At 39.7% G+C, this 72,089-nt stretch overlaps 1 protein-coding gene across 1 annotated transcript; it reads right to left on the bottom strand.

The window, feature by feature from the left end:
- Nucleotides 1–17,144: 17,144 nt before the first annotated feature.
- Nucleotides 17,145–51,793, bottom strand: LOC148030118 (Tetratricopeptide repeat (TPR)-like superfamily protein). Its single transcript, XM_087686396.1, has 6 exons — nt 51,370–51,793; nt 51,209–51,280; nt 19,716–19,800; nt 18,571–18,872; nt 18,244–18,390; nt 17,145–18,157 (listed from the first exon to the last, which is right to left on the bottom strand). Exons 1-6 carry the CDS (start codon nt 51,733–51,735, stop codon nt 17,882–17,884), a joined length of 1,248 nt encoding a protein of 415 aa, XP_087542522.1. The 5' UTR covers nt 51,736–51,793; the 3' UTR covers nt 17,145–17,881.
- Between the last annotated feature and the right edge of the window lie 20,296 nt (nt 51,794–72,089).

Raw genomic sequence — 72,089 nt, 5'->3', positions numbered from 1 at the left:
ACAATCCTTGTAAGGTTCAAATGTTTTACACTCCAAATGTTGTTCCAATGTCTTACTAAGAAGATGACTCAGTAACACTGACAAAGATCTCAATTACTTTCTCAAGAAATTATGCCACTTGTGTAAGACAAAAGGTAAGATCCAAATATTTTAAACATTTTTGTTTGCTTTTGTGGATATTGGTCATTGATAGGATTTGTTTCGACTACCTAATAGTCTTAAGGGGATAATATCACAAGAAAATGTCAAACAAGTCCATTAATTGGTGATGGATATGACAACATATTGCAATTACAACAACATTGCATGTTTTCCTTTTCCATGAAAGCTAATTTTCTAAACAAGGAGGAGCTAAGAAAAAATGTTACAAAAGGCCCTACTTCAAGGGTGGATTTAGTTAATCGTGTGTGACCTACAAGCACAAGGGATTTACAAAATGCATGGGTGCACTTTGATCACACTCATCAAGTAGATGGTTGGGCAGCAATGTCATGCTCAATACACAATCCTTGGTGAGTATCACTTAGGGGAATTAGTATTTTTTCCTATGAACTAATTTGTAATTTTTTACAACATGAGAGCATTACATGTAATAGCAATATGCAAGCCAAAAGAGGAAGATTGTGAATCTCAAGTGTTGTTTTGGAAGAATCAAAACAACGACATGGAACAGTGTGTGCATGACCCACCCAACTTTGTTGGTCTCATGTTAGATGAGGTCGTAGAAAACTGGGCTATAAGGACAATGTATAACTAGGGGTCTCACAATGAAATGGAGGGGAGATAGTAGTCTTGCCTTTCTTACTAGGAGCAAAGCCTACAACAATACACCAAGAAACTAGTTCCTTCAAATAGGCAGAGACATCAAATAGACTTGTGAGAAGCATGAAGGCATGCAAAGACCACTTAATAACCTACTCAATAGGCAAACACAACTAGAAATTGGTGGGTTAGTAGTGTGCCTTCTAAAAACATGAAACCCCTACAAAAATGGTTAAGATGGTGGGAGTAGCGAATTACACATTGGGGATGCATCAAATTGGATGTAAGTTTTTGTGTTGACATTGCATGTTATGCATTTGATGTATATTTTCCATATCTCGAAATACTAAACATCCATGCAGGCTAACAAAAGTCTATGGGAGAACATACAGATTCCAAGTATTAACTTGTCTAAGATTATTCACACTAGTTGGTTGTCCACCCGCAAGGATTGTAAAAGGAAAGATGTCGCTATATATGATGCATGCTTCACGTATGTTTTGAATTCATACGTTCAATGTGCAAAGAAGTTGGACTTTGTGACAGGGAGGTCTATTGGATCCAAACCATATATGGAGTTAAGTCTCATAGACAATCAGGCAGTAAACACCATTCTTGCCATTGTCGCAAGGTCATGCAAGGAGTGGTTGTAGGAACCCCAACATATGATGAGCTGATTATGCATGGGGATAAGGAGACCATGCAAAGGAAGAAAAGAGGTTATGTAGCAGAAGCTTTGAGGTCACATAGGCCAAAATATGTCATGGAGTCAAGGCAACGCAAAGCAAGAGGTCATTTCAACACATATGATTTGATTAAAACAAATTGGTTGAGATATATGTTCAAGATGAGTTGGATGAAAGGGAAGGTTCAAGCAGGAGCATAGAAACTCCTATAGAAAGTGGGGGGATATCACAATGTGTAGAGGAGGTCAAAGTTCCTTGAGACCAATGAGAACTACATAGAATTCTTGCTCATTGCATCAAGAAGTACTTTGGCATGGTGGGCAAGAAAGATTGCATTAATACACTTCAGAGCCATGATAAGGTCTAGTTGGGCACTTTGTTTTTGGTCAAAATGGGTATACAAGGACAAGTACATTGCACAATGGTTGTGGTTCTACAAACACAATGTGGAATACACAAGGGCAGTGAAGAAGCAGGTGAAATTTTCACCTCATGCATCTGCATTGTGGCCTATTGCAAAGAGAACAAAAGTCTCTAGTGAGGAGTTGTCCAGTCTAAGGGAGACTAGCTTCCTAGGTCTTTTGTTTTACCACAAAAATCGGAACCACAACCAAAGACCCCCCACTTGCTTCCAATGAGGGTTATTTAAGTGCCATGCATGAAGTAGAAGTGGAGGCATGGGGTTTCAAACGAAGCATAGAAAAGAATAAAGGCAACTAGCAATATGGTTGTGACATTATTGGAGGAGGTTATGAAAGTAAATAAGTAGCATGTAGTGTTTCATGTACTCACAAAGAGTACATATGATGTCCACATGAAAGAAGAGCCTGTCTACTCCCATCCTAATTTCCAAAAAAAAGAGAGTGCACCAAAGTCCTTACTTGCTTCCTGTACTTTCCCAATAATTAACTCTTTCCCAATGTGTACCTTCTCTCTCCTCTCTCTCTCTCTCTCTCTCTCTCTCTCTCTCTCTCTCTCTCTCTCTCTCTCTCTCTCTCTCTCTCCCCTCTCTCCCTTCGTAATTGGACAATTTAATGGTACTCATGGGTTAACAATTTCAAGCTCTTTTTATTTGTATTTTTGTTGGTAATTTGTGCTTTAAATGTCAGATATCTATTTATTTTTTATTGACATCACTAATTTGTGCTTTTCCAAGACATGTGACACATCCACATAAGATGTTTGTGTGACTACCCAACTTGTGTTGTAAAGCATAATATTCACATGACGAAACAAATTTCTTACTAAAAAGCTTTCAAATTCCAATTCCGATAGGACAAGCATGAAAATGAAAGGCCACTAATATAATGCATTTGATTTTAAAGAATTTCATTTCAAATTACGTATTCAATGAGTTTAACATTTGATAAGAATGCCTATGGGTGGTGCTTGAGCCCATTGATTTATGGGCATATGCTCTTTTTATAATCCCCTCCCCCATGATGATGGTTAAAGCATTGGTTTTTTTTTTTTTAATTGTATAATGGCTTATCATCAACATGACAAATGGTATTTGCACATCTTTTATGTGGAACTTGTCTCCATGAAGAGTGATGCCCTCCTAGTACATATTGTGGTTATGCACAAACATGATCTCGATAAGGGGGGTCCTTTGGCTAATCATGGCATTGGCAATCACAAATGCATAGCCACTTACAAGATTTAAACTTTAAACATTTTATTTATGGCATGTATAGACATTCCTAATGATGGTTGTCCAAGGGATAGAAGGGCTAAATGTAGTTAAATTATGCTAGGCCATTATTGCACTTGATTAGTTGTAAAATGAGGAAACTGTCAAAGTGTGAGCCAATTAGGCCATTGAGTAAAATTAGACTTCGGCAATATATGCTAATTACTTTATCATTAACTACTTATATTAGGCTGAGTGGGAAGAACTCAAAGATGAATTATACAAAAAAAAGTCTACTTTATATAGACTTTCAAAAAATCATAAATTAGACACAACCTTTTACATATAACATTTACTTAATTCCCTACTTTATCGGATCTTTAATCGAGTAGGCATCGCTTATTCCCTTGGTGTTGGAACTCACCATATTATACTATGACATGGTGCTAGATAAAAAATAGGGATCCTTTGTGTCTTTTATCCATTTTATATGGCATTCCTTTTCAATAAAAAGCCTCTTTTAATGGATTGAGTATGCTCTTCAGCCAAGTGATTAAATTGCTTAAATTGTTGTTATCCTTATTATTGTAGTATACATTACTATCCATGCTGCATAATCATAGATGGGTTACTATGTTGCAGCTCTGAGATGTGGCATGCTATCCATTTGATAATTATTGTGGCGATACAAGCACAAAATACTTAAGAAGAGGTACTTTCCATAGACACATTTCTTTTCAACCTTGAGTTGATTGACATTTAAAGGTTTAAACAGACTATATCCTCCACTTTCTATCAAAGGTTGTATGACTTCCAAGTCTCAATCATTTTCCTTACTGCAAGTAGAAATCAAGGGTAAGGAGATTTCGTGTGTGTGTGTGTGTGTGTGTGTGTGTGTGTGTGTGTGTGTGTGTGTGTGTGTGTGTGTGTGTGTGTGTGTGTGTGTGTGTGTGTGTGTGTGTGTGTGTGTGTGTGTGTGTGTGTGTGTGTGTGTGTGTGTGTGTGTGTGTGTGTGTGTGTGTGTGTGTGTGTGTGTGTGTGTGTGTGTGTGTGTGTGTGTGTGTGTGTGTGTGTGTGTGTGTGTGTGTGTGTGTGTGTGTGTGTGTGTGTGTGTGTGTGTGTGTGTGTGTGTGTGTGTGTGTGTGTGTGTGTGTGTGTGTGTGTGTGTGTGTGTGTGTGTGTGTGTGTGTGTGTGTGTGTGTGTGTGTGTGTGTGTGTGTGTGTGTGTGTGTGTGTGTGTGTGTGTGATAGCAACAACTACATGTTGTCCTAGGGTATGACATATTTAATACTTTTAGCAAAAAGCACTTAGTTCTCTTGTAAGGAGTATCTTGTAAAATGCATAGATCATTGAGTGATTGGAGAGATTCTTATCATCATCCACTTATGAATTGAGAGATTCAAATGTATTGGTAAGTATTGGTCTTTTCTTATGGATTTGGCCTAGTAGGTTCTAACATGCTCTATGAGGTACAATTTACCCCTCTTGAAGGTAGTATTTAGCGCATTCATCATTTACCTACCAACAGTAACCCATGACTCATGAAGGGAATCATTGTCATGCATTTTTTTTGAAACGTAAGCCAAAATCTCCCATATATGTCACCTAGTCAACATTATAGCTTTGTTTCAAGTGTTCCAAGTGGATCGCATTTCATTGCACTTCCAAGATCACTCTCTTTTTGTTTTGCTATGGTTTTCCTTGCACATGTACAAAAGAATAAAATATGACTATAACAACAATCTCTATAAGTAGGTCTTCAACAAAAACAATCTTGATAGTGAACCAATATCTCCACAATACAACATCAATAGATTCATTCCCTACATTAGAACTAGAAGCCCTTGAGTAATTGCTTTCCATGCCCTTCTAATTGCAACATCAATATACCGAATCAATACCTCCCTTAGACTATACTTCAAGTTAGAAGGTTGGAACTAGAAATTGTAGTTCTAAAAGATATCGTGATTGAGCCACATATCCTATAAACTATGGAATGATTACAATGCACTCCATTGATTCAATTTGCATTACTTGTTGGACATCACATATCCTATAGACTATAGACTATGGAATGATTACAATGCACTTCATGGGTTCAATTTCACTTGTTGGACATCACATATACCATGTTCATTTTGCCACATGACTAAAACTAAAAACTCTAGTGTAAATTCATAGCTTTATCACTACACGCTCTCACAAGTGCACAGATTTCAAAGAAAATGGAAAGCATATTAAAGACTAAATTCTTAACTTCATAAATACAAGTGTTTCAACATGTATAGCCAATGATGACAAAATGCATGAGCACATGTGCACCCACTTTTACAAGCAATTTATCCATAAAACTAGGCATATGACACTCATCAAGCATGATTAATTTTGCACATATTTTTCCAGCTTTTAATCATCATCAAGCTTCATGATTGTGACACACTATTAAATCCTTCAATAGAGCTCAATAAGAACAAAAATACACAACAACGTAAGGCCTCAAGGCATGCTAGCATATGAGCACAACCACTTAGAAACAACTAATTCTATAGGATGCACCAATAAAGTTAGCTTATGATTAAAAATCCCTTGAGGAAAAGCCATACATGCTTGGAAGGCAAGGTTGTCTATTTCTGTGATCTTTCTTGGTCTTCTTCCCAAGCTTGCTCACTTGAGATCCTAGCACCCCCGTTTTCTTTATTGCTATTTTTCTAGAAATTTGATCAATCTCAATGTGTGTGTGCGTGTGTGCGTGCGTGTGTGCGTGTATGTGTGCGTGTGCGTGTGTGCGTATGTGTGTGTGCGCGTGCGCACATGTGCATGTGTGTGTGTGTGTGTGTGTGTGTGTGTGTGTGTGTGTGTGTGTGTGTGTGTGTGTGTGTGTGTGTGTGTGTGTGTGTGTGTGTGTGTGTGTGTGTGTGTGTGTGTGTGTGTGTGTGTGTGTGTGTGTGTGTGTGTGTGTGTGTGTGTGTGTGTGTGTGTGTGTGTGTGTGTGTGTGTGTGTGTGTGTGTGTGTGTGTGTGTGTGTGTGTGTGTGTGTGTGTGTGTGTGTGTGTGTGTGTGTGTGTGTGTGTGTGTGTGTGTGTGTGTGTGTGTGTGTGAGAGAGAGAGAGGAGGAGGAGGAGGAGGAAAGTTGTATAAACATCCTTTTAGATCCCTCAAAAGCATAGAGAGCAAAGAGAAGCACATCAAGATTTAAGTTATAATCCACTTTCAATTTTCGAAAAGAAATGCACCTCAAGGTACCATTAGCACAATAAAAAACTAGTTGTGAAGGCCATCAAAGTTGCTAAATACATCATGACCCTAAAGCAACTCAATGCTTGGGCTTCTTTAACTCTTTTATGATGGTTTTTCCACCTCAATAACTTGCCCATTTGTCCTCTTTTCTAGTTTCTTTCATCATGGTGATCACATGTGGTCATGTTTGAAGTTATGTTGGTGTAAGTTCATCAATGATCCACATTTTGGTTGCCTTGAAACACTTTGATTAGTTTAATACTTCTTTATATTCCATGTGTCCAAACTTCAAAGATGCTTGATTATTTCCTTATTTTGGTGTTTTTGATGGTACCATCCATTTGAATCATTTTCCTCCAAAATTGACCTTACTTTAATCTCTAGCTAATACAACACATTGTTGATGGTCTTAATAGTCTAGTTCCTAGTGCTTCATCATGTCATCCTTCAAGGTCTCCTAGATATGCATGGAATGCAATCTTTTTTCTTTTGCGATGTAACTTCCTAAAGTACTAAAAAATAGTATTTTGTCATCCATTTCTTATTTGCAATGTAGCTTTTTAAAGTACTAAAAAATAGTAATTGTCATCCATTACTTATTTGCTTCCTTGCTTGTTCCTCTATCACTTCAATTCCTGGACTACATCTCCAATCTATTTATTAGTTATAGCCACCTCTATTGCCATCTCTCTCTAGCTTCACCACTTCAATTACTAGACTACATCTCCAATCTATTTATTAGTTGTAGCCACCTCTATTGCCACCTCTCTCTAGCTTCATCAAAGCATGCAAGCACTTTCACAAGTGAGTCTTTTAAAATCACATTGCTTGCTTCTTAGTTTCAAACTAGCTACCAAAGATATTGCACCAATTGGCTCAGTCATTTATTTGACTCGGGTGGTGCCAAGGCCAAGAAAATCCATTGGGTACATCATGCTAGTAGGGCAAGATCTCAAGTCTAATTGTGACCCATAACTATTACCCTTACACCATAAGAGATAAAGCAAAAGCCTAAAAATACCCTAACTGAATATGCACAAGCAAACCCTTATAAAAAAGGGAATGGACCAAAATGTGAGACAAATTTCCCTAAAGACTCTTGAAATCACAAAATGCCAAGGCTATTTCTACCGAGCTCAAGTACAATCTATGCTACTAACAAACTCCAAGAAAAACAAGCTATTATGACGAGACTATTGCGAATTGGATAGCAAACTATGTTAAAAGGAAGATAAGACACGTTGATTGGAAGTGATAAAACTATGAACTAAATTGATTGGAAGTAACGGGCTATGATATCAATCTAGCGAAATGAGTCTCTGCTTTGTTGAGAGGCTAAGGAATTGAAAGTCTCTAGTGTGCTAGGAACAAACTAAGATGGTGAACTAATGAACTAAGAGTCTCTCTGTTGTTTTTACAAACTAGCAAATTATAGTCTTTATTGTGATGGCAACAAGTTATGCTAGTGAATTGGCAAGCTAAGAGCCTCTCAACTATGTTGTGGAGAGAGAGAGAGAGAGAGAGAGAGAGAGAGAGAGAGAGAGAGAGAGAGAGAGAGAGAGAGAGAGAGAGAGAGAGAGAGAGAGAGAGAGAGAGAGAGTAGATGTAGCTCAATTGGTTAAGTTGAACACATGGTGACCAGATGGTCTCAAGTTCAATTCATACATCTGCATTGTCATTTCGTATAGAAATATAAAGGGAAGATTTGAACATGGGCCAACAAGTTGATAAAACAAGTGGCTTACTATCACAAGGATGTGCAATGTTGAGATGCTTCAATCTTTTTGATAGCATTTGATTAAGTTATTAATCAAATAAGCAAGGTTGTTTAGCACATGTGATGCACATGGCAGTTATTTCATGGTAACATGCCAAGGACCCCAAGGATACAGAAGGTGTCAAATGAAAAAGTTGTGATAAGTTATGCCAGTTGAGCTTTGTGGATCAGTCGGTGTCAATTTTGATCGTGGGACAATTACTTGGTTAATAAGTGTCGATGGTGACACTATGGACTAGTATTAATTAATTAATAAAGCTAGTCTAAGGGTCAACAAAGCTTGGGGACCACTCCAGATTGCAAATGGCCTAGCCAATTTAATTATAGATAGGTACATTTAAAAATGGATTTAGAAGGCTGCCATTTGCAAAAACGTCCATGGAATTTGAGAAAATGTTTTTGGGGGTTGGGTCTTAGTCATTTAATTAGTTTACATCTTGAGAGAGAGAGAGAAAGAGAGAGACACACAGAGAGAGAGAGAGAGAGAGAGAGAGAGAGAGAGAGAGCTCTCATGGTCCATTTTCTAATTAGAGAACAATAATTTGATGCAATAGTAGACAGTCATCTTGAGGCCTTAGTAGGTAGGGAATAGCAAGGAGCCACCTTCCACAGATTGGCAACAGCATTGCTTGATAAGGTGGTAGCATTTTGGAGGTGATTAGCAATAGGTGGCTCCATTAAATGCAAGCTAGAGTAAGCAGCATCAAAATTTAGGGTTTTCTTGTGAAGAAAATCAAATTCTCTCTCATCTTGGCTTTCTCTCACCTTCTCCAACCCATTCTCAAAATATCTCAATATTTCTCAACCATTTTGAGCACATCTCAGCCAAATTCGTTGGACAACTAAGAGATATTTGTTGTTGTAAACCCTAAATTTTTGTAAAAATTAGGGTTTGACAATTACCTTGGGATCCGTGCCAATTGGTAAAGGCGTCATACACTTAATTTAGCACCTAAAACTTGTGTAATTGTCAAGGACTTCAAATGCTAGCCCATTCATTCTAATTTGGGGTAGCATTTGGCCAATTGGTGATTCCATTTGTGCAAGTCCTGGGTGAAAAATCAAGGGGCAATTGGCTCAAATTGATTGTTGATTTTTACAAGCAAAAAGACTTTTTGGAACATCAAAGGAGATTTTGAATCTTAGCTTGTAATCATTCCATTAGCAATCAAGTTAAAGAAATACCAAAAGGGGCGCCAATTTTGGGGCCAACAAGGTGTCCAATGCCTAATATTGTTTAGGTAATTTATGCATTTCAAGTTATATTCATTTGTTGATTGCTATAGTTAAGTGTTTAATCACAAAATTAACATCCTTTCCAAGAAGAAAGGTTGGTTTCATGGTTCCATTGCCGAGATAGTACTCAATCCCTTGATTTGGTGGGCGCGAGACACCTAATTCCAAGCCAAAGCTTTGTGCTAGTGCTGATTTTTGCCTTTAGCTAAGAAATTACATCAATGTCTTCATATAATGAGATGCAATCAAGCAGTGGTGATGCCTCTCAGTATGAACAATCACATGGGAATGAAGAAAATGCAAATGTCCGATCTTGAATAAGGCTTAGACCATGGATAACAAGCTAAAAATGTTGCTATTGGGCAAGATGCAGGGCCTTCACTGCATAATGAAGCTGATGACTAGCAAAGTGGAGAGGAATTTGATGACCACTTTAAGAATCGAATGAGGACAATAGCAAATCTCATTGTTGAATTGGCAAAGAATCCTCAATGTACCTAATTCTTGAATGCTTCGAAGAAGGACAGTAAGGCAAGAAGAAGAAGACATCTTCTATACCTTTGGAACAACTAAATGCATCCAAGGTTATGCCAAAGCCTTCATTTGAAGCTCCCAAAGATGCTAATGAAAGAATACAATTGGTATCTACAGGGCAAGGAATGCAAATGCAAGGCCATCATGGAAGCACCAATCCAATGGATTTTGGACAGCTGGGCATGCATGTTATGATGGGGCAACCACAATACTTTGGTGGAAGCATAGTTTTTCATGCTATGATTGGACAGGGACCGCATACGAAAATGTATAGCACAAATCCCTATGATATGCAACAGCCAATGCATGGTATACAAGGCCCAATGTATTCGGATATGGCTAGAAATGTGCAAAACCCTATGTATGGCAGCATTGGTTTTATGCTTGGGATACAGAGTAGCATATTTGGTAATGCATCTGCACCCCCGAATGCTTATGGGGCTCAAGGAATGAGTGCTTGTCATGCAAATGCTCTGTTTGGTGTTGGTTTTGATGCAAATTCAGCAAATGCACCCTTTTTGCAACAGAAGCCAATGTATGATAGCTTGACACCCAAAGGGGCAGCAAAAGACAATGATAAGAGTGGAAAAGCAGTCAAGTTTGAGTCCTTCAATAGTACACAAGATAGGTTGAAAGCTTTAACTTTCATTTAATAGTTTGATGTAGCCTATTCAAGGGGGAACTTCACCAAGTCCTCGAAGATTCGAAAGGCAACCACTTTCTTAAAAGGGAATGCATTGCAATGGTGGTCCACTCTTCTTATACAAGGTACAATACCGTCAACACGGATACAATTCAAGCAAATATTTGCATCGAATTGGTTGACAAGTATCTTTAAGATGGAGATTATGACAGCTTGGAATAAGTTGGATGCTAAGGAATGTAGGAATTTGGAGCAATAAAATAAGAAGTTTTGGGATGCATTGTTGCCTGTCACTTCTTATCGCCCCGTACCCCTTCATGAGCAAGTGGAAAAATATGTTGTGGAGGACTATTGCTACAGCCGATGATTTGCTGTGTGGGAAGGATTTGGGCTTCTTAGAGAGTGGGGAGAAGCCAAATAAAAAGTTGTTTAAGGCTCAGAAAAGGGGAAGATCTTAAAATCGGCCTAAAAAGAGGGCAAAACAGCAAAGAAATGACTCAAAAACATTGGCACAACGTAGGAAATTGATGGTTGCAAATAAATGTTTTATTCATGAACAGGAGGGTCACATTGCAAGGGACTGTCGCAAATAGGCAGCAAGCTAAAAAATAAAAAAATCAAAGAGATTCTAAAGGAAAGAAGCTCAAAACATCAATAGGATTGGTGCATGATGTTGTTAGTGATCAACCTAATGATGATGCTACTAAGTTATGCAAAGCATGGGGCAAAATTAGAGATCAGGATGCATTGATTTTCTTTGATAATGGTGCACGTGTCAACTTTATCTTTACTGACATGGCAACCCAACTAGACATCAAAGAGGATGAGATGGGACCCTTGGGGGAAGTTGTAATGGCATCATGTAAAGGCCATGTAGAGCTTATCACACCACTCATTGGAAAGCTTCAATTGCATATATAGGGATATATAGACAACGAAAAGTTATTCATTGCTACACTTGAGGGTTGTGATGTATTGTTTGGTATCCCATGGTGTCACCGTATGCATGCAGTGATTGATTCTCGTGTTAAAAATATCACTATTCTCATAAGGGAAAGGCACTCATACTTGATGTAAAGTTGAAAGGTGAATATGTCCATGTTGTATCTACAATAGCTACCATTTCTAAAGTAATAAAAAATCATCTTTCAACATCCTTGGTTTACACTAAGGATAATGATGATAGTGTGAATGTTGGGAACATGTCTAAGTTAGAGAAGGATTGCATGTTATTTCTGAAAATGCATATTGATTGCTCCTCTCAATCACTTCCAGGGTAGCTACCATATGAAAGGCCTGAAAATCATGGCATAGATCTTATCACTAGAAGTAGCCTATCTATTATCCCACCTAATAAGCCACCCTACAGAGTCAGTGCCTCCTCAAATCGATGATGTTATGGATAGATTTGGAAGGAGCAATCATATTCAGCCATATAGATTTGAAAAGTGGGTATCATCAGATACCCACTTTTCAAATATCAAATACGCATTAGAATGGAGGATGTGTCTAAGAAAGCTTTTAAAACATCTTTTGGGCTATATGAGTTTTCTATTTGGGCTTACGAATGCTCTTGCCACTTTCAATCAGATGATGGACCACATTTTTAGGCCACATAGAGGTTTTGTGGGCACCTTCGAAGTAGAGCATAGAAGATACTTGGACATTGTGTTCAATGAACTATGTGGGTATATAATGGTTATCAATGACAAATGAATTCTTTTTGTATGAAATCCACTTTTTGGGGCATATTGTACGACTAATGGTATTCGCATGGACCTTGCAAGGGTTGAGGCAATACGATCATGGCCACCTTTGAGAAATGTGCATGAGATCCACTACTTCTTGGGTTTATGTTCTTACTATGAGAAATATGTATACGAGGTTTGTTGAAATTGCATCTCCATTGCATGCTTTGCAAAAGAAGGATGCTCCATTTAGATGGACAACAGTGGAAATTTCAGCATTAGAAAAGTTGAAAAAAAATGACTTGAGATCTTGTGCTTATGTTGACCAATCAAGTAAGTCATTTGTAGTTCATTGTGATACATGTGGTAACAGCATTGGGTTGGTTCTTATGTAGGATGGCCGAGTTGTAGCTTATGAGAGTTTAATTCTCCATGGTGCAAAAAAGAATTTGCAAGTCTATAAGAAAGAGCCCTTGGCTATAATTCATGCATTATTTATATGAAAACATAATTTATTGGGGGCTAATTTTATAGTGTAGACAGACTATCAAACTTTGAGGTGCTTTTTGACACAGACAAAGTTGTCAAAGAAGCATCGAGACAAGCAAATTTCCTCTGTATGTTTCATTTTTGGATTGTACATATTGATGGTAAAAAGAATATTATGGCTGATGCACTTTCATGAAAGAACAAATTTCAGTTGTCAGCATGGTTTATCACATTGAGTTGGATGCCATGAAAGGAAAATATGATGCTAATTCAGACTTTGTTAATGTTTATCATCAGCTTTGCAATGGCCAAAGGCATGACTGCTTTGTGCCAAGAGATGGATTTCTAATGATGCATGGACGATTGTGTGTCACAAAGCAATTAAGGTCCAGAGTTATCACTGAAAATCATGCTCCTCCTTATGCAGGACATAGAGATATCGATGCCATGGTCAAGGCAGTGAAGCATTTCTTTTATTGGCCAACTTTGAGGTATGATATAGAACAGTTTGTCAGAACATACATCGTATGTTAGAAGGTAAAGATTGTAGAAAAAAGGTGCCAGGTTTATTGCTGCCCTTGCTTATTCCAAATAGGCCTTAGCAGAGCATTGCAATGGGCTTTATTTTTTAGCTTTCTAGGACACCTACAGGAAATGATGGAATATGGACTCTCATTTGTAAGTTTAGCAAACAAGCCCATTTTATTCCGATGAGGAAGAAAATAAAGGCTAATCATATGGCACGATTATTTCTACAACACATCTTTAAGTATCGTGGTATGCCTGAGTCGAATATTAGTGATGGAGACCCTCAAATAACTTGTTTATTTTGGAGGGGGTTGTTTGAGAATATGGGTACCACACTAATTTCTCATCATCCTTTCATCCCGCAAACAAATGGCCAATCTAAGGAAGCAAACTCCACAATGTTAGATCTTTTGAGGTGCTATATTTTAGGCCACAAGACATAGTGGGACCAATATCTACCCTTGATTGAGTTTGCTTACAACACAATGCATAGTTCCACTAACAAAGCTCCATTGCAAAGATAAAGTATATACTTCAAAGATCACAAGAAAAGCAAAAGAGGGCAGTTGATCGTCATATATATGCTTTGTAGTTTACTAAGGGCAATTATGTATTGTTGCGTTTTGAAAAGGCAAGGCTAAAAAAGATGAAAGGAAAAGAAAGATTATATCTGAAGTTAAGTATGAGATACTATGGGCCCTTCCAAGTATTAGAAAAGATCAGCAATGTGCCATATCGACTAAAATTACACCACATTGGCGGATACACAATGCCTTTCATGTCAGTTTGTTAAAGCCTTTCCATGGTGATGTGCCAAAGGATATATTCACTGAAATTCAACTTGAGGTTGAGGAGTTGGATGACATTTTGGTACCCGAGCAGATTTTGGCACATAAGGAAAGAAAGGCCAAAGGTAAAGTTTCCAAGAGATACTTGGTGAAATGTCAAAATTATTCACCAATGGATGCCAAATGGATAAAAGAGGATGACTCAACAAACCATCCTCAATTATTACAGCTTTACCTAGATGCCTTTCAGTTAGAGCCAACTTTAGTTCAAGCTCAGTCAAGTTCAACGGAGTAGGGGTCTGGAGTATTGCTCGATGCTCAAGGGAAATGTAGCACTTCCACTCCACCAGTTATGAACAACTCTTGTATGTAGTGGATCTTGGATGTATTCAGTGTACTAGTCACTGTGAGTTATATGTAAACAAGGTTTCACCCAAGCATTGGATCTATACTTTTACTAGCTTATGATTAATTTGACATGAATTTTATCTCAATTTCAAGACAAATTCTGATTAGTTTCAATTCAACTTTTTAATCAGTTTGAAAAACATCTATAGTCACTTTTGAGATCAATTTTTGCATTGATTACTCGTCAATTTTTACAATGAGTTTATGATCAATTTGGAGTCATATTTGCAATAATTTATGATCAAATCTCAGATTAGCAAGATAATCAATTTATGGTCAAACTATGCTCAATTTTCAATCATTTATATCAAGTTTCATGGACAACATGTCATATAATGCCATTGATAGTTTTGGCCACGCTTTATGCTGAATTAATACTTTTCTATGATTGATAGTTGAAACAATTGAAAAACATGAGTTATGGTTGCATCCAATGAGTTCCTAGCAACAATTTTGAAATGATTTTTAATTTTATATTACATGCTAGCTAAAAATTTTCTACAAGTTTAAAACATTTAACATGGCTAGATAACAGTATCTAATGTTGTGACTATGATGCCTTGCAAAAATTCCAATGTAATATGCTTTTCATTAAGTACAATGTAATGTGATTAAGACTGATTGTACAAATTTTAAAAGAAAAGTCTCTCATGAGAACATAAAATTTTGAGATGCTTTAATCTTATTGATATAATATTTGATTAAGTTATTAATCAAATGAGCAAGGTTATTTAGCACATGTGATACACATGGCAATTACTACATGATAATAAGCTAAGGATCCCAAGGATGCAATGAATGATAAATACAAAAATTATGATAAGTTATCCTAAGTAAACTGAGAGTCAATCGATATTAGTTTTAACCTCAAAACAATTATTTGGCCAATAAGTGTTGACGATGATATTAGAGACTAGCATTAATTAGTTAATTAATTAATTAATATCATTTAAGTATTTATAAAGATTGCAAATTACTCAAAGTTACAAATGACCCAAACAATTTAATCATTGAGTCACATTTAATTTTGGACAATATCACAAGGACTAAAATTAATTTTAAAGATTATTTAATTTTAAAAACTAATTAAGTGGATAGATAATGCTAAAAAATGGATTGAGAAGGTTGCCACTTATCAAGGATGTCCATACAAACTAAGAAAACGTTTTTGGGAGCATTCAATTAGTTCACAACTTAGGAAAGATAGAGAACTATTGCTCAATTTTCTGATCAAAAAACAACAATTTACTATAAAAGACAGCTAACTTAGAACCTCAACAAGCAGAGGACAACAAAAAATTACCTTCCAAGAATTTGCAATAACATTATTAATCAAATGTCCACATTTTTAGAGATTCTTGACAATAGATTATTACATTAAATGCAAGCTAAAGCAAACAAGCAACAAAATTTATGATTTTCTTGTAAAGAAACTCGAATTTCTCTTATATTGGCTTTCTCTGACCTCCAATCCATTCTCAAGAGATCTCAATATTTCTCAAGCATTTTAAGCAAATCTCAACTAAATTTGATAGATAACCAAGAAGTCTGCTATAAATCCCAAATTTTTACAAAAATTAAGATTTGACAACCACCTCAAGACTCATGCCAATTGATAAAGGCATTGTATGCTGAATTCAACACCTGAAATTTATATAATTATCAAGGAATTCAAATACCAACCCATTCATTGTAATTTGGGGTAGCATTTGACCATTTGGTGGTTCCATTTGTGCAAGTCCAATGAAAATTCAAGGAATAATTGACCCGAATTGATTGTTGCTGATTATTACTGCGACGAAGAGGCCTTTTGAAACAACAAAGGAGATAATTTTTTGGCTTACAGAGTATCCAATATCAAAGATTATTAAAGCAATTAGAGCATTTCAAGTTATATTCATTTCTTGATTGCTATAGTTTAGTGCTTAATCAAGGAATTACCGCCCTTCCCAAGGAAGGTTGGTTTTGCTTACCACTGGGATAGCCACCAGATTATGAAAAACAAAAAAAGAGAAAATGAACTTGTTAGAATTTTGACCCTTGTGGTTTAAAACTTCAAAATTCAAAACGCTTGCACAATCATTCCACCATCATAAAGGCAAGTGAAACGGTAGTCCAAAGTTTTCTTTTTCCTTTAGACCACTTCCTACCTTTTCTATCATTTGGTTTGTATGGAGGTGATTACATGCACACCCATTGTAGAGTGGCTTTTACACACACACACACACACAACATCAAACTTGCATAGTTTGATAGACACTCAAAACTTGTCTCTACTACAAACCAACAATAATGTTCTCTCCTATAGACATACATGCCTTTTCAAGCATCTTATGTAACCTCCTAGATGCCCAAAAGTGAATCATTGGCATCCAGAATGAAGACTAAAACACCTCCATCAGCAAGAGTCCCTTGTTCCATTAAGCTCAAGAACTCCAGCAGAGACCTCATCACACGTTACAAACCCTACGACATGCAAGTACAACAAATGTCACCCATAATCTGCCACCAGCAGTTTTGAGCATGCTGTTTTTTCATATCAATGCTTCTAAGTTGAAGGTGAAGCTAGACTTTGGCAATCCCATATCCTGGCAATCTTTGGTGTACCACAATAACAATATCTGATCCTGTGGAAAGCCTTTTAAGACAAGGATTTAAGTTACCAATGTTATTGGGTGATCTGAGCACTAATGAATGTTCATTGTTAATAGCTGTCTACATAATTAAAAGGCTTTTATGATTTTTTCCAGCAATATATTTCAAAAATGTTATGACTTAACGTTGCAGACTTATGAAGTTTAGACATCACTTGTAATTGTTCAGGCATATGATGAGCCAAAACAATTATGCAATTGCAGCTACTGTTCTGATGTATCATTTCACATGTACACTCAGGCAAGCAGTTCTACAATCGCTTCGAAATTTTCCCCTGCTTTGTTTCAGTTTACAATCAGTACCCATCTTGACACATTATGAATAAGATGGTCAAAACACAGTTCTTACCTCTTGAGCTTGAACAAAATTCTCATTATTCCATCCCAACTTCTCTGAACTGTCCTTGCCCCCAATTACATTTGAAACAAGCTTTGTGACGTATGAGCACAGAAGAAGAATGCACATCTCAAAGAGATATCACTGAAAAAACTCTTTTGGTGCTTTTGTCTGTGGCAATGCAGTACCCCCTGTTTCTGTCAGCTGCACAGCTGCTCACAAAGGTCTTTATCAAGTTTTAACTATGCAGTGGTGCACCCAACTCCACCATCAACCTTGTCACTCTACTATTTAACAGTTTTACAGTGCCAAAATATAACACAACTTGACACGCACTGCTAGCGACCTGCAGAGGCATCAGAAGGATCTCTTCATGTTCTTTTTGTAAGTGTATACTTGTGCAAATTTCTGAACCATTAAACTCATAGAAGAGACTCAATTGGCTCTAGCCACCCGAGAATTGTTGAGGGACCTGCAATACTAGTCAGACTTAAGTTGCACTCCTTTGAGGCGCTCCACACGAGGTTTCAAAGAGTCCCGATATTCCCTAGCCACTTTATTGTTTGGATCAAAAACAAGAGCCTGCTCAAAGGCCTTCAATGCCTTGGCCAGATCCTTTTTCTTCTGATAGGCACTGCCCAAATTGTTCCATGCTACCACATACCCTGGTTGAAGTTTGAGTGCTTTTTCATACTGTGCAATGCCTTTGTCGATCTTTCCATCATTTACCAGACTAAAACCAAGAGCATTATGCACCTGCAGTATTCAATTGAGTTACAACTAAACTCAAGGCAACAAGCCAATTGGGACTCCAATAAGTAGAAAGTTCAATCACTGGATACCTGAGCTAAATCTTGGGGATCTTCATCCCATTTCTCAATTGCTTGCTCTAGATATCTTGAAGCTAGCCCAAAAAACTTTTTACGAAGCATGATTGCCCCAAGTTCAAAGTACTCTACAGCCAGTGCTTCGCCTGTTCTTACTCGATCCTGATTCACAACGGACAAGCAAATAATAATTAATTCTAGGAGAGTGGATTACATGAACATATTCAAAGTTGAAAAAACATGCACAGGGGAGCACTCCCAATCCCATCACATTTCTACCTTCTGCAAGCCCCATGTTTTTTGACAGTTCAAGGTTGACCTTAAAAGACTTCAATAGCATACCTGCAACACTTTTGCTGCTGTCTCAAGCTCTCTGCGGAATAAGAATTGTCGAACAACAAAAAAGCTAGCTATCCCAATCAAACCAAGTAAGGCTGCAAGATACAACACTTGTACTCCCAGTTCTAAATCAGCACCCAGCTCATCATACACAACTTCAAGTTCCTTGGACTGTGCATAGGCAGCATCTGTGAAGGTGGCAAGTATTATCAAAGCGGCAGATGTGGATAAAACTACACCACTGTATTCGCTGTTCGATTGCCACATCTCAGATAGACACCTTCTCCAAACCTCCACAATGCTGGCTGCAAAACTGTGCAGACCTTATGAGTAAACAACTTCACAAAGAGACTTCATCATAGTACAAACACAGATTACAAGAACATGTACATGAGCATTTCCTCGAACAATGATTTTCTGTTTCAAATAGCCTGCAGACTAGAGCCACAATCAGTACAAATCTCAGTGGTTATTTTCATTCCATGTGGACATTGATCCATGCACATGATGATATTCCAAAAATTGGCACGAAATGCATAGGAGCAAGATAAAGCTAGTCCAAATCTAGACTCCCTCACTTAATGCATCAGTGACTCTTTTCCCCGTCAACAGCTCACACCCCTCCGCCAAATGCCAGTTCTCAATCATGTTTGCGTTCATGGGGTGGGCTAAACATCTGGCATGACTACCTCTGGGTGTTCCGAGATGCTTAGAACAATGGCTTCTAAAAAGTTCATTAATCTGTGAGCTTGAATGAACAGCACAAATGTATGAACAAAACATAGTCTCTTAAAATTACAACACTGCTTCAAAGTCATAAACACAGCACAATTCTGCAAAATAACACTAGTTTGAGAACTTGATGAAGTGTAGAACAAATACTTTTGATTACAGAGTTAATACAACAAAGCTCTTGAATATGCCAATGAGATATTTTTTAAAGAGTTACTTTATGCCTACACTCATTACATCATAGCATAAATTCGGAGAGCACATTTTCCATGATAAAAAGAAGTAAGTATGTGATCATACCCAGACCAATTGGTTAGATACATTTTATAGAAAACTTACTAGTAAAAGCATCAACTTCATGATTATATTTACAAACTTTTTCTCAAAAAGCAAAATTGGAAGGACCGATATTTTACCTGTGTCAAGCTGCATGACATTAAAGCATTGAAGTCTTCTCTTGAGTTGTTTGCATGGAGCTTCAAGCCATCTTGTTATGTGCATCTGAAGGAAGAAAGATTCACTAATTGAGATTCATGAATGCCCAAGCTAAAACCTTCATGATGCCAGAACTATACAACCCTACAATGTTTTTATAGCACACACAATAAGCCAAAACCAATTCACATGGACTTTAAGTACAGCATAGTTCACAGGTGATGAAACTTACAAGCTAAGAGTTCTTATGATTTATCCCCTTGACTGTTGAAGTCCTACCATTTTTTGTACTGCCTCACATTCAACAAGCCTAAACATTTTCCATGGCTATTGAGACCCCTTACATGTGCTTAGCATTCCAAACTTCCACCCTGATCCTGCTTGGACAAGAACAACCTACCTATCATGAAAGTTTCGTGTGACAAACTTCCTTATTGGAAATGGCCTCTTCGATTTGTTTCCGATGAAGCAAAGGAGCTAGAGCTAAATGACCCAATGATGATTGTAGATGAATTAAAGGCGTGGAAAGAATAGAGCACAAAAGATAAAAATGTGATGTATTGGCTATCTAGAGTCATTGACAACACTATATTGGGACATATCAGAAATGCAAAAACCTCACATATAGCTTGGACAATTTTTGAGAACATATTTTCAGTATATACAAAGGCATGTAAGATTCAACTCAAGCAAGAGTTGAATACCTTGAAGAAAGAGAAGATGTTTGTAAATGAGTATGTTTTAAAAGTGAGAAGCATTGTAGACTCATTATTGATTCCATAATATTTTGGTGCACCATGCTAATCTCTCCCAAGGTGCCTCAATGACGAAATCATCTCCCTATCCCTAGTCAAAAATACATTGTAGTCATCTTTAAAGTGAGGTCAATAAGGCAATAGACCAGATTTCTATTTATAGCTGTGACGGAGCAGCATGATAAATGCATCTACGACTTGAGATCCTATGTAGCCAGTGTCCTTTGATGAGACTTAAACATAAACATACCATGATATGCTCGATAAAAGAATTTGTATAAACAGTATTTATGCTAACCATTTCTTTGTTTGTCACCCCGATATATTTGTCACCCCAATGCAATGCCTTGATCTGCATGAGACTTGGGGTTTGTCTCACTCGAGATTATCAAACTCTGGATCTTGGCTTGCAATCAGTATGACTGCAAACACACACCCCCCCCCCCAACTCCCTTTTTGGAGGTATGTGACTTGCCTAAGCATGCCATCAGCACTAAGTGGGTCCTTACACTTAAATGTCATACAAACAGTAGCATTGATTTGCTACAACACTAAACTTGTGGAAAAGGCGTATGTTCTGAGATAGGGCATTGATCACAATGCACCCATGTCACATATGATGACCATCCATACAGTCACTGCTTTGGCTGCACATCATGGCTGGAATGTACATATGTTAAGATTGCTTTCTTATGTGGTGATTTGAATGAGGAAGTCTATGTCAACCAGCCACCAAGGTTTGTACATGAGGGTATGGAAAAGAAAGTCTGCCCTTTGCAAAAAGCCTTGTATGGGTTGAAGCAAGTGCCACAAGAATGGTACAAGAAGATTCATTCTTACTTGATGGCCTAAGCTCTTGGAACAGCCTCACTAAGAGCACCCCATTAGACAAGAGGGGTATGATCTCCTCATTTTGATCTTGAGGTTGATGATATCCTCTCGATTGGAGGTGATGAGCAAAAAAATTCAGCGTTTTAAGACTGATTACAGCAAGCATTTGCTATGCCAAGATCTTGGCCACTTGCACTACTATCTTGGTATCCAGTTTGATACTATTGAGGGGGTGTTGTTTTGAGGCAGTCCCAGTACACTCCACAGTTATTGCAATGTTTTTAGTTTGAGGACTGCAAACCTGTCTCTACTCCAATGAAGTCAAGCTTCAATTTTCTCTTGTGGATGCTGGTGATCCTTTTGACACCTCTCTTTATCAATAGGCAGTTGGATGTTTGATCTATTTGTGCAATACACAGTTGGACATTCAATATGTTGTATCCCATCTGAGCTCATTTATCCATAGCCCAAGCTCAAGGCATTGGCAAGTAGTTAAGCGTGTCTTCCAATACTTGAAAGGCACACAGGCATTGGGACTCTTTTACCCTTGCAACACCTCTACTTCCTTGCATGCTTTTATAGATAGTGACTAGCCAAGATCTTTCAACAAGAGTGTCCACTAGTGGAAATTTTTTTTGAATCTCTTGGCTTAGCAAGAAGCGACTTACACTGGCCACTTCGAGCTATGAAGCTGAATATACGGTAGCTTGTGCAACTACAATTGAGTGTGTTCAGCTCAAATGCCTTTGATTAAACCTGCATATTGCACTTCCGTCAGCTATATCTATCTCCATTGATAGTCAAAGCGCATTGGTAGTGGCACAAAATCCTCTATTTCATGCACCTACAAAGCACATTGAGGTGCATTAATACACTATCAAAAAAAGACTCCATGCAAGGGAGATTGATTTAGTCTATGTGCCTACATAGGGAAATATAGCAAATATATTCACCAAGACTCTATCCAAAGAAAAGTTTGAAACTTTTCGCAAAGCCTTAGGCTTACTTTTATTTGGGATTGATCAAGGACATCCCTATTTCGTTCACACCATTCACTCCAAGGGGGTTTGTTAACTATTTAATACACCTTGTATTTTTCTCTAAGTCATTAGGTGTATATGCACCCTCTCCATATGCACTTTCTACCCTCTTGCATGGGAGGATCCAACAGTTTACTATGAGTTCATTGTGTTCATACACTTCTTGTTTCCTTAGCAAACCCTAGCATATCTTCACACATTGGGAGGATGTGACCTAGACCTATCTAGACTAGAGACTCTGCAACCAATCACACTACTCAGCATTCAGGCTGCACCTTTGAGATGTTCCTAGCACATAACTAATATCAACAAATTAACAACAATGATTTGCTACAGCAATGAGCCACACAGCCTCAATTTTCCCTGAATTAGAATCCCAGCCCTGATCTTAGAGGGACTCTTCTTGTCTATAGGAAAGAAGGGCATACCCAAGTATGTAGTCTTGACATAGGAAGAAAATATCGAAAAAAATAGCCTCCCCACATAGCTCATTGAGCACGTGTTTGTGTGATTCTTGTTGAGAAGCAAGGGTGCATTAGAGTGTATTAGCATTAGGATCCATCATTGAAGATATTCAAACTTTAGTCCCAAACATGTTTGCTAGATAAGATACTCTCATGTAATGATTGGGCAACTTGCATGAAGACTACTCTAAGTTTTTAGGCCTGAGAGGGGATGTTGAGCTATGCTGAATTAGCCTCTTAAACAACCCCAAAAATGCTTCATTAATTACATCCCTAAATCAGTATGCAGTTCAAGAGAGTTCATAAACGATGTGCGATGCAAGGTCCCGAAACTTTCTATAAATATGCCGGCTGCCCTCCATTCAGCCTCAATCTAGTTTTTGTAGGTTTCAAGAGTTATGTCTCTACCACCCACACCCCATTCCTAGAGGACACACAATCAAAGCTTCCCCTTGTTGTTTGCTATCATCTAGCACCTAATTTCAGCCTCGTTCTCAGGCTGTTGGCTGTTGCCATCATCTAGAGCTGTCATTTGGTCCTCTCAAGCAGCATTTATTGCTGACGTCACCTATTGGAACTGTCGCCATCATCCAAACTTTACGTTTGATAAGCTTCTCTGTTCTCAAAATGTAGCTTATACTTCTTGCACAGTCATCTTCAAGCTCCAGTTGTCACCTAGTTTTTCTCTCCTCAAGTACCTGCGTTTTTAGTCTTTCACTCTCCTCACTGCCTATCTGCATCTCATACGGCCTTCCTAGCTATATTTGCTAGTGTTCAACACTCAAAGGCTGCCTTTGCTACATTTCGGGATCCATCAAGAGTACAACACACTCTCCTACTCAGCACCTTAGCCTCAGTCCTCGAGACACGAGAGTTCGAGGTATAGTTTTCATTCTTGCACGGTTGGTTTGTTGCATGGGCATTGTATATTCACTATCCATTCATTCATTTAGATTCACTGTGTTCATTGTCTCTATGTTACCCTAACCCTAACTGTGTTCTTCTGAGCTTATGCTTTGTCATATACTTTAGTTTATGCTTCTATGTTAGGACTTTTTTTTCACAAGGGAAAGCCCAAGTGCCCACACTATGGGAAAGGCACACAAGTCAAAGAGAAATATTGGCAAACATACCCCCCATATGAAGCCTGGAGCAAAGATTGATACCAAAGTGTAATGTCTCCATTACTCAGTTTATTTAATAAACAATTTGCGTATACATTCCAAAAATTGATTTATGTTAAAAACAAAATGGTAAAGATTGCACATTTTTAAAACTAGCTCTAACTACGAAGATAATTGATGAGGTATTATATGCTAGTTCATGGAAGAAAGGCTTGAGAAACCCTCCCAAGACAAGCTAATTAAAACTATGTTTGTAGTATAGAACAATAAAAAAAACTAGCCTAGTGGATAGTCACTTTGCAGTTAAGTACACTTGGATGACGACACTGCTAGGATAGGTGACCTCCCGGGAAGCTTTTCCTATAAGCTAATGGAAGCTTCTCGTGCACAGCCAATGGCGCCAACGAAGCATTCGTAGCCCGTTGCCAAGTATGCCAAGGCCAAGATACCAAGGTCTATCCTGGGTCGATGTCTTGGTCGTGAACCTTGGAGTGACGCTCGCTTATCAACGCAACGCACAGTGCTCGCCGTATATTCGTAAATTCTTTATCTCCACACTACGTTCAAAAATGGTGTCCCTCTCTGACATCATCAATGATATCATCAAAAACGCTAAAAGCAAGCGTTCTCTCTTTACCTCCTCCCCTTCCCCCCCCCTCCCCCTCCCCCGATTACTATATAAAAAAGGATAGAGTGTCACGTCAGAACAACCATCCATGCAAAAGTCTCTCTGTTATTAACACGACGAAGCTTTGCTGCAATCAACCGAGCCTCTCTCTCTCCACACCTACATAGAAGCGCTACTCAAATCCATCAAGCTTCTTCCATGGCTCCCAAGAGACATCAAGATGCTAAGCGAGGTCATATTTGGAGAGCTCCCCAACGCGAGGAAGTAGTCGCTGCTGAAGCATAAGAGAAAGTTACCCCCAAATCTATTCAACCCGAAGGACCAATTATTTCACAACAAACCGAGGTTGCGGTCATAGCCCGTAATTCCGATGGATGGCTGAACGAAGATAGTCAAGTTCAGTATACAAAAAAAGAATTACTTTTAAGCTATTAACTCTACAACTTCCTAATTTTTCTATTTTATGTTATTGCTTTTTTGCATCTTACGATAAAGTGCGGGATAAGTTAGTAATGTTAAAAAAGCCCATAGGATAAGTCTGTTATATAGATTACGATTAGTTGAATCGTACTTAAACTTACAAAAACATGTTAATATTATCAATTGCTTTTTAGGAAAGAGATAAAGTGCGGGATAAGTTAGTAATGTTAAAAAAGCCCATAGGATAAGTCTGTTATATAGATTACGATTAGTTGAATCGTACTTAAACTTACAAAAACATGTTAATATTATCAATTGCTTTTTAGGAAAGAACACGGGAATTGATGAGAGGGATAGATTCTATGCATCGCATACATTAGCAAGTGTGTTAAAAATGTTTTATGGTTATGTCTACTTTTGGATTTGTGAATGATGAATTATGTCTCTTATAATTCTGTGCTTGTAACAGCCAGACGAGTTATGCATTGTAGTGGTTTGGGACATTGGGATCCCCAACCCAATGCTCCCTAACACTCTGCAGAGTGTGGAAAAACTCACCTGCGAGTAGGGTTACTATGCTCCCGAGGGAGATAGGTGTTTTTGATTTTTTATCACTCGAGCACCTGAGAGAGCAAAGGGCCGAGTGATAAGTGGCCCTGCTATATAGGATGACTCTTGAGGCTCAGGGAAGCTTAGAGGGGCTCTGAGTTAGTAAATTCCCTGTTGACCGCAAACAGAGTGCGATTACATACAGCCCAATCCTATGAGATTGGAAGATCCTAGGACAATGTCTTTTTGCGGAAAGACGATTTTGTACCACTCTATAGAGTGATGGTTTTGCTTGTTATTATGAAATAAAGTATTTGATTTTTTAATTGTTTGTTATGTGCCAAAGATTGGGTTTAACAAACCCAATTTAACTGAGTAATAAAAGGAAGCTGTTTTTTTTATATGTCTAAACAACGTGGTAGTATGCTTTGTTAATTAGAAAACTAAAGCAAACCCAATTAAGAAAAGTGAGAGGCTTCGTTCCTGATGATCATGTTAGCCTGCTCCTCTTCAGTCTCAGTCTGTCATCTCCTGGTTGTGAGCTCCTGTCAGAGTCTGACAGGAGACAGAGGAACTCTGTCAGGACATTTTTGTGGCTGCCCTAGTCAGCATGCAGCCCTGGGTTTGTTACAGCCCAAACTGGGCTGTTTTTGTCCAGACTGCCCATTTTTCTGGGCAGTCGGCCAGATCTGGCCATAGTCGGCCAGATCTGGCTGGTCGGCCAAATCTGGCCAGGTCGGCCAGTTTGGCTGGTCGGCCAGTTTGCTGGCCTGGGGGCTATTTATAGCAGCCCCCCCAGTCAGTCCAGCATTGTTCTCTGCAGGTACAGCACTGCTCCCTCCGTCTCCGTCTCCGGCATTGGTGCTGCCACTGCTTCCAGTCTGTCCTGGTTCCCTCACTGACGCTCTGGGCTGCGTGCAGGGACTGTTCTGTCCATTCCAGTGTATTCAGCATTCATCTCAGAGTGCAGACTTTCTTCCTTCATTCTCTGCTTTCTCTCTCCTCTCCTCCGTGTTCGTGTTCTTCTTCCGTTGCGCACTCTCACATGGTATCATCGCCTGATTGAGAGCACGGAGGACACACCTTCAGGAGAGAAATACCTTACTGCTGCTGCCAACAAATCCATAACAGCCAGGCGACTGCTTCAGGAGGCTGTACAGCCTGCGTTTGCTGCTCACGCTGACTGCAGAGGCTGCCACGTCATCCAGCGACGCAGCAACCCTGCGTTTTCCACCAGGCGGCCTCTCCTGCTGCTGGGCGACCTCCCTACAGGCTGCGTTTTGCTGCTCTGCAGGTCGCTTCCACCCCAGGCGGCTCTTTTCCTGCTGGCGACCTCTGTCCGAGGTGTTTCCTGGTGCTGGTGGTCTCTTTTCTGGTGTTCGACATCAGATCTCTTTGCGTTTTGCAGATCCAGGTGTTTGTAGGCACTCTCTGCCTGCGTCTTGGTGGTTGGTGACCACATTGCTGGTCCTATTTCGACAGCGGCACAACTTTCTTTGGTATTTTGCAGATTGGAAGATGTCTTACCAGTTTTCAGGCTTTGAAGACTCAGAGGATGAGCTTCTCTCTCATCATTCCTCTGAGCGGAGGCGGGATTATCGTGAAGTTCGACATCGGGAAGAACCTCCTCGCACTCGTCCTTCTTCAGTCCATGCATCTCAGAGGGTTCCATCTACTGCGAAGGTTTCTTCAGTGAAGACTGCTTCAGATGTGCGGATGCCTTCCTTGATTCCCTCTATACAGGTGCCGATTCTCCCTTCCTTTCCGAAGGAAGATAAATTGGATGGTTCCAACTACTCCCTATGGTCATGCAAGGTGGCTTGCATCCTTGATACCTTTGACCTTTGGGAGCTTGTTTCTTCGCCCATCGACCGACCCCCCGTGGATTCGTCCGATGGCACCTCTATGGACCGTGCAGCCTTATGGGACTACAGGTGATGCTCTTTGGACAGGTACACAGGAGGGTGGGCTTTATACGCTCACAGCCTTGGCTGCGCGGACTTTCCATGAGCTTGGGCTGCTTTGGCATGCTCGGTATGGTCATTTGAACCTCGATTCTCTTCGCCGGGCTTCTAGGAGGAAGATGGTGGAGGGACTTCCTGATTTTCCTCCTCTTCACACTTTGTGCCCTAGCTGCTTGAGGGGCAAGCAGCACCGGCAGCCTCACCCGCAGGTTGCTTCTAGGCGGGCTTCTTCTCCGCTTGAGTTGGTTCATACCGACCTTTGCGGACCCATGGGCACGGCCTCCCTTGGGAAGGCCGAGTATTTGATGCTGATTGTGGACGACTTTAGTCGTTATGTGTGGCCTTATTTCTTGGAGTACAAGAGCGAGGCGTACTCCCGTTTCTGTGAGTGGCAGGTGTTTGTGGAGACCCAAACAACTTCCAAGGTTCGTGGTGTTCGAGCTGATCACGGTGGCGAGTTCACTTCTCACCTTTTCTCTCAGTTTTGCAGGGATCATGGTATTCGGGTGGAGTATTCCCATCCGAACACACCATCTGAGAATGGTGTGGTGGAGCGTGCGAATCGGACCATGATTGAGATGGCCCGATCTATGCTAGAGCATAGGAGTCTTCCTCATTTCCTTTGGGGTGAGGCGGTGGCTACAGCGGTGCATATTCGCAACCGCTCTCCGACTTCGGCATTACAGGACATGACTCCGTATGAGGCTTTCTTTGGAAAGAAGCCTTCCGTGTCCCATTTTCGCATCTTTGGGTGCGATGCTTTTGTCCATGTGGACAAGAAGAAGAGGAAGACGAAGTTCGACTCTAAGTCGAGAAAGCTTATCTTCGTTGGTTATAGTACGACCACGAAGGGATATCGGCACTATGACCCGACGACGCGGACGGTTGAGGTAAGCAGGGATGTGATTTTTTATGAGGCTTCGGCCTCTGAGGATCCGCTTGATGGTTCTATTACAGATGTTTCTTCATCCTCGACGGACCCTCCCCCACCTTCTCTCCCTTCCCTTCCTTCCAGGATGCCCCTTAGCACCCCCCCAATCCTCCTCCTTCGGCTTCCCTTTCCCCTTTGGTGGATGTGCCTTCGTCTTCTACGAGCTCTTCTACCGCCACTTCGGGATCTTCACGGGATATACAGCCTTCTTCAGATGCGGAGGATCTACCTTCACTCGGTGAGGGGGAGTCCCTCTCCGATTTGGGTGCTTTACAGGTTCCGGAGACCCCCCGGTCTCCCTCACAGCAGCAGGAGTCTCTCAGGATTCCTTTATGGTATCGCCGGCTCATGCAGGATTCAGGTGTTACTTACTTTCCTGCTTCTTCTACAGGTCCCCGTCGCTCAGCACGTTTACAGGCCCAGCGGGACAGTTCACTATGTGTGAACTATGCTCTTATGTCACAGATTCTTCAGGATTCCGAGCCTTCCACTGTGGAGGAGGCTCTTGCACAGGATATTTGGAGACAGGCTATGCAGGCCGAGCTCGATTCCATCGAGCGAAACCATACGTGGGAGCTTGTTCCGTGTCCCGCGAAACGGAAGGTGATTGGTGTGAAATGGGTCTTTAAGACCAAATATCTTGCAGATGGCTCCTTGGACAAGCATAAAGCTAGGCTTGTTGCCAAGGGTTTTGCACAGCGTGCAGGGTTGGACTACTTTGAGACTTTTGCTCCTACAGCTAGGATGTCTACCATCCGAGTTCTTTTGGCTCTTGCTGCTCACCACCATTGGCCTGTCTTTCAGATGGACGTCAAGTCTGCTTTTCTGAATGGCGTTCTTGAGGAGAAGATTTATGTTTCACAGCCTCCTGGTTTTCTTGTGCAGGGGAAGGAGGATCATGTCTACAGGCTGCGGAAGACTCTTTATAGCCTCAAGCAGGCTCCTCGTGCTTGGTACCAGCGGATTGACCACTTCTTTCTTCAGAGTGGCTTTGCGCGCTCCGCTTATGATCCCAACCTCTACTTACGGGTTGTGGATTCTCTTTCGGTGTTCCTTATCTTGTATGTGGATGATCTTATCATTACAGGGAGCGACACTCAGCAGGTGGAGCATACACGGTCCATTCTTCAGCAGGAGTTTGACATGACGGATCTAGGGATCCTTCACTTCTTTCTAGGTCTGGAGATCTATCAGATGGCACAGGGCATTTTTATCTCGCAGCACAGGTACATCTCCGAGCTTCTTTCGGAGTTTGATATGGCTGATTGTCGGCCTATCTCATGCCCCATGGACCCTGAGTCCAAGCTTTTGACAGCTGGAGTTCCTCTTACCGATCCCACCCGTTACAGGTGCCTTGTCGGCTCTCTTATCTGGCTACTTCACACTCGGCCGGATATCTCTTTTGTGGTGGCTTTATTGTCTTCTTTTATGCAGACTCCTACCCAGGATCACTGGCAGGCGGCCTTGCAGGTTCTTCGCTATTTGCAGGGGACTCGATCCTTCGGGATCATGTATGGAGATGGGATTACCCTTTCTGGATGGAGTGATTCTGATTGGGCAAGTGATGTGGATTCGAGACGATCCACTACAGGTTATGCTTTCACCCTTGGATCTGGTGCTGTCTCTTGGAGCAGCAAGAAGCAGCCTACTGTGGCACTTTCTTCTACAGAGGCTGAGTATCGGGCCCTTTGTTCGACCGCTATGGAGGCAGTTTGGCTTCGTCGCTTACTCGCGGAGATTGGCTTTTCTCAGACCGGACCTACGGAGCTACGCGTGGATAACCAGAGTGCTCTTGCTCTGGCTAAGAACCCGGTGTTCCATGCTCATACAAAGCACATTGAGGTTCAGTATCACTATGTTCGAGAGCGGATCGTGGATTCGGAGCTGGTGGTGGTCTATTGTCCTACGGCGGCCAATGCAGCTGATCTCTTTACGAAGCCGTTGCCTCAGGCTTCTTTGCTTCATCACATGCGGTTCTTGGGTCTTCAGACTCTCCCAGGAGTTGAGAGGGGGTGTTAGCCTGCTCCTCTTCAGTCTCAGTCTGTCATCTCCTGGTTGTGAGCTCCTGTCAGAGTCTGACAAGAGACAGAGGAGCTCTGTCAGGACATTTTTGTGGCTGCCCTAGTCAGCATGCAGCCCTGGGTTTGTTACAGCCCAAACTGGGCTGTTTTTGTCCAGACTGCCCATTTTTCTGGGCAGTCGGCCAGATCTGGCCATAGTCGGCCAGATCTGGCTGGTCGGCCAAATCTGGCCAGGTCGGCCAGTTTGCTGGCCTGGGGGCTATTTATAGCAGTCCCCCCCAGTCAGTCCAGCATTGTTCTCTGCAGGTACAGCACTGCTCCCTCCGTCTCCGTCTCCGGCATTGGTGCTGCCACTGCTTCTAGTCTGTCCTGGTTCCCTCACTGACGCTCTGGGCTGCGTGCAGGGACTGTTCTGTCCATTCCAGTGTATTCAGCATTCATCTCAGTCAGTGTAGACTTTCTTCCTTCATTCTTTGCTTTCTCTCTCCTCTCCTCCGTGTTCGTGTTCTTCTTCCGTTGCGCACTCTCACAGATCAAACGCCTATGGTTGGGTGGACCCGATAAGTATTGTAACTTTCCAACACTAGATAGAGCTGATTAAATCGTAACCCTCCCAATATCCATAGAATTAGTTACCAGGTTTAACATTGTTTTAGGGGCCGGAGCTGAGATTTTACCTTATGGGTAGAGGGATCGAGTTACACTCTCCCTCGTCTCTCACTCTCTTTGAACCCAATGCGGTGTTAATCTCACTCCTATCTTTGATTGATTATAAAGTGGTCTTTCTTAGGTGGGCGTTAGATTATTGTAAGGGGTGACTTGTCCATGCTTCCCCTGTGAAGTAGAACTGAGATTCCCATGTTCAACTAAGTCCTAGGTTTCCCATGGGGAGACTAGATAGTGATATGCATGGATATGAATTTCGGTTGACTACTAAGAGGACTCCTCCAGGTCTGTTGGAGGAGACACCTCACACAAAGATTTGAAGGCTACACTATCCACAACTACAAAGTCCATTTTGTTCATCTCTATGGCGAATGGAATATACTGCTCTTGCTTCTTCCACTATGGAGAAGCCTTTGCTTGTGGACAACAATGCATCATCCTATATGACTTACTGTCTAGATTGAATTCAAGGTCTACCTTCTAAAGAGGCAACATCACTATTAGTGACAACTCATCGTTTCCAATTCATGTGGGCATAATCGCACTTGTTTCTAACAAACAAGATTTTACAACCAAAGTTCTCTATGTCCCAAACTTAAGTTTGAGCTTGCTATCTACTCATGGACTCACATAGTTGGGAACCCGCTTGTTCTTCTTCTTCACCCAAGAGGCAATGATTGTGGAGCATTCAACCACCATAGATGTTTTTACGTAAAGTACACGAGAGGGTGAGCTCTACAAGCTCATCGCCATAGCAACCGTGTCTCCTTCAACTCTTGGGCTACTTTGACATGCTTGTTCTGGGCATCTTAATTTGATTCCATCCACTAGCTATCAAACAAGGTTCTAATCAAGGTTCTACCAAATTTTCCTTCCATTACTACTTTATGCCCTCACTGTTTGAAGGCCAAATAGCATCGCCAACCTTTTCCTAAGGTGGCCGGCCACTAGATGGGCTTCTACACTCTTAAGAGTTAGGGCATACAAGAACTACAAGAACTACAAGGGCTAAGTACCTTATACTTGTAATTGATGACTTATCCAAATATGAGTAGCCTTACTTTTTAGAGTTAAGTCAAAGGCTTTTCCAACTTTTGTGAGTGAAAGGTGAAAACAGCCTCTCTTTTGGGAAAAGGTGTTGGTAGATTAGTCAATTCATGAGTGAGTCTATGCATGTGTATTTATGGATTGAGCACTTTAGAATATTTAAGATATTTTTTCTAGTAATTATTCCAATGATTCATGGCATTTATGGCTGGCCAACTACATCATGAAGCTGGCTGACCTGATTATTTATTGACATTATTTTATGCCTATATGTTTAGTCTCCCTCATCCCCAATCTATACCATTCACTTGCATACTTCCAATGCATGTTCTATTGGAGAGAGAGAGCTAGTGTCCGTGCCCACTCAGCCAATGACTCACTATTGTACACAGCTATCTCGTGTTTGGTGTATGGATTCCATTTCCTGAGCATATCTCTGAGTTCTCCTTTTGCAGTGTTCTTTTTCTTTCTTTTGCTTTCTCTCTTCTTTTGTGTTGTGCAGTCTATCAACAATCTTCTATGCTACCATCACTACACTACTTTTGATATGGTATTGGACGTCTGTGTGTGAGCCCTTAGTGCTATTTTCTGTTGTAGACAATCTGCCCCCACACTCCTTTACTACTGATCCAACTTCCTTTATCTGCTGTAGCATGGGCGACCAATTTCTAGGTATGTTCTACCTATTCTCAGCCTTCAACCCTCTGCATTTTTTATGCTGCAATCTGCATTTTGATTTTCTGCACCATTTTAGTGCTGTATGCCTGCATTTAATGCTCATATAATCTGCATTTTTGTACTCTATTTTTGTTTTTTGCATTGAATGCACTTGCAAGCTGGACAACAGCCTTTGCAAGGCTCTAGCAGTGTTTGTTGGCTGTAATCAACCTGATTTTCCCAGATTTTTCTGATCAGCTCCTCTCTACACTATGTGTGAACTCCTAATAGTGCAATCTATGTTGTGTTTAGGTTGTACTCTATCTCTACTTCTCTTATTTCCCTTATCCTCTCATTCTATCCTCTCCCAATGGCACCTCCTTGCTATTCTACTGATGATAAACTTCATGGCCATGATTATCTCACATGGATGCTATCATGAAAGCATGGTTTGTGCAAAAGCGATTATGGTACGTGGTTTCTGGAGCTATTGAGTGTCCCCAACCTCCTACTCATATTCCAAGTGATTGAGACCCTGTCAACCATGAGGAAGCTTTGCTTACATGGGATTACAGTGATGCTCATGTGTACTCTACTCTTCTCAATTATCTCTAAAGATCGCGGCCGCCACCTCCCAGATTTCATGAATCACAGCCCACAACAGCAAAACCTAAGGCCCAACAGCCTAGATTTCAATGGCAGCCTAAGCAATCACAACCGCTGCCTAGGAGTCGACGCTCCTATCCTCATAAAACCAAAAACTTTAAGCCTAGGAGGCTAAGACGCAGTCACAGAAAGCGCCACATGATCAAGCAAAGATGGGTCCCTAAAGCCCTCTTGCATGCGCAAGGCTACTACGTGGGCAACAACTGGCTGTGAATCCCTAAGGCCTACACGACCAAAGGCACTACTCATACGCTGCCCTCAAGCTTGATCAACCCAAGTCCCATAAACCCTCCAAACCATAAGCCGCAGTGCTCTCCAAAACCTCAGCCATCCGACTCATCCACGCCTAAACCTAAGAGAGTCACACAAGCCTATCGGCCCAAACAACAAACTCCGTCACAAGACTCATCACCCGACCAAGTCAATCCGACTCCCCAAATCCAACCTGAATGCAGCAATCCGTCCGTCGTGGCTGCTCCTAATCCACCCATAATCCAAGCAGCCCAACCGCAAACTCAAGAACACTCCCAACCGCAACTCTTCATTGTCACAGGCTCTAGTTCTAGCAAACCTCGACCACCCGTCGGCCTTACGCCCTCCTATGAATGCAAATCCTTTTTAGCGTTGGCCGCCGACCTCGCTGAGGACACTGCGGATGACGTGGTGGAATGCATTAAACGACTAGACACCACCTTCATGTCGCTAGCACTAAGCTACGACAGCTTGGACTTAGGACTATTGGAGGAACCCTTTGCAACTGAAGTTAAAACGATGCCGTGCTCCTGGGAAACCTTTGAATTCACATTCGCAAAAGCTTCTCGCTCCGATGCTGAATTGCTCAACAGCGAGATCTCCAAGGAGCAAGCCATCAAACAACGCCTCATCATGTCATACGATCAGCGAACCACTTCTGCTATCACTGATCAAGAAATCACAGCGTTATCAAAGCTCGCTGATACTGACTCCCCGTTCTTGAGGCATTGGTACACTCTTAGGCTGCAATGGAAAGTTGAAGGATGCCGCATAATGACCAACGCTAAGCAGCGCCGCGCTATCAAAACAACGGAATACGACCCCACATATGTCGCCCCAACCTCGTATAGAGTGTTAACCACTCTTCAGGGCCGACCCATGGAAGAACACATCAAAGGGCACCCCTACCTCGATCGCTTGTTGACTGAGGAAGAGTTACACATTGCTAGCCGTGTCAACTCTGGTGACTTCCTAACAGATGTTCTCACATACATCACACAAGTGGGGATTCGACCCTTTGATCTGGACCGCGAAGCTCACTTAGAATACAACCCCCAGTTCTATGATTGGCTCCTTCACAAGTAACTCCTACACCACTATACCGAATGCCCTTGCCCTTCTGACCCTAAATCCTAGGAAGGATTCTTCTCAAGCTGGAAGGGGAGGAGGTAAGGTGAATCAAATCAGGCCAATCAAATCAAAATTAGTGAAACACATAAACATATATTATGAAAAACGGATGGGGTAGGAAAAAGGGCATGGAAAATTTGAAGTAAAGGGCTTGCAGTCACCTTCTATAGAACAACTTCAACCATATGGCAGCAGCTTCTAATGTACAAGGCTTCCTCGACTACATATGTAGTGACCTACTATGGACAACTCCAATAGATGAAGTTTGAGCTAAATGATACTATCCAATCATTATTACTTTATGTTACACAGGTATAGAATCAACTTCGGCACATGCAGTCCACGCTTCTAAATGCTTGTCTAGTAGAGACTATGCTTAATAAACTCCCTCCATAGTTTGATGGCATAGGCAATGCTTTGCAGGCCTAGACATCATCGACACCAATCAGTTTTACACATACATCCTAAATGTTGCTCAAGCATGAGGTGTCATTGAGATTACAAGAAAGGCTTCCATCTAGGTATGATGGCCATGATGAGGCATTTGCAACTTCAAAGAGGAGTGAAAAGAAGAATTTGAAGGCCCAATGCTATCACTATGGTAAGAAGGAACATTTGAGCAAGGATTGTAAGGAGTCAGCAACTTTGAGGACGAAGAAGAAGAAGAAGAAGAAGAAGAAGCATGATACAGACTCTTACAATGAGTCATCCTCCTCCATCAACTCTAACTCGGATCTTCCAAAGGGTAGTAATGATCTAATTATTAACTAATTAGAGCAGGCAACAAATTCACATAAATTAAAATACAAATGTTACCACTTGATTTTGGACAATAGACTTCTAATTGGCCCCAAAATCTAGCACCCCTTGCATTATTTCTTTAGCATCTATCGAGATTGGATGAAATACACTGAGATTTGGCTCCAATCTCCATCTCTTTCCAATGCCTCTTGTTGCCCGAAGTGAACGGCAAGCCTTCAAACCAATTTTCCCCCTCGTTTGATAGGGATTGGCCTTCAATTCATACTTGAGATCACAAGTTATGCCCCTAGTTCAATTGCGGAATAATTGTTTCAATTCCCCAAATTTCAACAGCTGAATTTAAGTGCTAGACCTTCATCTTCTATGCATGGAACCCGAGGTGGCTAGTAAACCCTGTTTTCTACTGAAATTTGGAATTTACAGCAGAATTCCAATTTCCTTTACTCACTCTTCACCCAAAGTTGAAAACAGCCGAGAATTGCTAAGGGGTTATCAATAGATGAGAGAGGAAGTTGAGAGGGAGAGATATCTGATTTCTATCACAAGAAAGTGCTCAAATTTGTTGCCGCCCTACTGGAAATGGCTGACTGACTGCACAGTGCAGCCCACCATCACCAAGAGCGCTACATGCAATCCCTGCTCCTAAAGGCCCCAAAATTGTTGTCCCCTACCTATTGGCAACTTGTAGGAGCCATCACCTGTGTCCAATTGCCTCTTGATCAGCTAGCAGCTGCTCTCTAATAATCTCCAATGGCTGGGCTAATCACCAATGGTTAGGAAATTGTAGCAATACCTTTCTTTCTTCCTCTCCCAACCTCTACAATGCTAGAATAAGGCTCAGCTAGCCCCCAACATCCTTCCCCTCACTTGTATGGGAAGGTTTTGCCAAGTGGTAGCCTTCGAATTGAATTTTCAGCCATTTAATTAATTTTCAAATTTAAAAGTCTAAAAATTTTTAATATCACCCTTTTTCCCTACCCAAAAATTTCAAAAAGCCCATCCATAGTGAAATTGGCTACGCCATTTGGCCTTCCAAGTGGTTCTAAGTATTAAATAGTCCCTAAATTGGCATTAATTAATTAATGCCTAGTTCCTAATGTCACCATTGATGTTTAATGGCTAATTAAATACCTTTGGCCAAAAATGACACCATGTATCACATACTATCTTACCAATATAACTTATTACAACTTCTGCCTTTGATACCCACTAACATCTTGGGGTCTAGAGCCAAACCTTATATGGCTTAACTCACATGTGCACCTCAAATGTGCACATTTAATTGATGTCCAAGCCAAATGCTAAACAAAACATCAAAAAAACGCATCCCTATAACAAGAAGGTGTTCATGCATAAACAAACTACCTTTAAGGTTTGAGGAGGTTCAGCCAATTTTACAAGTGAGTTCCCTTCCAAGGAGTTTGACAGGTTTTGTGGCCGACATGTGGTCGGCATGGGATAAAGATAGTTCTCTCATATGAATACACCACTGGAGAAAGGTGAGGTGGAGTGACAAAATTGGACCATGTTGGTGTTAGAGATTCAATCATCCCTTGGAGAGGCACAAGGAATATACTAATGTACAATTAGTACTCTCAAGCACAATTACATTTTCTCTATACAGGTCCGATAGTTCCATGCAATCGTCAGTTGGTTTCCAGCTTTTTTGAGCAATCAGGCAGGTCACGACAGCCTGCATAGGGTGCCATGTGGCATGTGCATTTATTGCGCAGCATTTTTTATCATTATTTTATTGCTGCAATTTGATTTATGCAGCAGACTTCCAATTTTAACTGGCTGATTTGATCAATTTTTCCCCAACTTTTTGGCCTATTTATAGGTTGGGCCTGCCCTAGTCGCTTCTCACTTGAGTTTTATAGGTGGAGAGAGATTCTCACAGAGATACACTCAACAGCCCGTTGTACATATCTGCTTCCTTCATTTCAACATTCATCTATTGCAGATTTCTCCATTCTATTCTCTCTTTCTCTCCTACTCTTCTTTCCATGTTCATTTTCTTTCAGTCCGGTCATACACTTCCGCATTTGCTGCACTCTAACATGGTATTAGAGCAATGTTGAAGGGCTGATTGATCGTGGGCAGACCTGAAGGGGAGATTTCAGTGTGATAAAAGGCTGTGTTTTCAACATTTGAGGGCAATTAGAAGGGCTGTGAATCGACACAAGGCCAAGACAAGCAAAGAAGTATGGGAAAGGAGCACAGTTGCTGATTTTTTGCAGATTTTGCTGTTCATGAAGGAGAAAAGTCTGCGTTTCAGCCTTCTACAGCAGATTTTGAGTTTCCATCGCCTCCAGTGGTTGAAATTAATTCCAAACGAGTGGAGGAAGTCCTAGCAAGCTGCATTTTCAGAGTCAAAGGGAGACTACCCTTGTTTTTGTGCAAGTTATTCACATGACAATGTCTTCCGAGCTCAACATGGAGTTTCAAGCCATTATGGACCATAAGGTCCCCATGTTACGAGCTCATCCTCAAGATCAAAAGCTCGATATGGAGAATTATTACATTTGGCAGGTAGTGATGCTTGCCATCTTGGAGTCGTATGATTTGGTAGAGCTGGTGACCAAGGCCATAAATCGTCCTATAGTCTGTGATCTATCCAACCTTTCTTCTAATAAGAAAGCTGAGTTGGTGAAAGTACAGGTACATTGGAACAAGCTAAATGCCTACATATGATCATTCCTATTTCTCTCTTACACTCCGAATGTAATAGCCACACTAAGCATTGGACCATTGCTCGAGAGATATGGCTAGAATTGGATCAATTGTACAATCTATTAGAATTTGACAATTCTATGGGCAGTGCCCAATGTTTTAGTCAGTTGGTTTGTAGTGTAAACACAATTAAGTTAATAAGTTGTGTGGCCACTTTTAGAGTTAGTTTTAGGGTTAGCTAACTTTAGTTGAGTTAGGGGTTTTGTCTACCTTAGACCTAAGGTTGTACTTTCATTCTATCACTTTTAGTTCAACAAGTACACTCTTATCGTTTTAGTTCACACTGTCTACTCTCACACTCTCATTTCTCTCTTCTCCATAGCTAGTTCAATTTTTCAAAAGTAGATGATTCTTATGATAAATATGCATTTGTGAGCTCATTGTCAAATGATGATGAGCCTACTTCCTTGGAGAAGGCATGGACTCGCATCTGAATTTCCTAACAATACACAAATTTCAAGTGCTGAATTTAGTGTACAATGCCTTCACCAATTGGCGCAGGTCCTGAGGTGGTTGTCAAACCCAATTTCTACGAAAATTTAGGGTTTACAACAGAGATCTCTCTATTGTCCGCCAAATGTGACTGAAATCTGATCCAAAAGGCTGAGAAATGCTGAGATTGACAGAGCACAAGCTCGAGAAGGTGAGAGAATGCCAGAAGAGAGAGAGAATTTCAGAAATTCTTCGTGAAAAAGGCCTTCAAATTACCTGCATCTTGTCAAATACTACCCAAGAGCTGTCATCTACTGCCAGAGATGCCAGAATTTGCTATCGCTAGCCATCAACCAATGCTATCACCAACTCCAGGAAGCCTCAAAATTGTTGTCGCCTACTGCTAATTGGTCTTCTCCTATCCCCAACTGCCTCAAGAGGTCCTCCAATGGCCATAGATCAAACCACCAACATCTCCTCCCTCTCTCTTGTGGGTTGACATTGAATACCTCTCTCTAGCCTCCAAAGACGTTTTTTAGTCTTGCATAAGCATTTTTACCAAGTGGCAACCTTCTAAACCCATTTTTCAACATTATTCGGTCATTTAATTAACTTTCGAAATTAAATCATTCTAAAAATTCAATTCAACCCTTTTGACCCTGCCCAAAATTAAATGTGTTTATCCATAATTTAATTGTCTAGGCCATTTGCAACCTGAAGCAGTCTCCAACCTCTATTGACCCTTAGACTGGTATTAATTAATTAATCAATACTAGTCCCTAGTGTCACCATTGACACTTATAGATCAAACCACTATCCTAGGGTCACATCTATTACCAATTGACCACCAAAACTAGTCAACATAACTTATCACAACTTTTGCCCGTTGCATTCTCGAGATCCTTGGCCTGTTGTTATCAACAAGATTAAAGCATCTCAAAATTTCACGTCCCCATGATAGACCTCCCCTTGGAAAATCCTCAATCGTCCTTGATTACACTACATCGTGTCAAAAGAAAAGCATGCTGCACTAGAATTTCCATAGAGCGTCATAGTCACAACATTGCACACTCTTGTCCAACCATGCTACATACCCCCAAACCTTGCTGAAAATTTCCAGCCAGCGTAAACAATCTAGAACTATTGCTAGAGACCCATTGGATACCTCCATAGCTCATGTTTCTCAACTATTCTGACTTTTGAACCATAGTAAAGCACATTTTCAGCAAAAACCATGGCTGAAACTGTCAATGGCATTTGCTAACATGTTGTTGTCCATGGAACCAACTATAAACCATTGAAAACTGAGCATAAACTGATCATAAATTGATCATTTGCTGATTTGAGAACTGATTACAAAGTGCTGCAAATGTCATCCTAAGCTGATCACAAACTCATTGCAAAAATTGAGCACCAATTGATGTAAAAACTGATGCATAACTAATCCCAAAAGTGATCAAAAACAGTTTTTAAACTGATCAAAAACAGTTTTTAAACTGATCAAAAACTGAGTTGAAACTTATCAAAATTTTTGTCTCAAAACTAAGGCAAAAACTCATGCCCAACTAATCATAAAGTGATGCAAAAGTATAGTTTCATCTACATACATCTCACAGTGACTAGTAGACTGAGTAGTGACCTCATAGCAAACATACTGTCAACACAGTACCTTGGATGAATGTTAAATACATTCGAGATCTACCACATACAAGAGCTATCCAAAACTTGTGGAGTGGAAGTGCTACCTTTCTCTTGAGCATCAGTCAATGCTCCAAACCCCTGATCTGTTGAACCTAACTGAGCCCAAACTGAAGTCGGCTCTAACTGAAAGGCATCTAGGTAAAGCTACAACAACAGAGGATGGTCTACCAAGTCATCCTCTTCCATCCATTTGGCAATACAATCTCTCTTCCTTTTAACTTTTTCGGCCTTTTCTTTTCAAAACGCAGAAATATATAATCACCCTACGCAAAGTGCAAAGCGCATCTACCATGATCAGCTGCCCTCTTTTGCTTTTCTTGCGATCTCTAAAGTGCATACTTTATCTCTGCATAGGCTACATCCAAGTTTTCCACATAACAATCAACCTCAAAGATCTTATCCTTAGTTTGCAAGATAGGTGGTACCTTCTTGCTACCCTCAAGCACCTCAAATGAAGCTTTGCCAGTGGAACTATGCACTATGTCGTTGTAAGCAAACTCAACCAAGGGACAAATACTACTCCCGCGGTGTGTTGTGCTCTAAAATATAGCACCTCAAAAGATCTAATAATATGGAATTTGCTTCCTCAAACTAACCATCTATCTACGGATGGAAGGATGATGAGAATTTTAGTGTGGTACCCATATTCTCAAACAATGCCCTCCAAAATAAATTGGTCATTCGAGGGTCTCGACCACTAATGATCGACTCATGCATACCATGATACTTAAAGATACTTAAAGATGTACTGCAGAAACAATCATGTCATATAATCAGCCTTTATTTTCTTTCTCATCAGAATAAAATGGACTTATTTGTTAAACTTGCAAATGATAGTTCATATCCCATCATTCCCCGTAGGTGTTCTAAGAAGCTTAAAAATAAAGTCCATTGCAACGCTCTGTCAAGGCCTATCTAGAATAGACAAGGGCTACAACAAACCTGGCATCTTTTGCCTATCATGCTTTACCTTCTGACATAAGATACATGTCCCGACAAACTATTCTACATTATACCTCAAAAATAAAAGAAATGCTCCACTGCCTTGACCATGGCATCAAGACCTTTGTGTCTTGCATACGGAGAAGCATGACCATGATACTTAAAGATGTGCTGCAGAAACAATCGTGCCATATAATCAACCTTTATTTTCTTCTTCATCGGAATGAAATGGGCTTGTTTGCTAAACTTGCAAATGATAGTCCATATCCCATCATTCCCCGTAGATGTCCTAGAAAGCTCAAAAATAAAGTCCATTGCAATGCTCTGCCAAGGCCTATCTAGAATAGACAAGGGCTACAACAAACCCGGCATCTTTTGCCTATCATGCTTTACCTTCTAACATAAGATGTGTGTTCCAACAAACTATTCTACATTATACCTCAAAGCTGACTAATAAAAGAAATGTTCCACTGCCTTAACCACATCAATACCTCTATGTCTTGCATACGGAGAAGTATGACTTTCAGTGATAACTCTCGACCTTAACTGCTTGGTTACACACAGTCGTCCATGCATCATCAAAAATCCATCTCTTAGCACAAAGTGTTGCTCATGCCTCTAGCCAATGCAAAGCTGATCATAAACATTAGCAAATTCCGAATCAACAACATATTACTCTTTCATAGCATCCAACTTAGTGTGATAAACCATGCTGACGACTGAAATTTGTGGCTTACGTGACAATGTGTCAACCACAACATTCTTTTTACCATCAATATGTACAATTTGAAAATGAAACATAGAGAGAAATTGTGCCCATCTCATATAATACTCTGCCAACTTTATCTACATCAAAAAGTACGTCAAAGTTTGATAATCTATCTATACTATAAAACCAGTCCCCAATAAATAGTGTTTCTATATAGACTGCATGAATTACAGCCAAGAGCTCTTTCTCATAGACCGGCAAATTCTTTTTTACACCATGGAGAGTTCGCTCTCATAAGCCACAACTTGGCCATCCTACATAAAAACAACCCCAATGTTGTTACCATATGCATCACACTAAACTAGGAATAACATCCTTAGATTGGGTAACACAAGCACAGAATCTAAAGTCATCTTTTCCTTCAACTTTTCAAGTGCTGAAATTTCCACTGCTGTCAATCTAAATGGCACATCCTTCTTCTGCAAAGTATGTAATGGAGATGCAATTTCAACAAACACATGTACATACTTTCTACAGTAAGAACATAAACCCAAGAAGCTGCAAAACTCATGCACATTTCTCAAAGGTGGCCATGATCGTATTGCCTTAACCTTTCAAGGTCCATGCGAATACCATCAACTAATACAATATGCCCCAAAAAGTGGATTTCATGCAAAAAGATTTCACTTTTCTTCTCATTGATAACCAGCCTATGCTCATGCAATTCATTGAATACAATGTCTATGTGTCTTCTATGTTGTATCTCGTTCTTTAAATAGACAATATCAATTGATACAATATGCCCCAAAAAGTGGATTTCATATCAAAAAAATTCACTTTTCTTGTCATTGATAACTAGTATATGCTTACGCAATTTATTGAACACAATGTCCAAGTGTCTTCTATGCTCTACCTCATTCTTTGAATAAACAATTATGTCATTAAAGAAAGTGTCCACAAATCCTCTATGTGGCCTGAAAATGTGATTCATGATCCGATTGAAAGTTGTAGGAGCATTCGTAAGCCCCAAAGGCATGACAAGAAACTCCTATAGCCCAAAAGATGTTCTAAAAGCTGTCTTAGGCACATCCTCCGAACTAATGTGTATATGATAATATCCACTTTTCAAATCTATACGACTAAATATGGTTGCCCCCTGTTATCTATCCATAACATCATCGATCCAAGGAATCAAAAAGTGATCCTTTATCATGATCTTATTTAGAGCACAATGATCAATGCATATACGCCATGAGCCATCCTTTTTCTACACCAAAAGCACTTGAGAACAAAAAGAATATGAGCTAGGCTAAATCAACCCTTTTTTCTAGCAACTCATACACCTGACCCATAATCTCCTCCTGCTAGGCTGCACTGACTCTATAGGGTGGCTTATTAGGTGGGCTACTTCCGAGGATAAGATCTATGCCATGATCTTCTGACCTTTCAGGTAATAGTTGCCGTGAAAATGACTGAGAGAAGCAATCAACATACATTTTCAAAAATGACATGCGATCCTTCTCTAACTTAGACATATTCCCAACATTCTCACTATCATCTTTATCCTTAGTAAAAAAAACCAAATACATTGAAAGATGATTTTTCATTACTTTAGAAATGACAAGTACAAATACAACAGGGACAGATTCACCTTTCAACTTTACATCAAGTGTGAGTGCCTTTCCCTTATGTTGAATACTGATCTCTTTTGCGCGAGAATCAATCGCTGCATGCATACAGTGACACCATGGCATACCAAACAATATATCAATAACCCTCAAGTGGAGCAATGAATAACTCTTTGCTGTCCACATATCCATGTATATGCAACCGAAGCTTTCCAATGAGTGGTGTGACACGCTCTGCATGGCCTTTACATGTCCTTCCAACTTCTCCCATGGGTCCCATCTCATCTTCTCTGATGCCTAGACGGGTTGCCATGTTAACAGAGATGAAGTTGGCTCATGCATCGTTATCAAAGAAAATAAATGCATGCTAATCTCTAATTTTGCCCCATGCTCTGCACAACTCAGTAGCATCATCATCGGGCTAACACCAATCCTACTGATATTTTGGGCTTCTTACATTTACAATCTCCTTGATTTTTTGATTTTCCAGCTTACTACATATTGGGACAATCCCTTGCAATGTGACCCTCTTGTTCACAAATAAAACACTAATTTGCAGCCATCAATTCCCTAAGTTGTGCAAATGTTTTCGAGCCCTTTCTTTGTTGTTTTGGCATCTTTTCAGGCTGATTTTCAAATCTGTCCCTTTTCTCAGCCTTAAACCACTTTTTATTCAGCTTCTCCCCACTCTCTAGGAAGCCCAAATCCTTTCCACACAGCAAAGCATCAACTATAGCAATAGTCTCTATGAGCTGAGACACGCTTGACACAGTGGATTTAATGCAAAAATCGTTGATTCCTTTGGGCAGCCCACAAACTTATCTTTCCACTTGCTCATGAAGGGGTATGGGGTGATAAGAAGTGATGGACAACAATGCATCCCAAAACTTCTTATTGTATTGCTCCAAATTCTTACATTCCTTTGTATCCAACTTATTCCAAGTTGTCATGATGTCCACCTCAAAGGTACTTGTCAACCAATTCAATACAAACATTTGCTTGAATTGTACCCACGTTGACAGTGCTCTACCTTGCATAAGAAGAGTGAACCACACCTGCAATGCATTCCTATTCAAGAAAATGGCTGCATTTCGAATCTTCGAGAACTCGGTAAAGTTCCCCTATAAATAGGCTACATCAAACAGCTGAATGAAAGTCAAAGCTTTCAGCCTATCTTGTGCACCGTTGAAGGACTCAAACTTCATTGCTTTACCACCCTCATCATTGTCTTTTGCTGCCCCTTTGGGTGTCAAGTTATCATACACTGGCTGTTGCAAAAAGGTTGCATTTGCTGAATTTAGATCAAAACCAACACCAAATGGAGCATTTTCATGACAAGTACTCATTCCTTGAGCCCCATAAGCATTCAGGGGTGCAGATGCATTACCCAACATGCTACTTTGTGCTTTACGCATCAAACCAATGCTGCCATACATAGAGTTTTGCACATTTCCAACCATACCTGAAAACATTAGGCCTTGCACACCATGCATTGGCTGCTAGATACCATAGGGATTTGTGCCATACATTCCCGTATGCGGTCCATGTCCAACCGTAGCATGATAAATCGTGCTTCCACCAAAATATCCTAACTACCCCATCATAGCATGCATATCTAACTGTCCAAAATCCACTGGATTGGCACTTTCATAATGGCCTTGCATTTGAATTCCTTGCCCTATTTTGTTTCATTTGCATCTTTGGGAGCTTCAAATAAAAGCTTTGGCATTACCTTCGGTGCACCTTGTTGTCCCGAAGGTGTAAAAAATGTCTTCTTCTTCTTGTCCTTGCTGACCTTCTTTGGAGCATTCAAAAGTCGGGTAAACTAAGGACCCTTTGCCAATTCAGCAAAGAGATTTGCTACTATCCTCATTCGATTCTTAAACTAGTCATCAAATTCCTCTTCACTTTGCTAGTCAATACCCCTTTCGATATTTCTTAACTTGATTGCTAATGGAATGAACACAAGCTGAGATTCACAATCTCCTTTGCAGTTCCAAAAGTCGCTTTTGCCATAGCAACGATCAACAATCAATTCAAGCCAATTTCCCCTTGATTTTTCACCGAAGACTTGCACAAATGGAACCTCCAACTGGCCAAATGCTGCCCCAATTACAATGAATGGGCCGGCATCTAAATTCCCTGACAATTATACAAGTTTTAGGTGTTGATTCAATGACAATGCCTTCACCAATTGGCATGGGTCCCAAGGTGGCTATCAAGCCCTAATTTCTGCAGAAATTTAGGGTTTAAAGCAGAGATCTCTCTGATGTCCACTAAATGTGACTGAAATCTGATCCAAAAGCCTGAGAAATGCTAAGATTGACTGAGCATAAGCTGGAGAAGGTGAGAGAATGCCAAAAGAGAGAGAAATTCAGAAATTCTTCACGAGAAAGACCTTCAAATTGGCTGCATTCTGTCAAATACTGCCCAAGAGCTATCTCCTACTGCCAAGGATGCTAGAATTTGCTGTCGCCAACCATCCGCTACTATCACCAACTCCAAGAAGCCTCAAAATTGTTGTCACCTCTGCTGCTAATTGGTCTTCTCCTTCCCCTGATTGCCTCAAAAGGTCCTGCAATGGCTATAGATTAGATCAGCAATATCTCCTCTCTCTTTCTTGCAAGTTGAATGCGTTGAATGCATCTCTCCAGTCTCCAAAGACGTTTTTCAGTCTTGCATAGGCATTTTTACCAAGTGGCAGCCTTCTAAACCCATTTTTCAGCATTATCCAATCATTTAATTAATTTTTCAAAATTAAATTCAACCCTTCTAACCCTACCCAAAATTAAATTTAAACATCCATAATTTAATTGCCTAGGCCATTTGCAACTTGAAGCGATCCCCAACCTCTATTGACCCTTAGACTAGCATTAATTAATTAATTAATGCTAGTCCCTAGTATCACCATTGACACTTATTGGTCAAACCACTGTCCTAAGATCACATCTAATACCAACTAACCACCAAAATCCAATCGCCATAACTTATCACAACTTTTTCCTTTGACACCCACTACATTCTCAAGGTCCTTGGCCTATTACCATAAAATAACTACCATATGCAACACATGTGCTAAACAACCTTACACATTTGATTAATAACTTAATCAAATGCTAGCAACAAGATTAAAGCATATCAAAATTTCACGTCCCCGTGACACATGGGGATCTTATTGAGTTGCTACTTGGCAAGAAAGCCATTGGAACCAAATGGGTCTAAAACTAAAGCACAAGGTTGATGATACTATAGACAAGTACAAGGCACATTTAGTAGCCAAAGGCTATGCACAAAAAAAGAGCATCGATTATGAGAAGACATTTGCTACTACATCCCATATGAGTACAATTAGGTGTGTCATTGCTATGGTTGCCAATTATGATTGGAAGGTACATTAGTTGAGCATAAAGACGGCATTCCTAAATGAGGACCTACATGATGATGTCTATGTGTCATAACCTCCAAGGTTTGTGATGAAAGGCAAAGAGCATATGGTTTGCAAATTGCATAGAGCTATTTATGGCTTAAAGCAAGCTCCTTGTGCATGGTATGCTAAGGTTGATGCCTATTTGGCCAACATTGGGTTCACAAATAGTCGAATTGTACCCACTCTCTACACTAAGAATGAAAAGGGGAACCTATTGGTTGGCATTCTATATGTACATGATATGTTACTCACCCAACCAATCAAGCATAAAATTGCATATTTCAAGGCTAAACTGAAACAAGCATTTGCTATGTTAGATATGGACTGTTTATACTACTATTTGGGGATTCAATTCACCCAAAATCCGCATGGCATCATCATGTCACAATCATAGTATGTGAATAAGCTTTTATATAGGTATAATATGCAAGATTGCAAACCTATATGCACTCCTATGGAGCTAGGGCTCAAGCTATCCATGCATGATGGTGAAGAGATATCTAATGTTGCAATTTACAACCACCCTGTTGGCAGTCTTATTTACCTTTGCAATACACGTCCTAACATAGAGTTTGCAGTATCTCAAGTGAGCAAGTTTATGCACAATCCACAGACAATACATTAATAAGATATCAAGTGGATCTCCGAATATTTGCAAGGTACTCAATCATATGTTTTATTATTTCTTGGGGGGCAGACTTATACTTACACGCTTACTGTCCAAGGACAGACAAATTTTTGAGATATTTTGTCACCAATGTCTCATAGTAGCATATAAGACCATCCTATCAAAAATGCCTCTGAATATATATGACCATGGACTCCTCGCCTTTCACCAAGGCCACCAAAGTATCCCCTCGTGAGCTCAAACTAGGAGTCAATCTCACTCGCTATTAAATAAATAGCCCATCATGAACTTGGATATCAATCCCAGTTTTAGAATTTGAATTTGCCAGACTTCAGCCGATGCGTCAGAAACGTGTCTCTCTGGAACTTGTGTACCTCTATGCTTGTATAGATAAGGCGCAATTGCCCCATCTCACAACCCTCTGACATTCCCCCTTTGGCATCAAAGAGTTGTGAGAGATGACAGCATCACCTGGACTAGAAAGCAACAAAGGAAGGGGCAATCAAGCCCTTCCCGCTATCTGAATAAGTGGATCCCCTCTACGCCACAGACTTCCCCTTGGCCAAAGGATCGGAGTTGGAGCTTGAGGAAGAGGATGATGCATCGGAGGAGTTCGCATCTCGCTTCCTACTTATTCTCCCTCTTCAACTTATCACAATAATAATATTGAACCTTCGACTTCTTTTTCTTGTCACCCCTCTCTAAAGCTGTAAAGGCCTCACTGGAACCTCCATAATGAGATGAGATCCTTCTCTATAAACATAAAGATGTCTCATGCTCAAGCAACATTGAGGACATATGAGTAAAGCTCACAAGTGTAGAAGATGTTTGTGCCCTCAAAGCATTCGTCACTCTGAAAGGGCAAACTACATATGCTAAAGCTGATCTTGTACCTATGTAACATGGAGTAAAAATGACTACATGGTATCCTTAGACTCAAACTTCATCTGCTGAAGCTGTCCATAAAGCGTCACAGCACCCATGGGGAAGGTGCCTCGTACAACATCTAAAGCTTCGACCATATTATTAGTGATGTTCTACAAGAGGTAACCACCAATAGAACTTTAGAAATACACCAAAGCAGTGCAGAATAAGAAGGGTTTCGTCCGAATCCCATGTAAGCACAACTTCCTCATGGTTGTCCTCATCAAAATCTTCGGGAAGAGAAAAAGGACACTCAGACCAAGGAATAGCTCCACATACAACGTAGCACATCCGCTTTTGCACAAATCAAGCTTTCATCACAACACTCCATGTAAGATAGTCAGGACCATGTAACTTACCATCTATAGAAGTGCACGAGGAGCCATCTGGAGAGGAAAAGAAGAGAAGATAGAGGAGAGAGGGTACATGGAGAGGGAATACAGCCAAACCAACAGCAAAGACTTCACAAAATGAGAGTTCACATGTAGTATAACCAAAAATCTAAAAAAAACTAAGGCCAATTGCTGCAAAATGAGGAAAAACCAATCAAAAAAAGTAAAAACGGCATATACAAACAATCGCCCAACCATGGTTAGGGATAGAAAACCAAAAACAGAGGCTGGTGAAGCATTGAATGCAGCAAACTGACAATTGCAAGCTGAAATCTAGGCACACGTTGAAAACGCGGGTTACTTATCTAAAAAACGCAGGCCTGATTAGCAAGGGGAAGAAAGGCCTATAATTGGCAAAAAAATCGCAGCAAGAAACGAGATCCTGCAACTAATACCATGTGAGAAGTGGTGCAACAATGAAAGCGTAGACAAGTGCTGAAATGAACTACTGAATACAAGACAAAGAAGAAAGAAAACAAAAGAACAAAAGAACACTGCAAAGAAAGAAAACTCAAAGATATGCTCGGAAAATGGAATCCATATGCCAAATTCGAGATTGACAAGTACAACAATGAGTCACTGGCTACGTGGGCATCGACACCAGCTCCTCTCTCCAACAGGAAGATCACTTGAATAATGATGATGACTAAATGAGAGGAGGAGGAGCCACTGAATAAATAGACCCAAAATATGTCAAATAAGGCAGTTGGTCGACCAGCGCCTAAATAATCACTACGATGACCATGCCTAAAATACCCAGTAATGTCAAGCATAGCCCAAAATCAAACATGAGATGTCTAGACTAATAACATCTAGCAACAATTCTGAAATGTTTTTCAGTTTTATCTTATTTTTATACTATCTAGAATTTTTCAACAAGTTTTTGGAATATGTGGCATGGCTAGATAATAGTGGCCAATATTGTGACTGTGATGCCTTATGAAAGTTCCAATGCTCAAGGGGGGGGGGGTCTATCAGAGGGATGTGAAATTTTTGAGATTTTTTAATCTTACTAGTAACATTTAATTAAATTAATAATCAAATGTGTAAGATTGTTAAGCACACTTCTTTGGTAGCTTAACATATAGTCACCTTGTAGCCTTCTTCCTTAAAATTTATGAGCACAAAGGGTTGTGATGATTAAGGGAGGTTGCTAGATTTCATGAAGTCCACTCATTTTGGACTGCAAGTGGCAATTTACATAGTCAACAACAAGTCAAATGAGAAGATTGCACATTACACTCAATGGACTACAATCCATATGGTTTGGCAAAAGTGTAAAGTGGTAGTGTTGTCCCTATCCTATTACCCCTCCCCCCCAAATCATAAAGGGAACATGATAATGTGCATGATAAGGCCTTTGAACTTTCAAGATATTTGTTAAGTCCATATTATGAATCTTTCTTTTGCTCTAAATCCAAATTTTGAAAATTTAGTTGTTATTCCCATCGTATTTTCTCTTCTTTGTTACACAAAAAGGAAAATATGGCAATCCACAAAGGAATAGTTGTCTTCTCATTTATACACATTGATATTGCATTGAAATTTGCGTATCTTGGGTATATGGGATTTGATTCCACATCCCCTCTCTCCCCTATATTGGACTTTATAAAGAGCAAAGCAAACTAGATGACCCAATATCCATTGTACGACCTTGAGGTGAAGAGGTTGGGCTCGCTTGGGAAAATTGTTGAAGGCAAAGATTGTAAAATTCTATAGGCAACAGAACTTTGAAAACTTTCGATCTCCATGTCTTGTTGAAATCTAATAAAGAGAATAGTGATCACTCGATGAATTCGTTGCAATTCATGCGATGCGGTTAAAGACAAGGCTGTGTTGCATAAAAACCCATCCAAAAAAATTTCTCTAAGAGAGTCCTTCATGTAGGCAATTGAAAGCTAAGCACATGGATATCTCCTGATGAGAAAATCTCTAATGTAAACATAGATATAAATAATGAGTCTAAACGTTTCCAAATGACAGAAGTGACGACGTAAATCCTATGCTCTTTACCAGGAAGAAAAATACCCATACAAGCTGAACCAAATACCTTGATGGTTCCTCCATACACCATAATGGCGGGACGGTTGCAGCGGCCCAATGCAATAACTGTGCCTGGCATCTACATTAGGCAGCTGTCAGAGTTGATACAGAAACAAGTGTGGCAACTTGGACAAGTAAAGACCAGGAGGTGCTGAAATCGTAGCTTACATTCATGTTGCATCCGGGAATAGAGATTTTGGTGATCCCCACCTGAACCTTGTGCATGCCCTGTTCGCTCAATCCGACGCTGGAGAGGATGGCCTGGGAGCCGCCCTGGGACTTGGGCTGCGTCACCCTGCTGCTGTGCTTGTTCAGGCGAGGGGCAGGAGAGTCCAGGGCAACAGAGTATACTCTGACAGGATGTGGCTTAAGGCACCTGCTGAAGAAGGGCCTTGGGAGGCTTTTGTGGAGCCATGAGCCGGCCATGCCTGTGGGTGAGACAGAGTCCAATGTGCTCCTGCTTGTGAGGGAAGAGGCCATGTCTGGGCAATGGAGCTCTGTGGGCGAAGTGCCCCCTAAGCGGCAGAATGCCATTAAGTGAGCTCTATTACCGGTTGTTGCGTATCAGAATAGCAGGCAAATATATATATGCAACCTTTTGCTTGCAATTGGCGACCAAAAAGGCTTGTGTCACATGGATGTGGCATGACGTTATTGGCTATCGGAGTATTATCTCTTATTTTACGCTTCCAAGAATCCCATCCCAACAAGGAAACAGAGTCTCTAAGTATTTAAAGAAATAATATATATATATATATATATCTCTCTCTCTCTCTCTCTCTCTTAGGATTTAAAAAATAAGGCCCGTTACACACCGCCATTGCCCGCCTAGTTTGTGAGCACAGAAAAACTTGACTTGGGCACCGCCACTCGGTTACACACTGGGTAGCAGATATATTTTTCTACCTAGCAGTTGTCCGATGACCGTACGCCGGTGTTTACACACCGCTCACCACTTAGTCATCGATCACTTTCCAACCTAACATAAAAAATCAATATTAATCAATTTAATACCAAGCTTTTACACTAGTCAATCTTTGATTATCGCAACACTAATCAACATTGGTCAAACATTGTCACAAATATTAAAAATAACAATATTGTTTTAATACAATTAACACCAACTCTATCGAACAATAGAGAGTAGGGGAGTTGAACCCCTTCACCATGTTATTGAAGCATGTATCTACCCAGCTCTCTACGAGAAGGTGGAAAGAGGGAAATTTTATTGACGCACCACCACTCTTTCCAGCTTCCCACCTGCAATGCAAACGGCTCCATTCAGTCGTCACTATCTTCGTCGTCCACCTCTTCTGTTGAATCAGTATCTCCAAATATCGTTCTCACATTTGCATTTACTCTTTCTCGAAACATGGTTCAAGCAACATTGTCCCTTCAAGCTACTCCTCTAGGTTGATTGGATCCCATTGCCAGCTCTACTAATTGAGCTTGTTGAACTACTTGTGTGGTATCCATGCTAGTTAATGCAATAACCTCTACTAATCCATTCCTCCAACTATTTTGATGGCCCATATCTTGTTGAGATGTGTCAATTTCTCTCTCCAATTCTGTCGATGCTTCACGTATCCGTGCATCATCAAAATCGTCTCCATGCACAATGCACATATTGTGTAAAACAAGGTATGTAGCCACCATCTTTGGGACATTTTGAAGAAGCATATCACATCTCTTCAATAATATGTGAAATCGAGCTTTAAGGATTCCAAAGGCTCTTTCAACTAGCATTCAGCTGCTTGATTGTATGTACTTCCAATAGTAATGCTTTGGAGATGGTCCATCCTTGCTACCCTTGAATGGAGGCAACATCCAAAAGCATGCAGGATAAGCACAATCACCAAGAAGGTAATATTGACCCAATGCTCCATTTGAGCATCACTTTCCCAAGTTAGAGTGTTGGAAAACATTCCAATCATGCATTGAACCTACCCAACCGATATCATAATCCCAAACAACACAATTGGCTGCTATAGTGATTTGAAGAATCATTGAGTGGAAACCCTTTCTATTAAAATAATGTTCATGATTTTTTCTTGGGGCAATGATCGATATATGACTGCCATTTACAACATCGACCACAAATGGTATGCCTCAAAGGGCCTGAAATGCATATGCAAATTTTATCATCTGTTGTGTATTTGGCCACTTTATGTATGTGTCGTGCAATCTAGATGTAACCAATGCATCACAAAAATCCAAAATAGTCGTTTGTGTAAACGATGTTGAAACCCCGTACAAATCAACTATAGGTCCTAAATTCGAGCCACACACAAGTCGATGTAAGGCCACACAAACCCACTTCTCAATGGGGATTGCTCTACAATAATTTGTATTCTTGCATTGCATCTATGGTGCTAACTTCACAACAAGGTATTCAAATGTGCTTCGACTAACTCGTAGCTTGCTCTTAACCATTCGACTTGAATAACTACCTAACAACCCTTGCTCCCTAAAAGTTTGTGGTCTAGGATATGCCTAGCACGATTGACGGTTGTGCCTTCAATGCGCTATTCTAGAATGATGAGCAACAAAACCTCGAATCATGTACTCCATCAGAAAATGCAAACACATAGTGTCCTTATCACCATCATTTGAATCACTTAACAATAACTCAAACATTGCCACAACAACAATCACAACACTAATGACACAAATTACAAGCACATTGTCGCCATCCATTCACATGTCATATGAAACAATAGACTTTATGAGATAACGCTGCATTGACTCCATGTAGTTATACATGAACATTTCAAAATAGACAAGGACTCAATAATCCATGCTCAAGCCATTGCATAATCCTTCTTAAAACTCTTGATTACATCTAGCAAACCAGACAGTGAGGAGGCAAGTGTATCCATGATTATGAGCCTTCGCTCTTGTAATGCTTTCTTCTCCTCTGAGTTTGCTTTTGGTTAGTCAACATCAATTGAGCAGTGCTAGGCATGTCACTAAGTGACTCCTCTATCTTTTTATCTTTTTTATGTCGCACTCCTTGGGTGCTCACTTGATCTAGCATAGCCTTTGGAGGGTCATTAGAGGCAATGTCTTCTAAAACATTGGAACTTGGATCATTGGGAATAGTCGTAGAGTTGTCTTTAGACGAAGACACGTCACTAACAACTAAAGCATGTGCATCACTAACAACATTAGCACAATTCCACGTATTCATCCACAAGATCATACCATTGGCAAGTGATCTTATGATCATTGCTTGATATAGAATTATGTGCCTTGTCCTTTTGGTAGGCCTCATAGACACGTCCCCAACATTTCCTACATCCCTCGCCATCTTTGTCAAACTCTAGAAACAGCAATGCTAGCTGTGTAGCCACCTTGGACCAAATATCCACTCCTTACTTTGGTGGCTTGGAAAACTCTGCGCTCGTCAACCCTCAGATGTGAATGAGCTAAACTATCCAAGCATCATTCCATTGAGAAATTTGTTTTTTTACTGTTGTTTGATCTTGTGTTTGTCTTGAAGTTTCTTAATTCTTTCCTTTCCAAGCTCTCTTTGATTTAGGAGGTTTTGGCACATTAGACTCATACGAGGCTCATTGGATGTGTTGCTTATTGGCATTTTCAAGTTGTGGGATTATGGATACTTGGGTCTCAATTGTGTCAACCTCATCACATGTGTCTTGGGTTTCATCAAAGGAGCTTATTATTTTTTATCCTGGTGGAGAAGATACATGTTGCAGCACTATGAAGGACTAGGTTGAGGGTTATGTGGTATTGGTCATACAAGTGTATTATTGTGCGCAGTTATGATTGCCTATATGCCTAGTTGTCTTGGATGTTGAAATGGTGTGAATTGAGGACGAGTGGTAAACAAGGGAGAGTGACTTGGAAAGGCACTCATTGGATGCCTGCACCTACACTTTGACTTGGAATAGCTAAAGCCCGTGGTGCCACATGGAAATACATTAGATCATTGCTTATCATGGGGTCATTACTCATTTGGGACATAATTTGCTAATACTCTTCCATAGGATTGGTGTTTTGGGATTCCATTCTACAATGGTTGTACATATGAAAAAGCATTACAAATTGTTCACAAAGTTGTCTCTTAGAGAACATGATCAATTGAAAAAAGTTTAGGGTCCTCAAGGAATAACGAGTATTTCTTGACTTAAAAACTTTCATAGGTTGAACAATTAGCCACGCCATTTGGAGTCATAGGTACATGATGCTTATGAAGATAATGAAATGCATATATGATACACAACTGCAAACCTTTCAATATCATTAATGATTTATGAACTTACGATTATGATTTTGCATGAATAAATGATACTTGCAATGATTTCAACCCTATACCATACAATACCATAATTTATCAATTGAAAAAAGTTTAGGGTCCTTAAGGGATAACAAGTCTTTCTTGACTTACAAACTTTCACATGTTGAACAATTAGCCTCACCATTTGGAGCTATAAATCCATGAAGCTTATGAAGATAATGCAATGCATACATGATACACAATTGTGAACCTTGCAAGACCATTAATGACTTATGAACTTACGATGATGATTTTGCATGAATACATGATACTAGCACTGATAGCGCCATGCATAGATGATTCACAAGCATATATCATGGAAGATAATGCAATGCATACATGATACACAATTGTGAACCTTGCAAGACCATTAATGACTTATGAACTTATGATGATGATTTTGCATGAATACATGATACTAGCAATGATGGTGCCATGCATAGATGATTCACAAGCATATATCATGGAAGATCGTAAATAATTTATGAACTTATGATGATGATGATATTGCATCAATACATGATACTTGGGATGACCATGCAATTCATAAATTATTTCAACCCCATACCGTACAAGACCATGCATGTATTACGAACGAACGTATGATGATGAGTTTGCATGGATAGATTATTCTTATAACGACAATGCAAATGCATAAACGATACACAAATCCAAACCATACAAGACTATAAACTTTCATAGGTAAAACATAACTGCAAATACAAGATTCCTATGACCTATGAATATTCATGTAAAAGAGCCGAGAATATAAAATATTTTTGCATCCATACATGATAATTATCATGATGATGCAATACATACACAATGATTTATAATCACATGCATGAGACCCAAAAAAAAAAACTTATCAAATCATTTCTTGAATCTGACATAAAGCTTACTCAAAGCTCAAAACATAAAGCCTGCAATAATATAAAACATAAAGCAAGACTCACAGACATACCCAAAGAGAGAGAGAGAGAGAGAGAGAGAGAGAGAGAGAGAGAGAGAGAGAGAGAGAGAGAGAGAGAGCACCTACTATTTGATCTTCCTTCCTTTCACGTGATCATCCTTTCAGTCTAATGCCTATAATGGCCCTATATTCCTAGTGATATGATCAGAAAACCTATCATCAACACTGCCATTAAAATTATGATGTGAACTACAATTTAGAGAGACGAAGAGAAAGGGAAAGGATGCATGCATAATCATATGCTAGCATTGTGAAGGCCACTTGATCATATGGCCTGATTTGACATTATATTCATCCGGATTGCTATCGTAGCTAACCAGTTTCAATGAAGATTGCCATTCGTAGCTATACGTACTACAATTAGAATGATCATTGAAATCAGAGCTTGGAGGCAAAGATCCATAATTGAACATTGCCATGGCAAGACTGATGAATCTACAATCCCAAATCATCGCCCTTATAATATTGCCTTGATCCGTGAGCTTCATTGAAAGGCAAAGATTCAATAGGGTAGATAGGGAGGCAAGTAGTCTAGGACCATCGATTCAACACTTCGCAAACAGCCACAGGGTAATGTTCTAGATATGATAATTGCTTGAGGGAAGGGGAAAGAACTCTGAACTAAGGGGGAAGTTGCATTAAACTTTCCCAAAGAAAATTTCTAATGTTCATGCAGGGGGGAGAGCTCATCAAATCAAATAGCCTTCGTGCACCACTAGCCTGATCATCCAATCCACATCATGCACCAGAGGCGTATTACCAAAATGAGTTCATGCACGGGGGAGAGAATTGCTTGAGGGAAGGGGAAGGAGCTCTAAATCAAGGGAAGATTAGGGAAGCTACATTACACTTTCCCAAAGAAATTTTCTAATGTCCGTTCAAGGGGGAGAGCTCATCAACTCACAAATGGCCCACATCCACCACTCGTCTGATCATCAAATCCACATCATGCACCAAAGACCTCTTATCAAAATGGGATCATGCATAGGAGAGAGAGAGAGAGAGAGAGAGAGAGAGAGAGAGAGAGAGAACCTTCTAGTCCAAACATAGCAACATGGAATGAGATAGAAGAGATACCGCCTTCAAATTTTGTGTAGAACACCTAGTAGATACCTTTGCCTTGACTAATGGAGCTTTCACAAACATGTGTCCTCAGCCTGGTGTGTAATGGGCCTAAAAATAAGACTTTAAAAAAGAGCATTCGTTTATGTTTAAACAGTATACTCTATAAAATATACACTATATGACAACATAAGTCTTTATGAATCAACTATATGCAAAAATGGATATATGTGGTGGAAATAGATATGTTTATATACATTATCTCTTATCCTAATATATACTAAACATGTCATTGAATATGCTCTGTAAAATGTTTATCCTCCTGCAGCACAAGTGTTCACAAATCAATCATATGAAAAAATAACCGTGTGGAAAAAATAGGTTCATTTATTGATGATTGAACGCTAGACCTTGTTTTATGATATACCTCGGACCTGTCACCAAACCTAGCAAGATTCCTACATTGCATGCTTTCAAGAATCCCATCCCAACAAGAATAAAGTGTATCTAAGTATTTAAAGAAATAAACTATTTCTCTCTCTCTCTCTCTCTCTCTCTCTCTCTCTCTAGATTAGGACTAATAAACAAATTTAAGACATTTAAAAAAGCATTCATTCATATTCGAAAAATATACTTTATAAAATATATACTCTCTAGCAACAAAAGTGTTCACGCATCAATTTATGCAAAAACATATATATGTAGCAAAAATAAGTACATTTATCTATATTATCTCTTATTCTACAATATATTGGATCTATCACCAAATGCCACAAGAAAGGAAATAAACTCTCTCTCTCTCTCTCTCTCTCTCTCTCTCTCTCTCTCTCTCTCTCTCTCTCTCTCTCTCTCTCTCTCTCTCTCTCTCTCTCTCTCTCAAAATTAGGACTCTCCCTCTCAATTAGGACTGAAAACAAGTTGAAGACTTCAAAGAAGTGTTCTTTAGATTCAAAAAATATGCTTTGTAAAATAAATACTCTTTGGAAGCAAAAGTGTTCGCAAATCAATTATACTAATGCTCTGCGCTGGTACCCGCACAAGTGTGGGTGTTCATTATTGCTAGGATTCACACAAGTGTAGGTCATGAAGGCACCTTTAAAGCAATGGCATTTATCTTCCCCACTCCCCCTCCCAAAAAAAAGATTGGTTCATTATTCAGTACATGCACTAATATTAGTATGCTCTATTAGATATATGCATTATGAGCAGTTTGTTCAACCCAATGTAACCTTAGGCTATTGTTCAATCGTATTAAACAATATATTGTGTGTATGCATGTGTACGTGTGTGTGTGTGTGCATCCACATGTCTGTGAGCACATGCATATGTATTTGTGTATATATGGGCCATTAATATTGCACTAGAGAGATTTGTGCCTCTTTGATGGGGTGGAAACCTTTTTATCTTTTCAAAAGTCAAGGTCAGTTCGCTTAAATATTAATTATATCTAATTGCTATGTAATCAAGTGTTCGCTTGGTATCACATGTTTGTGAGCTCTATCATTTAATTGTCTCATTGATACAAAAACTAACATGACCTAAATGTTTTCTAGTATCATGTGATTGATGCTTATGATAGAGGAGTGCCAAAAATTTGTCAAATTTCTTTCATGTGGAAAGAAAGTAATGGGTACCCTTCATATTTGTCCAAATTGCCCCTTACATGTATTATTGCATGTGCATTCTACTTGAGGCTCTCTTTGTTTGTTTCCCATTCAATGGACAAGATGTTCCTATGTCAACTATAGGAGCCATTAGCAACACTAACAACATTAGAAGAGGACAATAAAGTTGGAGGATGATAAAATTGGAGGAACAAGCTTCTCCAATCGTTGCAATAGGAGAGGAAAATATTTCAAATAAGCTTGTTATGGATTGGGTCTTTTGCAAAATATTAGTCCAATAACTCAAAACATAGAGGTCACTCTGTCCTTCTCACATACCCTCTTGTCTAATAGACCAAAAATGTAATCATGTCCACACCTACATGATATTTTCCCTCCCCCTCTCCACTTGGCATTCTCTCTCTCTTATACTCTAACATAGAGTATGTCTCACCTCTCATCAATCATTCAATGCTCCTGTTACATTATTTGTGGATTTCATGTACATTTGCATGCCAAGGGGTTAAAGGTTTGTGGATCTATGTATAAGTTTGTGCATAACCAAATATGTCTGTGTGTTGTATGCATGTGGGTGACCTTGTATTGGAGAGAGAGAGAAAGGTGTGTGCATATTTCTATTATAGATTGAGACTTTTTGCAAAATATGTGGAAGCCCATAGGCATCTTACTTCCCATTCTTTTGTATGTGGCAACCCACCATGCCCATGGCTATATGTAATGCTATAATTCAAGACACATAGAGGTCACTCTCTCCCTCTCACATTGGTTATCATTTGAGATAGAATCAACTTCTCATCAACACCTAAACGTAGATTGTTTATATTGTAAAACAATACAACAAGTCTTCATCTTCTGGAGTCTTTAGCTCCTCTATAACACATTTTTCAACATTTTCTTTAGAAATTAACTCGTGTAACTTGGAAGTACCTTATGCATAACTCAAAATTGCTCCATTCTTTATGTGGAAAGAATTTCCTCCCACATCTATTTTATATAAGTGATTATAAGACATTTGACTATTTTATTATTTACAAAATCAATCATGTACTTACTTCCATAATAAGCCATGGTAACTTTTCAAGGATAACTCCCTTACCATGACATTTGAAGGACACATTGACAAATCACGCCTCATTTGGGGATGTGTGCATAAAGAGATCTATCTTCACATAATGCATGTTTATCTCTTATCAAATGTGCACATTGAGCTTAAGGGGAATTGAACCCTAAGCATACGCATTGTATGCCCACCAGGAAACACGCCACGCACTCCAACCAACCAAAATGCCGTAGTGCTATGTGGGTGGTTGAAGGGGTGGATATGCAACAAAGTTAAACACGAAGAGACATTGCAAGATGTTCTATTGGAATGCATATAGTAGGCATTGGCCAATGATTTCATACCCGATACACAATAGCATCAACAGTGGCAATAAAGTTGGGTATCAGGAAGCCTCTCTGCTATAAACAACACTTCTTCCCTAAAAATGATTTATCATTTTTTTCTCCCATAATGGAATTATCATTTATTTGTTTTGTCCACGATGGCTCAAGGTTGTCACTTTGAAAAAGTTCAGAATTCAAATCTACATTTCCATGACCTTCCGGAGGAAGCAATTCCTCATGTCATAGCAGCCGATAAGAACATGTCACATATCCTCATCATCACATAGTGCATGATAGTGGCATGGCCATGAGAGAGGCTATAGGATGTGGTGTCTTGCTCTATTAGTGGTGAACCCGTTGATGTGGGAGGTTGGAAGTGCATGTTGGACATGCCATTGTATTCACATATAAAACAGCCGACGAGCTGAGGTAGCGCCGCCCATATCGAGCTTGCACCAGAGCACACGAGCTGCCAGCTGCTTGGTAAGAAGAAGAAGATGACCATAATGCATAGTACATACTCATGCCCGTTGTGACGATGATGAAGAAGAGGAGCTCCGAGCAAGAGAATAGAGAGAAGTGTGACTGCTGGGAAGACAACCACCAAGAAAAGGAGCATGAGAAGAGAGAGAGAGAGAGAGAGAGAGAGAGAGAGAGAGAGAGAGAGAGAGAGAGAGAGAGAGAGAGAGAGAGAGGGCTTCTCTCACTCACACACACACACACACACACTCTCTCTCTCTCTCTCTCTTTGCATGCCTTCTCAAGAAATTTTGAATTTTCATTATTATTAACTCTAGAACAATTGTACAATCGACATGTCAGCATTGTCAGGCTTGGTGGACTCTTGGGATGTGTGCCATGTGAGCAGTGTTAGATGTGGTAGTATGTTTGGGATATTCTAAAATAAGAGATTGTATAGATGGAAAAATAGACACCTGCAGCAAAAATGGGCAAACTTATTCATGATTGATCAATAGATAGCTGCCCGGCTGACAAAAATGACAAAAAGGCTCTCTTTTTTTGGGCTAAATGGTAAGACAAGAGAGACATATATTAACAATTGCATGGGAGAGAGTACGAAGTTGCAAGTCCCTTAATGGAGCTGCTAGGAATATGAACACCCATCAATGAAGTCCATGCATCATGCAACTTTACATATGCCAATAGCTCAAGAGGTCAACTTGTATAAGCAACACATTTCTCTAGAGGTGTTTCTGTTTGTCAGTTGCTTAAGAGGTGAACTTTTAACTCTGATGTGTTAAGACCCATCATTACTTGCCCTCACTTTGATTATAATGATTCTGATTTGATGTGTTAAGACCTATCATTGCTGGCCCTTGCTTTGATTATAATGATTTTGATTTGATGTTATTGGCTTTTGTACAAGATAGGGTGAGAAATAGCTAAGGCTATTGTGTGAGTAGGAAAAGGACACATTCACCACAATTTCATTGTAGGTTGGCATTGGTTTTCTTTTGTTTTCTTGCATGCATCAAGTGTTTGCCTTACAAAATAAAGTAAGACTTGTTAGGATAGATGTCGAAAGACAAAATGATGTGAAATTATTAATACATATATAGGAAGGCATCGTGTGTTTTCCCACTTGCTACAAGATGTACACCCTTCCATTAGAGAGGATGGACCTCTTTGCACAAAAAAACCCTATCCTAACATGTAGAACTCACATCCTTCATAAGAAACCTTAGCAAATGTAGTACTCTTGGTTTGAGCAAATCTCTCTCTCTCTCTCTCTCTCTCTCTCTCTCTCTCAATTAGGACAAAAAAAATTGACATTAAGAAACACATTCATTTATATTTAAAAAATATACTCTATAAAAATATGTACTCTCTAGCAATAGAAGCATTCTTTTGAATTAAAAAATATGATTTGTAAAATATATGCTCTCTAGAAATCGAAGTGTTCACAAATCAATTATATGAAAAAATATATATATGTGGAAAAAAGTAGGTATATTCATTGATGATTCATCGATAAACAACTACCCAATTGATAAAAATGACAAAAAGGGCTCTCATTATTTAAGGGCTAACTGGTAAAAGAAGAGATAAATCCAAAGACAATTGGATGGGAGAGAGTGTGAAGTTGCAAGTCCACTAATGTAGCCACTAAGAACATAGACATCCATCAATGAAGTCCATGCACCATGTAGCTTTCATATTTGTTAGTAGCTTGAGAGGTTCACTTAGATAAATGGCACATATCTCCAAAAGTGTTTGTGTTTATTAGTTGCTTAAGAGGTGAACTTCTAATTTTGATATGCTAAGGCTCATCATTGCTTGCCCTCTCTTTGATTCTAATTATTTTAATTTAATGCCATTGGCTTCTATGCAAGACATGGTGAGGAACAAGTAAGGCTATTGTATGAGCAAGAGAAAGACTAATTGAGGCATGACAATTTATTGCAAGTTGGCATTGGTTTTCTTTCATTTCTTGCATGCATTAGGTGTTAGTCCTACAAAATAAAGTCAGATTGTTAAAGAAAATGTAGAAAGTCAAAACAAAGCAAAATTGTTAATACAAATATAGGAAGACATCGTCTGCTTTTTTGCTTTGCTATAGGATGTATGCCCTTCAATTAGAGAGGATGGACTTCTCAACACAAAAAAACCCTACCCTGACACATAAAACTCACACCCTTAAGAAACCTTAGCAAATGCAACACCCTTTGTTCCAACAAAATATGTGTTGCTATAGGGATCTCAAATACTTTTCTAGATAAGGATTCAAAAGCATCCACCAACTCCTATGAATGCCACTCTATGTCTCAATAGTGAGTCCAAAAGATATCCATCTTTACTATTGACAACCTCTTCATCTCTCTAATATATGGATTGACCTTCCCATAGTGTAATTATTGTTGCCATGTCTAGTTGGAAGATGCTATTAGGATGTGGCATGCTCAGGAGGTGGCATACTACTACTGCCTTGTATTGTGGTCCATCATCAAATTTAGCATGTTGTCCTACCTTCAAGACATGGTCTGCATCTAAGTGGGATGTTTGTAGGAGGTAGGATGCTTAGGAGATGGTGTACTGTTGCCGCTTTGCCATGTGGCCCAAGATTAAGGGCAACATTCTCTACTGCCTTCAAGGCATGATCTTTATTTGAGGAAGATGCTAGCAAAGACAGGATGCTTAGGAGGTGATGTATTGTTATCACCTTCCCCTATCATATTCCAATTTGAAGTGGCAATCTCTAAGGGAGAGAGGATATTCAGGTGGAAGAGAGGGAGAGGTTGTAATGGCAATCTCTAAGCATTAGGCAATGTATTCCTACTATGGGATGTGAGGATTTGAAATGCTTAGGAGACAACATCTTCCTAGTGCTCTGATGCATGTGAACTTGCCGAACAATAAAGTGCTACTATAGGTGCTCAATTGAGAGAGAGGAAGAGAGAGGTAGATGTTGTATTGGACACAATGGGCTACAAGGGGCTGCTAAAGACATCTTTTGATTGTTGCTATCATGTTTTCCCACTAAATAGTGAACAAGTATTGTTGTAGGTGGTTGGTTGTTGAGAGATGAAGAAATAGGGAGAGGTTGCATGGGCACAAGGGGTTGCTAAAGATGAAAGGGTTTAAGGGGGGGAGAGAGAGAGAGAGAGAGAGAGAGAGAGAGAGAGAGAGAGAGAGAGGAATAGTTAGAAATAGTCCATTGTATTGTTTTTTAGGGTGTTGTCTCTTTAGGTATTGGGGAGCGCAAGCTATGACATGGTAGGGCATGCATTACAAGTGGTAGACCTGCACTCCTTCCCACCTCTTTCTTTTCTAGGTGTGTGCTATCATAATGAGCCCTTGCCTATCTTTGTTAGCCACCATTGGCCATTATCAGCACATTAATAGGCATGTACCTTATCCTATAGATTATCACAGAGATTTATCTAATTTGTTTTCATTATGACAATTTACGAATATATTTTGATTGTAATAACTATAGATCTCCCCTCTCTCTTTCATTGTGACAAAGTTTTAATTTTATTTATTATATATATATTTTGCACCTTGTTTTGGATATTTTAATAGTGCCCGTCACTCTCTCTCACTCAATGTGTCGATATATATATATATATATATATATAGTGATAAAATAGGTGATAAATGTTTAAACCCACATTTTAGTTTTATTTCTTACTTTCATTTTTGCAACTTATTGATGTTTCAATAGTGCCCCCCTTTCTCTCTTATTGTGACAAACAAGTGATACATTCAAGTTTTAGTTTTATATATTTGTTTCATTTTTGCACCTTATTGATGTTTCAACACACACACACACACACACACACACACACACACACACACACACACACACACACACACACACACACACACACACACACACACACACACACACACACACACACACACACACACACACACACACACACACACACACACACACACACACACACACACACACACACACACACACACACACACACACACACACACACACACACACACACACACACACACACAAAACAAGTGATAAATATTTAAATTCAAGTTTAATTTTAATTGTTATTTCACATTTTCCACCATTTTTATGTTTTAGTTCTCTCTCTCTCTCTTTCTCTATGATATACTATCTATAATATCTTTGCATTAATGTTAGTTAATCTATTTGCATTGATGTTAGTTGTCTATATAATAGGACTAATTAAGATTTCTATATTTATATATTATATTGGGAATTTTATTTTGCTTATAACTGCTTTGATGTCTACCACTTTAATACTCTATGTGTGTGTGAGTGTGTGTGCGTGTGTGTGTTGGCAGGAGGGAGAACCTAACATTACATTACTCATACAACAATGTAAATTCTCATGTTTAAAGATGCAAGGGAAGGAGCCAAAATCATGCACCCTTCAGATTGCTTAATAACTTTGAGTGATAACAATAATGCATTTAACATTCTAACAAAATAATATAATAAACATGAAATTTGAGAATGATAAATTTGTAAGAGTTGGAGGGATCATGCCTACTACTTGCAAATTGAACACAAAACAAGTTAGTGAGAACTAAGTAGTAATATCTATATTTCGAGTGTTGTTGGCCTAGCTTAGTTGTTATATGAGTCACTAGTTTTACAGGGTTACCTTGTTCAATTCCATGTCACTGTGTAATGCTAGATGAGTGGTAGATGCATAACACTTTGCTTGCCAAGGTGATAAATGTATATGGTGGAGAAAGGGAGATATTGAGGACTTATATACAAATTCAAATTTGTACATCAGCCTTAAGGGAAAATAGGTTGAGTATTGATTAAAATAGGTCTTTATCTCTTTCTAAAGCATGATGAGAATGCATATAAAGGATAACCTTAAGTCTAGATAGAGGAAACTACTTATGCTCGGTAGCCAACACAATGGGCTTAACATATGAAGAAGAAGAACGTACTATATGTACTAATATAAACAAAGTAGTTGCATGGTATGATTTATTTTTATCAGGTACCATGGATTTGTAGTACACATGAAGAATATGTGTTATATTGAGGGTAGGGATAGTAAATCTAATACATACCAATAAGTATTCCAATCTATTGAATCATATATTAGAAGAGCAATAATCAATATTATACAAAAAAACTATATCAATCATCCATTGTCTAGAGTGTCCCACCACCATATGAAGTCAATACCTTATAGTTAAGTTTACACTCTAGAAAAACTCATTTTAGTTTAGTCATTTCATCGATGATATGCGATTTCATTCAAACCTCCAAGTCTAGAGGTGCATTAATTATGACAAGTAGGTAGCATGTTGTTGTCATATTCTAAAAGCCTAACTAAACATAGGGGATTCAATCCTAACTTAGCTAACCTTGTGTGTGTGTGTGTGTGTTCCCCCCCCCCCTCCTTCCCCCCTGCCTATCCCCTCATGTGTGTGTGTATGCATGTTGTGTTTTTTTGTGGAGTTCTCTTGCTTTGACATAGCTATTGTCTGTTGCAATGTATATAGATGTGTGTGTGTGTGTGTGTGTGTGTGTGTGTGTGTGTGTGTGTGTGTGTGTGTGTGTGTGTGTGTGTGTGTGTGTGTGTGTGTGTGTGTGTGTGTGTGTGTGTGTGTGTGTGTGTGTGTGTGTGTGTGTGTGTGTGTGTGTGTGTGTGTGTGTGTGTGTGTGTGTGTGTGTGTGTGTGTGTGTGTGTAGTAATGGAAAATGTGGGATGTTCTAGTGTTAAAGATGTTAATGGGGCTCCAAAAGAGCTTACGTGAAAACATGAATAGGTTTTTGAAAGTCTATGCACAAGGGGCTATTAAAAGTCTTCGATGTTGGATGTTGTGAGCTTCACATCATGATGACAAGTACTAGGTGCTTGAAATCACTTGAAAAAAACCATAACTCTTTAGCAAGGACTATGGAACCTTAAGTGCTTTCATGGAGTTTACTACGTGGTGTTTTGAACTCCGATGAGAGGTAAGGGCCCTATGCACTACTAATGCAAAGATTAATTACTTTGCACATATAATCTTCCATGATATGTGGAAGGTCCTCTAGGGAGAGGACCCTCCTCAAGGGCCCACCATGTGCAAGAGTGCTTGCACTATTCCTTTTGCCAAATTGAGAGAGGATGTGGCCATCTTGTGTAAGGAGGTGGCATTTTTGAAAATATGTACGCATATGTTTTAAGGGTTTGTAGTCCTCCCTAATGAGATGCAATCTGTCTTGATTCTTGGTTGTCCTTATCTTGCTAATTACATATATAGCATGGAGTGTTTTGGAAAGAAGAGATAGCTTCTATTTCTTTTTTGACTATTATATGCCACTATTTGCTTTGAAAGAGCTTTCCTTTCCTATTTCTTTTCCATGGTTTTTGTTCTTCTCTTAGTGATAATTTAAAATTTTATGTCATGTTTGTTATTGAGTTGATCATATTTTTATGTTGGTATTGGTGTGTTGTTCATGGTTTTATTATTGTATTTTTCATTGTTTTAGAATATTTCTTGAGATGGCTTGCATGGTATTGTAACAATGGTCTACCCCAATGTCTTTCTAGATATAGTGTTGAGCACACCTATAGTAAGAATGGGTGTATGAAAGTGCCACAATTCGATTGCATGTAGAATATGAAACGTGAAATGTGTGCATGCATGGGTGGGTCTATGAAGAAAATAAAATATTTGAAATCCCTCCTTCAGATGTGTAGTGTCAAAAGAAGCAGCTCCATTTTGAGGAGGAGCTATGTTAGGCTAATAAAGTTTTTGGAAACTTTTATGAAGGAATGGCAGACTTTCCAATGTGAAGAAGTGAATCCATTGCGTGTTTTGTGCCTCTATAATGACGTAGGGAATGTATTTCGGGGAGAGACCATTTCAAGGTCACCTCTTCAATTCACTAATGCATTTTATTACTGGCATGGATGAATAGAAAGTTGTACATGTTGGCTTCTTGCCATTCAGAAGTGCTTACTCTCAAGTGTTTTATATTTCAACTCCTATGACTATGATGTAATGTCATTGTTGATATTTGTGAGTTTTACTTTATTGAATATCATTTTCTCTCTTATATATGCACACACATGCACACACTCACTCTCTCACTCTCATATTAAAATTTGAACATGAGTGTTTTAACATACATGTGTTACACACCGTTTCTTTCAATATTGTTTCAATATTTGCATGCGTGCGTGCGCGTGCACACACACACACACACACACACACACACACACACACACACACGCACGCACGCACGCACGCACGCACGCACGCACGCACGCACACACACACACACACACACACCCTCATTTTGTTCTCAGATGCCCGGCATACTCAGAGTTGAGATCTAGATACACATTGAGCAGCTCACTTCAGGGATGTATGACTGATATGGATCAGAGATCATTTGGCCGTTTTCTAGGAGAGGCATGGCACATCAGAGGGCAGAGCACACAGCGGGTCCCAGTCAGAGAGGGGCCCACCCAGACGACTATTACATAGTTCTTTCAGACAGACAGAGTGAGAGCTACTATACCAGCCTCCAGCCAGACCTCCCGGCTCACACTACAGCAGGCTGAGGACCAGCGTACCCGACGTCGCACGAGGATCCGTGGGTTTCGGACCCCACAGCCACACCGACAGGAGATCCGAAGGATTCTTGATCTACATCGACAGCAGACTGAGATCCGACGACACTCGACACATTGGATCTCAAATCTCCAGTTTGCTCTTTCTCCACCGCCGATGTACCACATCCTGCATCCAGGAGGGATCACCTGCTATTAGCGACTTCGACGACTACTACTACATCCCAGGATAGTATATCTCCCTGCATTTGTTACATATACACATCGCACCACTTTATCACAGCTGACAGTTGTTCCCCTATCACAGCCGAAATTTGTTCCCCCTTTGTAGCCATTATCTGGAGTACCAGTGCTACATACGCACATACACATACACGACACTTATCACACTCACAGCACCGTATTTTCAGTTTCCAGTTTTTAGCTTTTCATTCAGCACTTTTATTTTGGATAGCTGGACCTCATCAGTTGTATCACAGTTTGTCTCATAGGCCAGTTTTGGTCTTTAGAAGACGTTAATATAACTTTCTTTCTTTCTTTCTCTCTCTCTCAAGTTTTTTTGCACCATTGGACAATGGCATGATTCTTAAAGATGCATCACTTGAGCTTTGTTTGGGTGGTACTCAATTTAGTGGGGCCACTGTTATGCATATGGAACAAATAGATGTTACAAGCTTCCCTCCTATTCCTTTGCTACAACCAAAGGGAATCATTGTCATGTCATGGAGGGAGGAGTGAAAATACACAATAATATGGAACATTTCTTGCTTGACATAAATGTAGTTTGAGAAGAATAATTGATTGGGAATGAATGAATACATGGATTTAAAGAGGAAATATGATGTAATCCATTTTTCTTATTACAAAATGGGGGGTTGTGCTCCCTTTTGCATGACTTACTTGAGTTGGACAATCGTCGTGCTATGAGTGTATTGGTATTCAAAGAGCTAAATTTGTTTTCTATCGAGAATCTCAGGAAATTATACATGCATTGCTTTGAAGTGTGGAGACTAAGATTGTGCATTCTCATAATTTGGCAAAAATTGTTGTAAAAATATTAAACTTAGTTTGTTATCTTTGCAAGGTCTACCTCAAAATTTCAAGAATTTGTTGGATGGTCATTATAAGTATAGCCATGAATTTAAAAATTAACATTCGAGGGTATAATAGTGCCCTTTCATTTGTTTCAATGGGACACATGTAGATGAGATTTTAGGTTTAGGTGGAAATGGATATACTTTTTGGGTGCACGGTTTGATGTATCACTAAATTGGTCCAATGTTCCTTGCTCCTGGCAAGCAAGAAACAAGACAATGATTTGTTCAATTATATGTGTACGATACACAACATGAACTAGCAAATCAATTGCAAGGGATGCCTTCATTTATACTTGAGCTCTATAACATACTACGACTGCTTAATTATGGAAGGTAACATTTGGTAGTTGTTTAAGGCCTATCCCAGTTTTCGCCATCTGCACTCCATAGGAATAATTAAACTTTGACCTAACTAGGACATGGGTCTACCTTGCTATGAAGCACTTGACCTTGATCCATGACAAGGACCAACCTAAAGGTTCTTACAAGATGTAATAGTCTCTAATAACATTTTAGCACTCTATTATGGCAATCACATTGTGGCTGTATAGGACTAAGAGAAGTCAATTGTTGCACTTGGTTCATAGTGAGTGAGAGATGAGGGGGAGCTAGGCTCCACCCCTTTGCTTGTAGGGCAAAATCTCATCTCCATTCCTCTAAAATAGTGAGTGATTGAGTTTTAAGACCAAACCTCAGGAAAAGTCATCAATCAACTATTATTTAATTCCAATGCTTTTGAAGGAAACCTCTCGACTTACTAAGACTATTGAGCCATAGATCAAATTCATTGAGAATTCATGCTCTCACTTTCCTCAAGATGTTATTTTAATTATTTATTACCTAACATGCTCTTTGACATTCAAAAGTAGCTTCCTTAATTATCTTATTCACAGTGTTCATTTCATGCCTTCATGTAGCACAACACAAAAGCATTGAAAACAGTCCTTTCAAAATAGTAAAGAACTTAGGGAGGGTACATGTCAGCCATGGTGATGCCTCATGCAACGAATATGCACTACTATAGTGTTGCCTCATATGGAAAACCTACACAACATCATCACATAGGCCATAGTGCCACCTCATGTAGAAAATCTACATCGAATGTATTGCTGCCTCTTGCAATAAATTTGCACTACATCATCTCATATGCAATAGTGTTGTCTCATACAATGAATCCACACAGGCTATAGTGTTGCCTCTTGTAGCAAATCTACACTACATGATCACATCTTTCTTGTTGACATTTTCAAGGACAACCAAAATCATTCACACCCATCCAAAAACAGAATTGACTCTAACATCTTTATTAAAGAGTAGTTCGGCTACTTGCCTTCATTCTAACCGAGATGCTTTCATCCATATTAATCCAATTAGTCATTCTTATTGGTAGAATTTTATTATTTACTATAATAGAAGATTTATAATTTAATATGATTGAACTTTTTTAATCCAAGTGGTTGCATCAAATCAAGTAGAAATTTGACTATTCAATCCTTTGATAATTTAACCATGCACCACTAGCTAGAATTACATGCCTTTTTAACATGCGCTTAAGTGTAACCATTCTCCCTTTTTAAAAGAAAGAGTGTTAGAACAATTATTACATATAAACTCAATATATCTTTTTGGATTTTGAAATGATCCATTACGTAGGTTGCTAATTTAATATTAATATTAAAGTCTCTTTCAAATTTTACATGTGAATAACTAGGTGAAGAATACATGATTTTGTGCATTGGAGTGGATGGCATCATTGGCTACCAATTCCCTTGCACTAATTGTCGTGGATGATGTACCTACCACATTCAAGGGCCTTGCTTTGTTTGATACATTAATTCTCTTGGATGGGGGCATGATGGATGGAGAGAAAAGACACAAGTAATACAGGATAAAGAAGGTAGTAGGACTAGAAAAAGAAGGCAGATAGGATGTAATAAAGATGTGGCTAAAAAGGGATAGTTATAATTATGGTGTTAGAAAATTTTGGCTTCATCTTGTCACTCTTCCTCAGAAGTGCTTTGTCTTTTTATCACGTCTCTCTCCCTAGCATTTCTCAACTCTCCATTGTTTATTGCCTCCATTACTCACAAATGGTCACCCTTCTATAGGCGAGGGGAGGGGGCAAGGGGTGGGATTCTGTTGAAGTCATGGGATCTTAATGTGTTAGCATGTGGCATAAGGAGAGTAAAAGATCTACTAATTTTTAATGCAAAAATCCATGTGTCAACTAAGAGAAGATTAGGACAAAATATCCTGATAAATAGAGGGGATGGAATTTTGCTTACGTCATGGGATCTTTGATGTGCTCTCTTGATCTCAGAGGTGAATTTCCTCCACATTTGTTATTGTTAAAGGTCAATGTACCTATTACTTTGCTTTGAAACTTGAATCCTG

This window comes from Lygodium microphyllum, chromosome 10 (genome assembly GCF_053477565.2).
Source record: "Lygodium microphyllum isolate KBCC chromosome 10, Lygodium_microphyllum_v1.1.10, whole genome shotgun sequence".
NCBI lineage: Eukaryota > Viridiplantae > Streptophyta > Polypodiopsida > Schizaeales > Lygodiaceae > Lygodium > Lygodium microphyllum.
This window is presented reverse-complemented; position numbering and strand designations above follow the sequence as displayed.

Excerpts from the sequence above, each read along its gene's own strand:
- LOC148030118 (XM_087686396.1), bottom strand. The coding sequence starts at position 51,735 with ATGGCATTCTGCCGCTTAGGGGGCACTTCGCCCACAGAGCTCCATTGC. Across the intron at positions 51,281-51,369 it reads TTCCCGGATGCAACATGAAT|ATGCCAGGCACAGTTATTGC; the intron begins GTAAGCTACGAT and ends TGCCTAATGTAG. Across the intron at positions 18,158-18,243 it reads ATCCCCAAGATTTAGCTCAG|GTGCATAATGCTCTTGGTTT; the intron begins GTATCCAGTGAT and ends TGAATACTGCAG.